Raw genomic sequence first — 72,089 nt, 5'->3', positions numbered from 1 at the left:
CGAATTATTTTTTGTTTGGATATGTCTTCCTTGTTATCAAACCTTCCTCCAAAGGAAAGAATGCTAACAATTTCATGAGACCATTTGGGTATCATTTCAATATTGAAAAGATGAGCATCTGGTATATCATCATCTACTTCTTCAGGAGCTTCCCCGTTTTGTATCCTTGAAAGATGATCCACCCGTAGATGAGTTTTACCCTTTTTGACCACCACTGTGAAATCAAACTCTAGCAATATAATAAACCATTGTACAATTCTCCCTATATTGCATGGTTTATTTGCCAGATACAAAAGAGCTAATGATCTGTGAAGAACACAAATTTTTTTGCGAGCAAATAATGCCGGAATTTCTTTACAGCGTAAATCATTCCTAACCCCTCTCTTTCAGTGGTTGTGTAGTTCTTTTCTGCACTGTTTAACTGTTGGCTTGCATAACAAACTGGGAAATCCATTGTTCCGTCTCCAGGTTGAGCCAGAATACTCCCGATTGCATATGCAGAAGCATCAATGTGAACATGGAATATCTTTTTCCAATCTGGTGCCTTAAGTACTGGTGCTGATACAAGGTTTTCTTTCAGCTTTTGGAATGAAGTTTCACACTCCTCAGTCCAGTCGAAATTGACTAACAAACTATACAGAGGCTGTGCAATGACTGCATACATATATATGAATCTTCGATAATATCCACAGTGTCCCATGAAGGATTGCACTTGTTTTGCATTAGTAGCCTGGGCAGGTCTACTATGACTTTGATTTTGTCTAGGTCAGTGGTTATACCATTTCTTGAGACAATATGTCACAAGATGCGACCTTGCCTAACCATAAAAATGCATTTTTCCAAGTTAAGACAGATTCGATATGTTCTGCACCTCTCAATACCTTTTGTAAATGGTCTATATGTTCTTCTCATAGAAGAGAGTGTACACAAAGATCATTCAAGTATATTTTTAAGAATATTCTCAGGTATTCTTTGAACGCGTGCGTCATTACCCTTTGAAAGGTAGATGGGGCATTAGTTAAGCCAAAAGGCATAACTCTATACGCATATATTCCCCATTCTGTGGAAAACGCTATTTTGTGTTGATCCTCTATTGCAATTTTCAGTTGGTTATACCCTGAAAACCCATCTAGAAAGGAATAAGCCCGTTTCCCGGCCACCCTCTCAAGTACATGTTCTGTTATCGGCAAGGGATAATTGTCCCTTATGGTGGTTGCATTTACCTTTTTGAGGTTTACACACACTCGCAATTTTCCGTTCTTTTTGGGGACAACCACAATGGGTGACACCCAATCTGTATGCTCGATTTATTAGATGAATTCAGCATCCATCAGCTTATCAATCTCCTCTTTGATTCGTTTAGCGAATTTGTCATTATATGTATAAGGACGTTGTTTGCTAGGTTTGGCATCTGATTTCAAAGGAATTGTTTGTTGGCATATCGATGGATTAACTCCTTTGAGGTCTTTGTAGGACCATGCAAACACATCTTTATACTTCTTGAGAAGTTGTGCTAACCGTTCTTCTTCTTCAGGCTCTAAGTCAGTTGCTGAGGCTTCTCACCTAGTTCAGCGAGGTCTATTCGTTTTGCATTTTCCGGACCATCGTAAGATTCTTGGTTTATTCTTTCCCTGATTGGTGGTGTCATTATGATTTTTCTGTTCTGGATGGTGAATTTTCGATAGTGTGATGGTACATTCATGTTTCCTTTTTCTGACTCCTCCTTACCGTCACCTTCTCCCGCTGTAGTCCATACCTCTCGTAATGACCGTTTCACTTCTTGGTATTTCTTTTTACGCTCCAGTTTGGTCCACTCTAGGTCTTTTGTTGTGTCTTGTTTTGATTTTTGTGATTTTTGTGATTTTGTTTCTGTTTTAGCTTTTTGTACTTGTTTTATTTCCTCTCACGTTCTTTCCCTTCAAACTTTCGAGAATCTTGCTGATATTTGGTCTTTTACACAATCCTCTACTTTGACAAGCATTAGATAGTGAGTTTTATCTTTGATCCTGGGCATCAGGTTCTCTCTCGCTTTGTTTTTTACTCATTTTCTCCTATAGCATTCCTTGCGTCTAGGGTGCTGATTGGCAAAATCATAAAACTTGATATTCTCTGTTTTCTCCCCACGCTCGCTTGAGCTGTTTGAACACTCATTATCTGCATTGTTATTTACCTCCAGATGCTCATAGGAGTTATAAAACTCTTCTTGTTCTGGTGGTTCTACAATTTCATCTCCTTCTCGTATAATGCTTACCATGTAATAGGGTATCACATCATAGCCATCCTTATCACAAAATGTTTTCATTGGGCTATCTGTAATGGTACAGACATCCAATGTTGCTAGTATGTGTTCCCATTCCAGAGGTTTCAAGGCATCTTCAAGAAAAGGTTCCGGAATATAATCCTTGTCCTCAACCGCTCTTTCTAAGATGCATTCCTCTCTTTTTAAGCTCCCACAATGTGAAGCTCGGCACATCCATAGCTCTTTTTGTTGCCCTAACCATGCTGGGAGTTCCAACCCTGATAATGTAGCTGAATCAAACTCTTCCACTGGTGTCTGATTCACATCCTTGTAACTATGGTCTTTTAGGTGTATTTTGGTTGTTGTCTCACCATGTCTGAGGTATATGTGGTCGTAACCCCAATCTTGGACCATCTTTAATTGTATCATGAATGGTCTTCCCAAGATGATCTCGTAATTGTTCTTTTTGTCGAAATCTACTATTGCAATGTATGCTCATACTCGATTCCGCAGGAAGTGACAATTACTTTTTCTAAGAGTCCTACACGCTTTTCCATGAACCCATCTGCCAATTGCAATTTCATTCCGGTAGCTCTCAAAGCTGGTTTTCCCCATTTTTTCCAGATTTCCTTAGAGGCAATAGCTGCTCCACAGTCAAGAATAGCTTTGGAAACTACTCCTTGGAATTCTACTGGTAGCGTGGTGTTTCCATCTTCTCCCTCGCTATTAATACTCTCCAAACCTTGTTTAAAGGTACTAGCCTAGTGTTTAGTTGAGGCTTGTCCAATTCTCTGATCCCTTCCTAAAGCTTCAAGGTGGGGTCTTTCACTCTAAATTTTTCTAAGCATTTGCCTATTGTGGTCCACATGTTTGGTCGTAGCCTTAGGAGTTTGGCTAATGTGATTGTGCATGCCACAGAGGTGGACAATAACACAATCAACCCTTGTGAATCCATCACTCTGTTAGAAGACAGTCTTTGAGATGGGATTGCTCTCACCTCAGACTTGGCTTCATAATCTCCTAGGTAAGAGGGTAGAGTTTTCAGCGAGTCGGTTGGTTGTGCCCCTAACTAATTGATCCCTTGTCTCCCCCTTACAAATGTATATCAAAGTTCATTTGTGATCCTGCCTCAAATTCTTCAATAGGAGGTAAGATCTCATTTTTCTCTTTTCTCGTGCTGTTCATGTGGTAACTCACCTTGTTAGCTTCATTGGCATCACGGATTTGCTTCCACAGGTCATCTAGACCGTTACTATCCTTACCCATTTCTACCAATGTTTTAAGCTGGAAACCCTCACTTGTCTCATGCGTTGTATTTGGCACTATGATAGGCTCTCCCCTAGACTTAGAGGCATTCCTGAGTCCCTCCTTCGTTTCTACTTGTTTCTCTAAAGTTGGTTTGATAGGGGTTGGAGCTGGTACTTCATGCCAACTTGCAGGTTTACCAAGCGGGTTTTCTATCAAGGATTGAGTTGTTTCAATCATCTTTCGACACATTTCCAACCTCTATTTTTCTATTTCGGCATATGGATAAGTCATCCATCTTTGCTCTTGGGTTTGGTTGTTTTTGAGTCTGGCTTTGTAAGCTTTTAAAAGTGCGTCTAACTGCTCATTTACCTTTTCTGCCAACACTGATCCTCCTGATCCTGTACTTTTGGGCTCTGCTATTTCCTTAGGTGCTATGGTTGCCGCAGTGTGTGAGCTTAGGCTAGCCAGATCCTCTAACCGCTCTAATCTATCCTTTGTGTGTTTTAACTCCTCAGATAGAGCCGTTTGCTCTCGTTCTCTCCTGGCTTTCATACGCGCCTTTCTAGCTTTCCAAGTGCTTCTCTAATTTTTCGTTTCTGAACTTGGGACATTGGTTTTTGGCTCTTCAATTATGGGTTTGTTCGTCATTCTTTGAGCTTGGGCTCGTGTTACTACCTGAATAGGTATGATTGTCTCGTTTTTTGACCCTCCACTGGAAGGCACTGCTTCTAGTATGTTCAAGATAGTTTTTGCTCCTTTGCTCGGGTTCTTAAGGCAATCAGGAATCAAATGAGTAACTCCACACTCGGTGCAATATGCGTTGACTCTAATGATTTCATCATGAGGACAATCTCTTAGCCAATGGTCTCCACCACACTTGTAGTAGGGTTCTTTAGGTTGTTGAGGTGCTCCTTGATCTCCTCTTTGTTGGTATGCATGTCTCTGCCCGCTCATGCCTCCGTTGGCTATGAACAACAATGTTCGTTCATCCAAGCTATATCTTCCTTCTCCTGCTGTCTCTGCATCTGTTGGTGATCCTGCACCTCCTATCATGCTCCATGGTTCTGGCGTTGAGGGTTCTTCTGGTGGATAATAGACAGGATTTGCTGCATATCCATTGGGATCTTCGTAATATGCATGCATAGGCACCAAAGCCTTCTCTTTTGATTCGGTTACTATTGGTGTGTATCTTATGTCAACTGGTCGTAATCCTGGTAGGGATGGTTGTTGCCCCAACACTGGTTGTGGTCTTTCTACACCTACAGGTCCTGGTAGGTTGCCTGCTTGATACCTAGGCATCAGTGGAATTTGAGGAGATGCTACCTGAGCTTGGGGAGCGTAAGGTCTCTCTCTCACATATCCCTTGTTATAATAACATTCCTCCGTCCCATGGTTTGTCCATTTTTGTTCAATAGCACACCACTTGGGCTGTTTAGCCTGGGGTTTGGCGTACAAGTTAATCTTTTTTAGCACTTCCTCTACAAGCTGATCTTGGCTTACAATTACTTCCCCCTTTTGGTGTTGTCTTAGCGGACTTTCTTCCACTTTGTTGCGAGGATGAATCATCGTCGAGATCCTTGAACTCACCCTCTTTGTAGACCGCACAATTGTCTACAAAATAAAGAGCCTCCTTAGTTAACTCATTTAACATCGTGCTCCTCTTCATATGTAAGTCCTTCTAGAGATCTGCATTCCTTAGTCCTTGGATAAATATAAGCATAAGTCTAGACTAAGTTGGCAGTTCTTCCACATGGTAGAACTTAACATATCTTTTTAGTCGTAGGACTGCCTTTCGCACATATTCCCCGTCTTTCTGCTTGAATTTATGGATTTGTGAAACTGTATTATGAGCTATCCCCCTTTGTGAGAATTCCTCGATAAACTCGTCAAACACCTCCTCCATAGACTCAAAGTCTCTACGCTCCACAGAGTCAAACCAAGTAGCAGCGTCATCCTCTAGGGTTAGTCCAAACCCTGCAAATTGGGTAGGGAAGTCTAACACCTCTTCAACTCTAATTACATGCACAAAGGCTGTTACATGATCTCTAGGATCTCTGTTTCCCATGTATTTCTTGTTTACCCATTTTTGCACCTAAGAAGGTCTAATTCTACGATGGTCTACAAATCTCATCATTGGATCTTCACATCCTAATCGATATACCTCCTCTGGCCTTCTGTAGTAGGCGGGTTCCTCTCCCAGTGGTGCTTCTAAACCATAATTTCTAACAGTTCTTGCAAGAGATGGTTCATCTCTTTGAACTCGTTCTATGGGTGTTCTTCCAGGCTCTGTTGACCCTTGAGTTTTTGGCTTACTCTTGCCTTGATACCTTGAATAGTGTGGTGGTTCTTGTAAATCCCTTAGCCCTCGTGCGGCTTGATAACCATCTAGGTATCGGTCTTGTTCTAATGTTGCACTCTGTCGAAGCCATGCCTGCAATGATGGCTGAGTTGTTGGTTGGATCTGGTTGTTGAATGTCTGCGGGTCGGGTAGAATGCGAAGTCGCGTCATACTCTTCTGAAAATGGATTTGTCGACTTGCTAGGGGTATAGGTGGCTCTTGGCACTTCATCGGGGGCATATGTTGATGCTCCTGGCTGTTGCCTTTTCTATCTCCTCTGGAAGAATACGTATGTATTCTCGCCCATACCTATCAACAAAAATGATATCCTTCCCCATAGAAATTTCATAAGAGAATAAGTAAAGAACCTTATCTTTGCTTAACTCGTTTGGGTAGGGTTCTTTGCAACGAATATAAGAGACTATTCCCTCGCTCTCATGTTTGTAAATTCTCACATTCTCATTATAAGTTGAAACCCTGGTTGTTTTCTTATCATACATAAAAAGCTCTCCAGGTCGATCAATGTTTGGAGGTGGTTCTTGAGTTTGTGAAACCATTTTTCCTTTTGCCACGTTATCTCCATATTTGTTGTAATCCTCAGGGTTACTAACTATCAGATAGTGGTTCCCCTTTTCATCTCGGAATCTATCTCCATCATCATAGACTCGAATTATCTCCAGTCTCTGAGCCGGCCTTTCTTCAATACAAATACACTTGCGTCCTCGATAGTCAAAATAAACTAGGGCTCCCCTTGAGTTTGTTCCTTCTAAGAAGATTACAGTGAACTTGGGATCGTTCAAAGGAGTTAGGGAGGTGCTTCCCCTTGGCATTGGTGCATCATAGGTGAAACCTCCTGGCTGTTGACTACCCATCATGAAGAAGGATTTGTCTGATGAAGTTTCCGTATCACTACCCTCCTCAATAATTGGTGCTAGTGGATCTAGCCTTGCCCGAGTTACACTCTCCTCAATGGACACTAAGCTACCTTAGTTACCTGCCACCTTTTGGTCTCTAAAAATGTATCTTCCTGATCTTAAATTCATCAAACGTATCAATGCAACTTACACCAATTCAACCACTCACTTGGCAAAGGATCAGTCTCCGCACAACTTCTTGCTTTGCTGCTGAATATACATGTACACAAGCGTTTAATTTCGGCAATCGAATCAGAGCATCTAATCGCTAGAGGTGATTTTAGTAATGATTGGTATAACTGGAGAGTTAACCTCAACCACTACTTTATTTATACACTTCTGATGTTCTTGATTAGGTCTGCTAATATGGAACTGTACTTCCCTCGGATGTCGGTCAATTTACCTGAAAAAGTCTTAAATCTATCTTTGCTCCGTCAAAAGGTCAAACAAGGTCCAAATTCACATATGAAAGAAGTTCTGGAACCCTTAAGTCAAATAGAACCTCACTGTATAACCTCAGTCAACTCTTCTCTTCACTAAGCTCCAGTAGACATCCTACGCGTAGGATATCTCCTGCTCTGTTTTGCCTAGATTTTTGCACTATGGATTCCCCTTGATGTGCTGAGTCCACAGCTGTTTTTACTTTTTGATTTGGACACCTATAAGCTGGTCAATGGATCAAAAATTTGTTCCAACAACTTGCTGTTGGTCTGACCAGTCAAATCAACTCCAATTTGGACCAAAATTGACTAGGAGGCTTGCCTCAGGCTATACAGCCACTTGCTAGGCCTACAGTCAATTTCTGGCTTGAATTTCTTGCTTTGGACATTCTACACGTAGCATGTCTAACTGATCAAAATAGCTTCAAATGCAAAGTACAGACTCTTCTTAAGGTGTTGATCACTTTGGTATGCTCAAATCTGGGTTTGGAGTGCAAAATAACACAGATGACATCCTACGCGTAGGATATCTTTTTGGCCTGTTTGACCCCAGACTTGATCCACAACTCCCCCTTGATGTCAGCAACCCAGTGGTATGATTAAATTTTGGTTTGGATTTCAAAAGTCCTCAATTTTAGTTGTTCTAGCCTTTTTCAGTCAAAAGTGATAAAGTCTGCTTAGAACTCAATTTTCTCACCCAAATGAGATGAAAACTTTCTCAGTCACTCAATATGGGCATGCAGATCATGCTCATGCAGCCATCCTATGGTTTTGGTCTTAAAATAATGCCTTGGCACAACTTCGGTAGGATGTCTGGCAATTTCTGTCTACCTAGCCTTATCCTGTCAAGATATGGTCAAATTTCCTCTTTCCATGTGAAAATAGGGTAAAACCTACCTTTTGAACAGACTGGTCAATTCAAAATTCCAAAATTTCCACCAGATTAGCCTGTAGACATCCTACGCGTAGGATGTCTCCTGGCTTAAAATTTATTTATTTTTCTAACAAAAATGCTCCTGATGCTCTACAGCTCTCTCAGAAACACTCACAGCAACTTTTGGACTTCACTTCAGCTTTCAAACACACTTTTGCGTCTTTTACAACCTTGTGATGAATCTAACAAGCAAGTATATGTAACATTTAATGGCCTAAAAACTTGTGTGTAGCGGAAACTACCCAAAACCATCCATGCTATCATAGTAGAGATAGGACTATTCCATAGAGCTAGGTTGGACAGGTGGTGGACCTTCAAACCACCTTGGGCTAAAACCTCCATAACACAATGGTTAGTACATTGGACAAGTGGTGGACCTCTACTCCAATGCACACATGGTATTAAACATAGTAGCTACACTTCATTCACACATTGACCTTCAAGAAATAGAGAGAGCTTCTTTCAATAGAGCTAGCTTGGCTAGATGGTGGACCTTCAAACAACCTTGGGCTAAAACCTCTGTAACACAATGGTAAGTAGGTTGCACAAGTGGTACCATCCATGCTATTAAACAGAGTAGCTACACTCCATTCACAAATTGACCTTCAAACAATAGAGATAGCTTTTTTTAATACATCTAGCTTGGACAGGTCGTGGACCTTCAAACCACCTTGGGCTAAAACCTAGCATGAACATAGTGGACATTTCATTAGAATAGATTCCTAATGAGAATTACAAGAGTGCTTGGGTGGAGAGAGCAACAAAAAGCATAACACCTAGTTAGATAGCATGACCAATACTTTCAAAAGAGAGAGAAATTAAGCTATTGACAACAGTTGAGGACCGGATTTGCATGGAGTTGGTCCCCCGTCCAAAAGGCTTTGTATTATGGTTTCTCCCATCAAGAGAGACATTGTACAATACAATTCTTTGTGTTCCTTCAAGACTAGCTAGTGCAATGAAGATGAAAGCTTCATGCACTAAGCAAAACACTTATCAACCACAACATCAATTGTCTCCGGTCTCAGACCCAAGACCTCACACACCTTCGAAGATGGTGAGAGCTAGTGGGGTATGAGAGTAGATTGAGAGGAAGAAGGAGTATTCTTACGAGAAAGATGTACATCTCCTCACATAATCACCCATATTAGCATAGCTTAGCTTAGTAATTAGCATGGTAGAGGAGATGAGCATGCATTGAAGCTTGGCTCTTGGTTGGATTTGCATCACAAAGCCAAGAGTTGTTGGTGTAGGCCTCCCTTCTCACAAGCTTGGAGTAGGTGATAAGCTTTCCATTAAAGCTTGAGAAGGAGAGAGAGTCTTCTTTACTTCACACATGAGATTGTGTGAGTGGTGTGTGATAATGCCTTGCAAAAATCAGTCCCCTCTCTCTCTTGGTCGACCCCGCTTGCTATTTTTCTCATGCTACCCTCTCATTGGACCTCCCTAGGGCTAGCCAATGACAATTCAACAGCATAAGTGATAGCCTTCTGACATGTGTCCCCCTTTCCCCTTTTGTGAGAGCTTTAGGTAATTTAATAATTCAACTAAACTCTCATTGGACCCCTTTGCCTCCTGGCCAATAGAAAGCAGGCAAGCCATTGGGCTGTTGAATGCTCATTGGACCCCTTGGGAGACTGTCCAATATTCTTCTAGAGGACTTAATTCTCATTGGTTCTTTTATTAAGTTTTTTTAAATTAATTAAACTAGATTTACTCTAGCCTAATTCTCATTAGTCCACCTCCAAGGCCATCCAATAGAAATTGGGTACACCTTGTGGGCATCTGGGCTAGGGAGCTGATATGTGTCCCTCATTCCCTTTGTGTAAAGGGAGCTTGTGTGTGTGACTTTCTCTCTCATCCCCTACAAGCAAGGATTTCCCCCTCCTATGTAGGGATTTGTAAAGACTTTTGGGACACACAAAAAGCATCCAATTCCCCCATGGTTGACCTTTGGACACAACCTTTGAATTTTGGAACCTTAGCATTTTGGAAGTCTTAATGGGCTGAACCTTAAGGTCTTTTTAGCCCATTGTTGCACATGGCTCTTTTGCAGATGGCCCCCCCTTTGGATCCCTATTTTCCCTCCTTTGGATCCTTACTGTGGCCGGTCTGCTAGCTTAACCAATATTCTAGCTTTTTCTCCCCTGGCACTTCCCCATATTAAATGATCAGTTTAGCATGAGAAAATCATTTAAGAGAATTATATATTGATTATTATGACAAATACATGCATTAAGTGCTCTAGATCCTGAATCATGATCTCCTACTTACTCTACTCCTACTCATTATGTGAAATGGTGATAATGGTGTTTCGATTGCTTCCTGGCCTCTCCGGACTCTCAAGCTCTCCTCTCACAGCTCTACCACTCCAACTCCTACTCTCTACACCACAACTCAACTAAAAACTACCTAAGTCTACCTAAGTCGAAGGATCTAGGCCACGCTCCCTAGACTCCCTCTAAGACCTAGAGAGTCCTCCACCCTCTGATCCTATCTAAATGTAAAACGAAACTCTTGGCAAGCCAAAGAATCCCTATCCTCAAGGACTAGTCTCGGTCACCTACCTAGGGTTTTCGTCCCTGGCAGCGGCACCAATGTTGGACGGTTACGCCACGATGGACGTCAACACAGCAAGAACTCACCTAACAAGATTTGTTAGCTAAGTACGAAGCTCGACCCGCAGGCGCGTGGAAGCAAGCATAGGGTGTCAACCTACACTCGACCGACTCCTAACTAATTCCTACAGAGGTCTCTACCCAATGTCTAAGCTGCCTTCAGGAGTGCATAAGAGGAAACTTCCTACAACGCTTTCTAGAGCTGAATACCCATCAAACAATCTCGAAACACCACAGAACTTGAAGAAGACCCTACTAACACCAATAGGTCGCTCTCCCTAAGGTCTATGAACCAAAACCCCAACCCAAAACACCCGGTGCAAAATCACGTAGGATGTCTGGCCGAAATTTGAAGGTCGTCGTTTTCGAAAACTAAAGTGCCTAATGTGTAGCTCTACTCAATGCGAACGCGTGGATATGTTGCAATGCAAAATCGGACAACGTATGCTCACCGAATCACCAGATGAATCTCGTAGATGGAGCTCGCAAAACCGGACCGTACGCGCACAATGTAGGTATTGGCACGTAGCTCTTGTCAGGGGCAACACGCTGCACTTCTTTGCACTCGATTTTGACCATCGGTGCGCGCGTAGCGTCAAGATGAAGCTCTCACTCTCTCTCGTACACAGTATGCTCACTCACAGACTTCAAACTTTTTTAAAATAACAAAGGTTTTTTCATTAAGGTCAAAAAGTGGTATAAATACCTTACAATCTCAAACCCTAATGTTCCAATTTAACCATCTAGTCAATCTAAATGTCAAAACTGGGATACAATCTGGAAACTTCTGTAAGCCCCAATATTTACAAAGGTGAAATGTCGGGTTTTCTCAATAAATGAATACTTACAAAAAATAATAATCCGCCGAGCAGTCATTTTCCGTAGGGTGTGTCTAGCTTCTAACATGTTGTTAGACTTGTTTGGCCTACGATAGAACAAGCTCATTGAGATTTAAAAGATGCGCAGGCTCATGCATTGATTGTGTTGTATGTGAAACACACTATTACTCCTCACATTCGTTCAGCAAAATCTACAAAACACGTTTGGGATATTCTGGGTGGTCTTTATGCAAGTCACAAATGAGGCAAAAATTGCATTGCTACATAAAGAGCTGGAGTCGAAGATTATGCATGACCTTTACTTCGTGAATGTTATTGATGATTACTCCAGGCATACATGGGTGTATCCGCTTAAGGACTATGCATATTATCGTTATTATTATCGTGGATATTATCTCGCAATTTCAAAAAGGAACGGAGCAAGGTATGCCACATTTTTTGCAACATACCTTGTTGTTCTACTCCTACTGCCATTGCATTGCAGCCATATTCTCTCTTTCTCTCCCTCTCAAAACTCTATCTCTCTCTCTTTCTAAACACACACACATCCAACACAACAACAACAAATCTTTGGAGGAGTGCTCCATCACTTGACGTTGAAGAAAAGAGGATGGAGTGCAAGAGGTCTATACACAAGTGGACTGCAAGAAGACTCGACCGCTAGAGGAACACAAGCCCTCCCCCTACCCCAATTGTCTTAAACACACACACGAAATGTTAGAGTTGAAGGTTTTGTACCTCTTGCATGTTTGGCGTCGGTGCTTGCTTGCTTGACCTCGCTTTGCTTGTTTGATTGTTTGTTGTAGGTGTGTGATTAGTTTGTAGATGCTTGCTTTCTTGCTTGGTGTGTGATTAAGTAGAGAGTAACAAGAGAGGTTAGCGTAGATTTAATGGTTAATGTTGAGTTAATGTTAAAGTAGAGTTTATAGTATATTTAATGACTATTATTACAATGTTTAAGTAGAGAGAGAGAAAGTTAAACATTACACATTACACATTAAACATCACACCTACACATTAAACTTCTTGTATGTTTAACGTTAAATTAGAGAGGGTGTAGAGGTTAGGTAGAGAGGGAGGATACGTAGAGAGCAGCAATAGAGAGAGTTGTGATTAGGGGATAGCGAGAGGGTAGAGATAGAGATTAGATAGATAAGGTTAGGATTTAGAAAGAGATTAGGGTGTAGCGAGAGAGGTGTGGCTAGAGTAGATAGAGAGGGTGTAGAGATTAGGTAGAGAAGGTGTAGAGATAGAGATTAGGTAGAGAGAGGTGTGGATGTAGAGAGCGGTTAGGATATAGATAGAGAGTAGAGAGGGTGTAGATGGAGAGAGGGGGGATACGTAGAGTGTAGAGATATACCTCTCTCTATGTTTAGAGTGTAGAGAGAGGATAGATATAGAGATTAGGTGGAGAGTAGATAGATAAGATTAGAATTTATGAAAAGATTGAAGGAGAGGAGTTGGGAGCATAGCAAGAGGAAGAGGAATGCGCACGCACACACCACCATAGCCACACACACAGGTTGGAGGGGGAGAGCCAACACGTACTATGTGCCCCCTTTCTTTCTTCTCTATCTTATGTATTAAGGCACAATACACATTGTACTTAGTGTTAGTGGCTCATGCAAGTGTATAGTTGTACACTTAGGGTTAGTAGAGCAGCTAGTGATGGGCGGTCGGCAGGAAGAGGAATGCACACACACACACTCACAAACACACCACCATAGCCACATACACAAGCTGGAGGGGAAGAGCCACACATACTGTGTGCCCCATTTTTTTCTTCTCTATCTTATGCACCAAGGCACAATACACATTGTACTTAGTGTTAGTGGCTCACACAAGTGTATAATGTACACTTAGGGTTAGTAGAGCGGTTAGTGATGGGCGGTCGGCCACATGGCCATTAAACCTAACAGTATCCCACTCGATGGCCAATGTGGGAGACCATAAGAATGGAAGAGAACCACTCTTCACCCAATGGCCATCTGTTGTGCTCTCTGACGTAGGAATCTTCACTAAATCAAGGCTCTTGTTTGCCATGCATTCACGACTGAAGTGATAACGCACATCAATGTGTTTTGTTCTAGAATGAAACACTGGATTGTAGTACTCTGACTGTCACAATGAAGAGTGGATTTGCACTACTCCAATCCAAGATCTTTCACTAGGCGAGCAAGCCAAATAGCTTCTTTGCATGCCTCACTCAATGCAACATACTCTGCCTTTGTGGTAGAAATGGATGTAGAGTCTTGAAGAACGGATCTCCAAGAAATAGCAGAACCATCAAATGTGTAAATACAACCGGTTGTTGATTTATGATTGTCAACAAGCCTGCATAATCACTGCCTACAAGTCCCTGAATGGATGACTCTCCACGACCATAGCATAAATGTCTATCTACAGTACCACTCAAGTATCTGAGAATTGACTTGACAACATCCCAATGCTTTTTACTAGGGTTACACATAAATTTGTTGACAACTCCCACTGCATGTGCAATGTCAGATCTTGTAGCTACCATGGCATACATGAGACTACCAGCTGAAGCATAAGGAACCTTAGCCATTGCAGCTTTTTCCTCGACAGATTTGGGACAATCGTTCTTGCTAAGTTTCAAATATACAGGCAATGGAGTACTCAAAGCCTTCCCCTTCGCCATGTTGAAAAAATCAAGAACCTTGTGCGCATACTCTTTTGAGAAAGGTACAACAACCTCTTCTTACGATCACGAGTAATGCGCATACCCAAAATGTGATTGGCTTCACCCAAATCTTTTATATCAATTTGACTTTTTAGCTTGGTTTTCCACTCAGCAATGTCCTTCTTGGAATGACCAGCAATAAGCATGTCATCTACATAAAGGATAAGCATAATAAGTTGTCCATTGGGTTGTCTTTTCACGTAAATACATAGATCCTCATTATTGTGCTTATAGCTTAGGGAACGCATAAATGCATCAAAATTTTGATAACATTGTCTGGATAAGTGCTTCAAGCCATAGAGACTTTTCAGAAGCTTACATGCCAAATGTTCCTTTCCCTTTAGCACAAACCCTTCAGGTTCCTTCATATAAATCTCTTCCTCAAGATCACCATGTAAGAAAGTTGTAATGACATCCATTTGATCAAGCTCTATATCTTCAGTGGGCAACCAAAGAAAGCAACATTCTCAGTGTGGTCATCTTGACCACTGGAGAAAATATTTCCTGGAAATTGACACCATATTCTTGCTTAAAACCTTTGGCCCCTAAACGAGATTTGTAATTGTCAATCTTCTTCTTGTAACCCCATTTACAAGGCAATGCTTTCCTACCTTTTGGAAATGGAACAAGTTCCCATGTTTTGTTCTTTGTAATACTGGACATCTTCCTCTTCATAGCATGTTCCCATTGAACCTTATCATTGGCTAGCATAGCCTCTTTGTAACAAGAAGGCTGCACTCTTGCAAATTTGGCAAACTACTCTTTGAAAGGGTAACTTAGGAATAGCAAGAGAAACATGTCTCTGGAGTTTGTGCAGCTCAAGCAGAACGCTTTGGTTCTGCTCGTACCTCCAACTACACATTATTGCCCAAAGATTAGGCAGGTTTTTGCCTGCAACTCTTGAGGATGAAGGTTGGTTGTCTTGCGGGTAAACCTTCCTTGCGGTCTGCTTCGTGCGAGCCATGGAAACAAGTGTTTACCCTGAAAAGCATTGTGGAGAAGAATAAGAAGAAGATTGAGCAATGAGAAGGTTACGTTGGAAATGCTGATTCTGAGAGGTGAGTACAGTTGTCAAACAGTAGTGGTGTATTCGGAAATAGAAACGTTATATAATCGTCAAGGACATCATCATCATTACCAAATGTGTGGCAGACACAATTAATTGAGTCGCTCATCATCAAGGGGAAGAGTGCATCACCGCATGAATGACACGTGGCATACTGCATGTTGACTGGGACACGAGGTCGACAATGTGGTGTCGCAACACAATGCAATATGGGATGTGCCTTGTTCAACCAAACCCCCTCCTCACATTGTTCGCGACAAGGAAAAATTTCACGACACAACACAAGTAGGGGGAGTGTACAGCAGCAAGATCTCCTTATCATGTTGTGACGTGACATTCTTAAAGGCACGCCATAGCACGATAGGGACTAACCATGTTGTGGTGATGCCTCTCTATTGCGTTGTGGCATGACATTTGGATGTCACGTCACAACGCGATAGGGACCACCCATATCATGGACATGCCTCCCTATCACGTTGTGGTGCGACATTTGGATGATTGCATCACGACGCGATAGGGACCACCCATATTGTGGACATGCCTTCCTATTGCGTTGTGGTGTGACATTTGGATGTCGCGTCATAACGCAATAGGGACCGCCCATATCATGGAGAGAGCTCCCTATCGCGTTGTATCGCGACATTTTTCTGTCAATGCACAACGCAAGCAAGTCAACGGCTGTGTGACATAAACCTACCACTCGCATTGTGGTGCGACACATTTTGATAAAATCTCTCCTTCATAATCATATAACCAAAAAAAAGAAACAAAGAGAAAGGGACAAAGGAACAATATATGAAGACATTTGCATTATCTTCAAGGACTCCATTACAACTTCAAGAAAGCACAATCGTGTTTTTCCATTTCAACTATTGTTTTTTCTCCTTTATCGTTGGTGGTTTCTTGTCCTCGGTCTTTACGCAGCTGGTTTCCTCAGTCTTTGCCTTTTGGTTTTTCTTCTTCAACTCTTTTCAAAGATCTTTTGCCACAGCTATTGTCTTCTCTAGCTCCTTCATTTCCGCCATCATCTTTTGGGAAAGCTTCACCTTTCCTCTCTTCTTGTCCTCCATATCTCCTATGTTGTGTACATGTGAGCGAGTTTTGGAGTGTGCAGTCAAGATGCTTTATATAGCTACGGTACTCACTGCATAAAGGACACGTGTCATAGGGATGGTGGAGAAAAATATTTTTATAATTACATAGACCATTTCTTCTCCTTTTGGCAATCTGTATGTTGATTCAATGTAGAAAGGACTTCCTAGCTTTTGAAGCACCTCCTCATTGACTTCCTGTCTTGTTTTTTGAATAGAGAAAGGGTTTGAAAGAAGTGTGTGCTTGATGCAAAACTTTTTGACGTGTTTTTTGCACAGACCTGAGTAAGAGGAGTCAAGAATCAAAACCCTTTTCTAGTGGAACAGCATTGCAAATGATGCAAAACCCTTTTCTAGTGGAACAGCACTGCAAATGATGCTACAAACTTGAAAATGGTAGCATATCCCTTATTGGATATACCAACTTCATCCAAAATTGATTGAATGTCCCGTGCAGGGAGTTGGTTCTCCTTTAAAAGTCTGTCAAGTTGTTTAGCAACGATCTTACCATAGCACTTATCATCCAAGAGGCCAGCTACATTTTTTCGATTCAATATGAGCCCGTAATGGGCCAAGGAGGTGGTTGTGCTTTTCTCCCCTTCCTTGTCAAGGTGAAGCAAAGATCTTCGCAAGCATGTTAGTAGTAAGAGATGTGAGAGTTTATGAATATAAACCTAAGAATAGATGCATCCAAGAGGCCAGCTACATTTTTTCGATTCAATATGAGGCCGTAATGGGCCAAGGAGGTGGTTGTGCTTTTCTCCCCTTCCTTGTCAGGGTGAAGCAAAGATCTTCGCAAGCATGTTAGTAGTAAGAGATGTGAGAGTTTATGAATATAAACCTAAGAATAGATGCACTCACTTGATGGCTTGCACTCTTTTCTTAATTCCAACTTTCAAGTCCTCGATGTCTCTTAGTTTTCTTTCTCTTTGGCAAAGACCTAGCACTATTTTTTTTTCTCTGAGTTGTTATGTAAGCTCCTTGATGGTCTCCTTGCTGCCTTCAACCTATTGAGCACATTGCACAACTTTCTGGTGCAAGCGAACATCTCGTTGTATACAATATCTCTCTCTTGTTGCAGAACGTCATTTCTTGTAGCCAATTGCTTAGTGTATCCATACAATCCATGGTGGCCATCTCCAACATAGTTCACTAAGGATATAATATCCTTAAAAGGTGGAGTGGAGTTTGTGATGGGATGCTTTGGATACATTCTGCCATCCAGCCAAAGGTCCACATGTTTCATGTCCTGTGATCGTAAGTTCTCCTTCGAAGCTTCAGAAAGCGTCTGCTGTTTATTTTTCTTGCAGAGGGGTTCATACTCTCGTAAGAGCTCTATGTGCATGTGATATACAGCTCTCCTATTCCTCGTAGAAGTTCTTTGTGGAGAAGATACAAGTGTCGACTGAGACATGACTGATCAAAATTGTGTGCAGAAGGAGGTGGGGGCAATTGAAGAATGGCAATTTAAATATCGTACAAATGGGGGGAAGAAGGAGGCAAGGAAACACAGCCTAGTTTTTAAAAATGTAGAAGATTGAGATCTTCGACATTGAACTCAGTAGCCGTCCCGCACAGTGAAGTGTTATCATGACTGGATTACTTTTTGGGTTTTTTAATAAACGTACCTTACATGAATAAGATATCCAGATTTTAGAAAACATGTATGAAAAAGGGTTTAAATGAATTTTCTATTATTCTCTCTACGCTGACATGGCATTTCTTACAAGGCCCAAATTTTAGTGCAAACTTTTCCTAATGACACCAAAATTTGATTTGTAGAAGATCATGCACTTGCCCAGCTCAAACAAAAGAAGGAACAACTCTTAAAGATGTGAGAAGCACTCACAACAAGGAAATGGGCAGTTTATCGAGGAGGTAAATCCATTATCTAGGAGTTCTAAACTCCCAAACTAGCTCCACCCTCACCTACCCCTCCTTAGTTTTTTTTCATTTCATCTTATCTTTCTTTTATCAACCCTCGTTGGACCCCCAGTCCATAACTGAGATGTATCCAACAACCCCTTCACTCAAAAGGAACTTTGTAATGTTTTGTTTTTGGTCCCATAGGTCATATTTGACCTCCATGGATGATAATTCAATCTATATGTCTATCTTTCTCTACCTATCATAGATGCCATAATGGGCAAAATCCGCAATCATCAAGAATGCCAAATGGACACCAGAACACATAGAGAAACTATCTCAACGAGGCAGAGAAGTAGATTCCATATGCATTCCATCAAAGGGGAGATCCAGAATCATAAAATGTGTAGCGATAAATATAGAGGAGCTTGGTTTTTGCCAAGAGGACAAAGCATATAAGTGCAAAGGGTTGGAGGATTTTTTGGATCTCCAGAGCAATGTAGATATCCTTTCATTCAAAGTGTTCTTTTCCCTAGGAAACTTGAAGCCATGGAGTAGCCACATGTGTTCAAACTTTGCGTGTGCAGCAATAACAGCGACAAAGGACCAAACATGCTGATATGCATGCATGTATTGGCTTGTATGAGGCAATTGACATAGACATGGCAATGGCAATGCTACAAAGTGTCAAAATATGATGCTTATCTTAAAGGTTTTAGGTCTACTCCTTAATAATCTTGCACAGAGATTCTTAAGTCAACCATCAATTGCATTAGCTTCCAAATCACTAGTTGATTTGACTCACTCTTCAATCTCAAAGATGAGTATGCAAACCTCGTGAGATAAATAGATCTCCCTTGTGAAAGAAGAGTATTGAAAAGAAGTTTCCAATGTTTGTTGATGTGGACTATGTGCTTGAAGAAGACAATCATACACCAGATGACTTTATGCAGGTCAATAATAATGATGCTCATCTAATCCATCCAAATTGGATGGGCCACATGAGCATTTCTATTTTTGAAAATCTGTATAGCAGCAATATACGTGGTAATATGTGAGGTAATATACAAAGTAATATATGCAATAATATTCACGGTAATAATAACAGAAATAGGAGTGGATACATAGGTGCGCTTATTACTCGCTTATTACCACGTATTTTGTTGTTAAACCACTACCTTATCCTTTGCTGATGTTATTGCCACACAAGTAATATTTTCTCTTTTTATTTTCCTTTGTTAATTTGTGAAAATGCTAGCGGTTCTGAACTTTTCCTCTTATAGTGCCACGAAAGCTATAAACTCTTTCTTTGATGTAGCACAAGGGCAACACATCAAAATTTTTTCTTGTGACTTTTCTTGGAGTGTGTTGATTGCAGGACATGCGAGTGCTCAGAGGAAGGATTTGTACCAGGTCAAGAGGATAAATATTGAGCTCTTCAACAATGGGTTACTTTAAAAATACACAGATTTAGGAAGCACATTAGTGAGTATGTATGCCAAATATGGTACCCTCACAAAAGCATAAGTTCATTATCAATGGGTTTCTTGTCCTAAATGTCATTGTTGATATGTCCAACATAGTTATGGCAAAGACACACACTAGATGCAAAGTGAAGGTGCCGCGGGAAGCGTGTGTGAGTGCAAGTGCGAGAGCAAAGAGAGAGAGAGACCTGCTTTGGGTGGAGCACACAGCAACGTTATCCTGTTTGCAGCTCCTTATTCTGTTGTATTAAAGAATAAGTGTATATATGGTTAAGTTAGTAGATGGGTTAGTAGTAAGTGGGATGTCCGACGAATTGGCTTGAATCCCAACAAACTCCAACTTGAAGGCCAACGCAGCCCAAGTGACCTAGTATGTACAACCGTGAAGCAATCTAGTGGCTTCAACCTATACCCATCAACTCACTGCAATGTGTAAACCACTCCAAAGCTAAGCCTTTCGTCAAAGCATCTGCTGGGTTGTCGTACCTTGACCAAATCAATGAGATTTTTGGCCAAGAAATCTCTCATGAGATGATAACTGACTTCAATGTGTTTCGATTTGGAGTGAAACACGGGATTTCTTGCCAATGCAAGAGCACTCTAACATCACAATATATCACTGGAGTCTCATCAATGCCAAGATTTTTGACTAAGTGAGATAAGCATACAGCCTCTTTACTTGCATCCGACAATGCAATGTACTCTGCTTCAGTAGTGGAAGACGACATACAATCTTGAAGACATGACCTCCAAGTTACTACTGCTCGAGAAAATATGAAAACATAGCCAAATGTGGATCTCCTATTATCGACACAACCCGCATAGTTTGCATCTGCATAACCCACGATGGATGCATCACTATTCCCGAAGCGTAAACACCTACCGACTATACCTTTGAGGTACCTAAGAATGTGGTTCACTGCTTCCCAATGCTTGCTGCCAGGATTTTCCATATATCGGCTCACCACTCCCACTGCAAAAGCAATGTCTGGTCTTGTGGCCACCATAGCATACATGAGACTGCCCACTGCCGAAGAATATGGTACCTTAGCCATTTCAGCTCGCTCAACATCAGATTTGGGTGCATTTTCCTTGCTGAGTTTCAAGAATGTCTGCATTGGGGTACTCAATGTTTTCCCCCCCTACATATTGAAACGCTGCAAAACTTTCTCAATGTATGTTTCCTGAGATAACTCAAGAATACGACGTTTGCGATCTCTTTTGATTCGCATGCCAAGAAAGTGTGTAGCATCCCCCAAATCTTTCATTGCAAAATTATTGCTAAGTGTTTTCTTCAAGCTGGCAATTTTCACAATGGATTTCCCAGCTATAAGCATGTCATCAACATACAAAACTAGAATGATCACCGAGCCATCATCTAGTTTTCTTGTGTACAAGCAGTGATCCTTTTCACTCCTTTTATATCCTTGAGACCTCATACATGTATCAAATTTATGATACCACTGCCTTGAACCCTGCTTTAAGTCATAAAGTGCCTTTTTCAGCTTACATACTAGCTCCTCATGAGATGCCTTCTCCTGAACAAACCCTTCAGGTTGCTGCATGTAAACATCATCATCGAGATCCCCGTGAAGAAATGTTGTCTTCACATTCATTTGGAAAAGTTCCATGTCCTCAATCGCTACAAGACTAAGTATGGTTCTAACCGTTGTCATCTTGACCACAGGTGAGAAGATTTCATCAAAATCAACTCCCTTTTGCTGTTTGAACCCTTAGGCTACAAGTCTAGCCTTGTACTTTGGATTTGGATCACCTGAGGTAAATTTCTTCTTGTAAACCCATTTGCAAGGTAAAGTTTTTTCATCATTTGGCAGTTCTATCAAGTCCCAAGTGTCATTAGCCAGAATCGAGTTATATTCAGATTCCATAGCCTGCTCCCACTTCACCACATCATCCATCATCATGGCTTCTTGGTAGCAACTTGGCTCACCGCAATCGATCAACATGATGTAATCAAGACCTGGCTCAAAACATGGAGGTGGATGAGAGACTCTAGTAGACAGTCTCACTCCTTGACCATTGCCATCCGCTCCCTCTGGAGCATTGCTAGTGGAAGGTACCATCACTAGCCCGCTGAGTTGATTTCACGGTCTCTGAGGCAACATCCTCAAAAGTGACTCTCTGAACCTCTATTTCCTTGATAGGTTGTTTATGCATCTTTGACTCATTGAAGATCACATCTGAACTACGGATGACTCGACGAGATTCCGGGTGCCAGAGACAATATCCCATCTCTCCATCTACACCATATCCAATGAAAATACATTTGTGTGACTTTGGCTCTAACTTCTGTCGAAGTTTTTTAGGCACGTGAGCATAAGCTTCACAACCAAAAACACGTAGATGGTCATAGTGGGGCTTATGTTTAGACCATACCTTTTCTGGAAGCTCATAATTCAATGTGGTACTAGGCAAACGATTTATAATGTGCACTACAGTCAAGACGGCTTCTTCCCAAAAGCCTTGTGTGAGGTTTGCTCTAGAAAGCATGGCTGTGAATCTTTCCTGAATGTACGATTCATGCGCTCAGCAACTCCATTTTGAGCTGGTGTGTATGGTGCAGTAAATTGCCTTTTAATCCCCCTTATAGCACAGAAATTGTCAAACTCCTTGGAGACATACTCTCCATCATTGTTAGTCTGCAACCTCTTGAGTTTCTTGTCAGACCGATTCTCAACAAGTGCCAAAAATTTATGGAACACATGAAGAACTTGATCCTTGTGTTTCAAAGGATATGCCTACACCTTTCGAGTAGAGTCATCTATGAATGTCACAAAATAGCTGGCCCCCGTTAGAGATTTGGTTGACATAGGACCACAAACATCACTATGTACTAAATCTAGAGGTTCAGCTTGCTTTTGACCCAATGGTAAGTGAACACACCTAGTCTGTTTACCATAGATACAGTGCTCACAAACAGGAAAGTCAACATAAGGTGAGATAGGCAAGTAGCCAAAACGAGTCAGAGTTCTCATTCCTTTTTGGCTAATATGACCTAGCCGGCAATGCCACAACTCAATAGACGGTAGCTCGGCTATAGATATGTAATCATGACCAACATCTGACACATGCATGGAATACAAGGTACCATGATTTAGACCTCTGAGTACAACAAGATTACCTTTACGTACTATCCACGAACCATTTCCAAATGTGGTGTTGTAGCCCAAATCATCAAGCTGCCAATAGAAATCAAGCTTTTAGTCAACTTGGGCATAGGTCTGACATTACATAAAGTAAAGTGCGTGCCATTCCTTAGATGCAATTTGACATTTCCGACACTCTCAATGTCTAGTTTATAAGCATCACCAAGTCTCACTTTGCCACAAGAGTGAGAATAAGTAGAGAACCACTCTCTATGTGGTGTCACATGGAAACTCGCACCAAAATCTATTATCCAATTCTGTGCATACTGCACATCTTCTGTAACAAGAGCCTCGACAGGTAGATCTGCTGTGAAGACCAATACATCAAAGGTAAGTGGCATAACAACCGCTGGAAGAGTCTCTACAATCGGAGCATTTGAAGAGTCTAGCACATTGATCTCCTCTAACTTTTCTTTGCCCTTGTTTGAATCATCAGACTTAGAAGTGTCACCGGATTGTTTATCCTTCTTGCTTTGCTGCCATTTCCTACAATCCTTCTTCACATGCCCTTTTTTATGGCAGTGATAGCACTTGACATTATGCATAGAATGTCGAGACTTACTGCGTGAGCCCCCACGTTCCTTGCTTTTGGCACGACTTTGAGTGCGAACCCTCTGTCTATCACTAGCAACATACGCATCACCATCCTTCTTGCCTTCAAGAGATTTCCTGCGAATCTCCTCGGTAAACAGACTCCCAAGGACGTCATTGTACACTAAACCGGTACCAGGTGCTAAGTTGCTAATCGCAGTACAGAATGTATCCCAAGACGAGGGTAAACTTCATAGCAAGAATACACATTTGATTTCTTCATCGAAGACCAAACCCTGAGTGGTCAACTGAGTGAAAATGATATTGAACTCATTAATGTGAGTAGAAATAGTGCCCTCTTCCTTCATATGAAGGTCAAACAGCTTCTTCATCAAGAAAATCTTATTAGTGGCACTTTTGTTTTCATTATTGGAACACAACTTATCCCATACATCTCTAGCAGTCCTTTCTCCAACTATAGTAAAGTACACAGATTTGGCCAAATGCAAACGGAGGGTAAATTTGGTCTTAGCATCAAGTTTCTCCAACTCAACATCTGTATACTCGCCCTCTGGGCACTCCATGATAGGATCCAGCTGGCCTTTTTGTATAAGAACATCTTGAATCTGCTCTTTCCAGATAGCAAAATTTGTCCCATCAAATTTTTGGATATTGTAAATATCCTTTTCACCACTAGATGACATGGCTGCAAACTAAAGATAATATGGCGATAAACACTAGTAATTTTGGGAAAATTTTGACAGAGTTTCCCCAGAAAAACTGATAAATTCTCAATACAAAACTGTCATAAGAGATCAGTAACGCATCAAAAGTAATGCTCTCAAAGCAAGACAGGCGCATCAACCACTAACTGTGCCTAAAAAGTCAAAAGCTGACCCAAGACTGCCAACACGGCGTCAAATGCACCTAGCCCTCCCTATACATGTCCTATGGTGAGGCCACGAAAAAAGGGTACTCCAGCAACCTGTATCACCGGAAGGATCTCAACATTCAAGAATCCCCCAACTCAAGAAAACCTCACGCTATCGACCCTCACAAAAGGTTATGCAAACAAGAAACCAGCCCAGTCTTAGAAAGGGCCTCCAAATCAAGTCTTAGAAACGGTCGGGACTGCCAAAAACAAGCCAAATCGTCTCCACAAAAGGTACATATGGCAGTTTTTGCAAATCAACGTATATCCACTGTCAACAATACTGCAAGGTGCAATATACAGGCGCCAAACAAAATGTGAAAGCAGTAAACAAATCCTTGAGGGGAGTAAAACCGCTCTCAAAAGAGCTCAAGCACTATCAAAAATGCCAAAACAATGCATATCCGCATCAAGTACTCCCACTGAAATCTGTGTTGATACTAAACACTGCAACCTGTAAGAAACCTGGATGTCATGCATGTATGCAAGAACCTGTGAGGAGATGGATGCCTGAAAAACCCGAGACAATGTCGATGCCAAAAAGTGCTCCTAATCAGCCCATAAACACCATCTCAATAACACATAATAGCCATAAAAGGGCTATATACCATCCCAAAATAGTCTCTGAACAACCTGCACCTGTGTCCTATACCTGTAGCTGTAGCTGTAGCAAAAGTGGAGTTGAAAAATACAACTCCTGAAGCGTAGCTCGGATGAAGATTTTGACTGCACAAACAGCTTTGAAAGGGAGGTAAAACCCTAAGACACCTGATGGAAACGCTCTCGGAACGCTGAATTTGCCGATGCTGAAATCAAAAACCTATTTGCACTTTTGAAAGAGCACGCGCACGCGGACGCGAAAACGGCAAGCACAAACCCTGCTCTGATACCAGTTGAAGGTACCGCGGGAAGCGTGTGCGAGTGCAAGAGAGAGAGAGAGAGAGAGAGAGAGAGAGAGAGAGAGAGAGAGAGAGAGAGAGAGAGAGAGAGAGAGAGAGAGAGAGAGAGAGAGAGACCTGCTTTGGGTGGAGCGCACAACAACGTTATCCTGTTTTGCAGCTCCTTATTCTGTTGTATTAAAGAATAAGTGTATATATGGTTAAGTTAGTAGATGAGTTAGTAGTAAGTGGGATGTCCGGCCAGTTGGCCTGAATCCCAACATGAAGGGATGGCATGTTTCCACATGCAAAATGACATGCTTGGTGTGCTTTGGTCGATTCTCTTTGGACCTAGCATGGCTATGGCAAGGAAGATTTGGGTGGTTTTAACCAAGTGTGAATGGAAGGCCTTTCTTCTAGCACAATCACCTATGTTTGCACCATGAAGGCCTATGTCCTAATGCAAGACACTCACGTGTGGGAGAGAATTCACGACAAGATTGTTGGCTATGAAAAAAGATGTGATTGGTAACACTATGGTTGATACGTAGCCCAAATGTCAAGCGTAGACAGAAAGAGTGTCAAAAGCAATGAGCTATTAGAACTAATTCAATAGGATACACAAAGCTCCACCAACTTTTAGCGAACATATTTTTTGAGCTCGTATTCCAAATCTAGTACCCGCATGAAAGTGTGAGAAGTTCTTTGTATGGAATGTCATCTCTTGGAATGTGTTGATTGTAGGAGATCCTCAACATGGCTATGGTAGACTCTTTATCTTTCTTGCTATTTTTAACAAAGGCAAAGGCATGCAGACTCTATATGAGACAGATGGTGCAATGGAAGGAGCAAAGAAAAACACTTTATCTTTCTTGTTGTTTTTAACAAAGGCAAAGACATGCATACTCTTTACGAGAGAGATGGTGCAATCCACCACTCTCTAAGGGCTCAGCATAGATAACTGATGTTCAAAAATTGTAGTTTAAGGAAGGGTGCATTGCTCCACTGATACAGAGAGGGCGCATTGCTTGAACTACTTTATATCCCGATTGTCATCTATTGGAATGCGCTCTTGGAGAAGGATGTCATTCTTGTTGGCACTTTGCTTGGTATGTATGCAAAATGTAGTCCCCTCATGAAACCACAAAAAGTTCTTGATGGGCATCTCTACGATGCCGTCTCTTGGAGCGTGTTGACTTCAAGATATGTCCAACGTGGCTATGGAAAGGAAGCTCTAGGGTATTTTTACCTCTAAATGCAACCATGATGCCATCATCTGATCATCCTCCAATTTGGTCAACTCTTTGAAAGCTTATGGCCTTCCAAAAGACCTTCACATGGATGAGAATCCACGATGGTATTGCAAGATATGCCAATGGGAGTAGCCAGGAAGCATGTCAGCAAGCTCATTCACAAAGCTTTAGCCGACGTCATCGTGTTGGTTAGGACAATTGACAAATGAATGTCAAAATAGAAGGTATGTAAAATACTCTTAAGCTCTTTACTCATTACTAGGAATGCAATGAAACGAACGCACTAAAAATTGCACACTGCCGTGGAATGGCATGTTCCCTTGTATAATAAAAATTGGAGAGTATTGTGCAAACTCCCCATGCAAGGAAACTTGCATGTTTTTTTGTCCAAACATAAAAAGGGGACAACATCTAAAATTTAACGTATTTCAAACAATCCATATCATCAATTCACATAAATTATAACCTTTCTCATGGTTCTTTTGCGAGGTACACTGATCAAATTTGGGGCCTCACAATTGTAATGTATTAAGAAAGGTACCAATCAAAAAACAAGCTCTCTCTCTCTCTCTCTCTCTCTCTCTCTCTCTCTCTCCATCTTTTTTCTCTAAGGATGTATTCTCTTGTTGAATCTTCAAATGACACAGCCACACTTACACAAATGACAAGAATGCACACAATAGAGCGATATTGCATCAAAGAATCAATATAATCTAAAAGCTAACGACAATTTTAGACATGTCAAAATTGAGACATGTAGATCGTAGTGATAAACACAAGACCATGTCAACTTCAAGTAACAAGATTTGTGGAAAGCAATGCACAATCGCTCTCTCTCTCTCTCTCTCTCTCTCTCTCTCTCTCTCTCTCTCTCTCTCTCTCTCTCTCTCTCTCTCTCTCTCTCTCTCTCTCTCTCTCAGCTTTTCTCTTCTACGTTCTTGTTTTCTCTTACCCTCGCACTCACTTCAATTCAATACAAATGCGGCTAACAAAACACTCTAGTTAAAGGGGGGAAATTTGAAAGGGCCAAGCCCTATGGGAAGTAGGCCCAAGATCACTCCCAAGGGGAGGTCAAAAGGTAGACGATCAAGGCATGCCAGTGAATGTGTATTTTTATGTCCATGCATGGAAAAGTTGGAAGGAGTGTGAAAGGAAGCCTGGGGATCTTGGGAGCAAGCAAAGGAGGTGCAGAGGGGCAAGGAAATGCCTCACAATTGGCAAGTCAGCCAGGGCTTGCGAGTTGAAGGGGAGAAAAAAAAATGTCAAGGTAGTTTTGTGTGTGGCTCTGTGTCACATCAATTCATGCTAGCCCATGCGAGTTTCCACTCAATATAAGTAATCCCACACACTTATAAGCTAGCTAAGCTCTGTTAAGTTATCAAGGTGATAAATCCATAAGCTAATCAAGCTGTGTCAAACAATCAAGGTGATCAGCTACGAGCGTGATACACTATCAATGATAAGCTATTAAGATAATAAGGTATCCTTAGATTGCTAAGTTATCATTCATGATAACTTATCACACATTGGAGTTTGTCTATCACGAGGGTTAATGTGCATTCAATTAAAGATGCAATATTGAGAGTGCAATCGCATGTCGGCACTCTTCTTAATTCAAAAGCGCTTATTTGGTGCAAAATAAACATTTAAAAAAAACCATGGTCGGCACTAAGAGAGAGCAACCACAATTGACAACCCAACTAAATTTGAACTTGGGTCTTTGTACTCTCAACTTCAGCATTGGAGGTAAAAGGGAGGGGATAAAGCCTAAAACCAAGTCATTTTAAGCCAAAAAAGTGTGTGAAACATGTCCAATTGACGAGCCGTAAGTTGAGTAAAATTTCAAACTTAGGAAAGATAAGATAAATCTAAAAGAATTCTACAAGCTTGTTTTGCGGCGCCCTTGCATCCTTTTAATGCTTGGGAATGCAATTTGTTACCATATGCTAATTGATGCTTCCATATGCTTGTGGTTTGCACTTTAGAAAGAACTTATGCTCTACAAGATGCATTCGAATCCATGAATATGCTTGGACTGATTTTGAAAATGCTTGTGTATTGGCATGCAATGTCATGATGCTCCACGTCCACAAAGGGAAACTCAGACAAGACACAAGATTTTGGGAATTATCAACGTAAAGGAGTGCCCTTGGCTGAACGCTTAGCTTGGGCCTTGTTTGTGGTCCTACCATTGGCCTGACATGAGGGTACATTTGTGTTGTGTATATACTAAATAGGATTCCCACTAAAGGATTGCATTCTATCACTCTATATGAGGCTTAGCATGGTTGGAAGTGACGTTTTGGTCACTTGCATGTGATTGGTTGCTTGGCTTATTGCTTCGCTTCCTACCAACAACAGTCAAAATTGGATGATAAGTCCATAAACTATATTTTGTTTTGTTAACAACAAGTAGTATCATCCAAAAATAAAGCATATATCGAGTAGTTGAGATTTTGTTTTTGTGAAAGACGTCGCTCAACCCTGCTAGTGCCTACCAAGGAGACATATATGATCTCACAAAATTTATATGAGAGATTTTGGGCAAACTCATGGCAAAAGGGTATGCTGAAGAAAAGGGCATTGATTTTGATGAGACCTTTGCTCCCACTTGTTCTATGACTACCATTCGTAGTGTTTGTGCATTGTAGCTCATAGTGGTTGGAACTAAACATCAAATGGACATATAGACTACGTTTTTGAATGGTTGTTTTCATGAAAAGGTGTACCTAGTGAAGCCTCATGCTTTTGTTCAAAAATCACATGAAAATAAGATGTGAAAGCTTAAGAAGGTTTTGTATGGTTTGAAGTAAACTCCATGTCTATGGTATCAAAAGAGTGTGGATGATGTTCTTTCCAATCATTGTGTTCTATGTTGATGAAATTATTTTGATTTTGTTACCATACGTATGTGGTACTGATGTGTGTGAACACACTTAGGAGGACCACTAGGGCATTTTTTTCTCTCGCTAAGAGGTTTTTTCCCTCATGCATTGTATATACGCCTATCACTCTAGGGTTAACTTATCTTTCTATTGCTCACTAAGTAATACTACACTTTCTTGTGTGCCTTGAGCTTCTTCATCTTCTCTAAGCTGTGTATCTTTTTCCATGCAATCGTATTCCCAACAATTCGTATCAGAGTAGGTTGCGTCCTCCCGAGCATAGTCGCCATCATCTCTCTAACACACACATGCTCACTTTCTCCGATTTGGGTGAGCTTTGGTGAGCATCAATAAGTCGACAAATACTTTGGGAGAGCTAAGAATTTTGATTCGAGCTCATTTCAGCCTTCGTTTCCACTATAGGCAGTGTTGCGTACGCAATTTTTTTCTTTTGTGCAAATTTTTTTGCAATGCTATCTTCTGCATAGCAGGCCCTTACATTCTTCTTTGGATTGTGCTACATAGCACGTGTTAGTCCTGCTTTGTTTCTCCTCTGTTCGGGAATTTTTCACATCGTCTGCAGGCACTCGCCATGGCTGACAACAATACAGATGTGCTCAAGATGTTTGTTGTTGAGGATAAATTGGATGGGAAAAATTACCAATGTAGGATTACATGATGCAACATGTTCTTGTGTCAAAGGGATTTTGGAATGTTGTCCAGGGCATTGATGTACGTCCTGGTTATGTGGATAGAAGCGATGTTGAAAATGTTGCAGGTTTTGGTGGCAGGATTCCTGCTGCTAGAATTGTTTTGCCTATGGCTAAGTAGGCTCGTTGGGAGGTTAGAGAAGCATAGGCTCATGCATTGTTAGCATTATTTGTAAATCACACTATTAATCCTCACATTTGCTCAGCTAAATCAGCTGAACAAGCTTGGGATATTCTAGTTATCTTCATGCAATTCGTAATGAAGCTAAAATTGCATTGATGTGTAAAGAGCTAGAATCGAAGATTATACATGAGGAAGATTGACATGGAAACTTTCCTTGCTAATATCAAGGATAGAAATAAGAAACTCATTTCTCCAGGTGAAGTCATTGCAGACAGTTTCTTTGTCCAGACACTTGGAGACTTATGACCCAAGGAAATCCTGATGTTGTCAAGTTTGATGCATTATGCACATTGCTATTGCAAGAGTCACTTTCAAGAAAGAACAAGACTAAACAGCATGCAGTTGAACAGGCTTTTGTGACTCCTCAAATAAAAGAATGTAACCACTTCCCATGGTCCTTTGGCGAGTGGAAAATCACATGGTTCCAATGCTTCTACTGAAAACACTTCGTTTGGGAATTCTGGTGAAAAGGAAAAAAAGAAGATGCATTGTCATTATTGTAAGTCTAATGATCACTTGATCAAGTAGTGTCCTAAATTGAAGGCAAAAGAGGCCAAGCAGTGTTGGGGGATTTGTATTCGAAAGGTGAGCCGAGAAGGCGCAGGGCCCCTGGCTGTGAGAGGTGCGAGGAAAGTTGCAGCAGACACAATCAATGGGGACAGAGCTTAAATAGACAGTTTGATTCATATTTTGAAGCCTGATAACTCAAATCAAATAGTTAACAGTATCCCTATTTAATCAAATGTTAATGGAGGAGTTTAAGCTCCTTACAACGATTATCCTGTCTTAATCCAAGTGCTAATTTATAAAATCAAGCTTCATTAATGATGATAATGTATGGTCCCATGAAACAATACCAAGTAAGCTCTTTTGCCTTAATTGATCTGCCAAAAATTTCCTTGATCTGCTTTGTTTTCCTTCTGTTGCTTCAAGTTTGAGAGAGAGTTGATTTTCTTTCTGCTATGGCTATGGGAGCTTCAACTTCCAATGGCCTTAGGAGTTCCGATTTGGATTAAGGTTATCGACTTAAGGTTTATGGCTTAAGATGTACGGATTTGAATGGGCTTAGGCGGCTTAGATTAGGATTAGATAAGATTGGAACAAAATATGGAAGCTTGGGTTTAGAGCTTAAGGGAATTGGAATGTATCAAGAAGGTTTAGCTTTAGCTTAAGCGGATTATGGAAGCTTAATTAAAGAAAGCTCAGGATTAAGATGGCTAAGGAGATTCGAGGTTTATGATGGCTTGGTTTAGAGCTTAGGATTATGCCGGCTTGCTTTAGAGAGCTTGGGCTTATGATGGCTTGCTTTAGAGAGCTTGTGATTAAGATGGCTAATGAGATTCGAGAAGGTTTGGCCTAGAGAGATTATGATTATCAAGGCTAATGAGTGTCGAGAAGGTTTGGCTTAGAGAGCTTATGATTATCAAGGCTAATGAGTGTCGAGAAGGTTTGGCTTAGAGAGCTTATGATCATCAAGGCTAATGAGTGTCGAGAAGCTTCCTCGATCATCCCATCACTTCCTTCTGATAGCGGTGTAGCCACTGGCCTCAGTTTCTTTGCAACAGTCTTGTATTTTGTCTCTACCTGTGCTTCAACTGCTTTACTTGAATCATCCTCAATATGCATAAGAGCTTCATATATACCTAACTCATCATACATGTTCATTGAGTGGACCTTAACCACTTCAGTTTCGCTTTGTAACCTGTGTTGCATGATCTCCTCAAGCTATGACATAGTATCTACATAAGATACCTCTTCAAAGATCCCTGAGATTAGATCATCTGATTCAAGCACATCACATACCTGCAATTCACTTTGGATACCTGAAACATGTTTTTTTTCACACTTTGGCAAATCATTAAATTTTTTGAGAGATACTGAACCTTCAGATGTTAACCCAAAAAACCCTGAAGAGAAAGCTTCTCTTTGTGAGAACTTCTCCTCAGTTGTACCACCATAGTCCCGCTTTATAGTGGGACTCCGAGAAAATCATGTGCAAACCTGTGTTCTTTAAACTCCTTGTGTATCTTTGGCATTGGATGATCACGTAGACTATCCTTGTTCCTTGCATGGTCAACACATACAGTAAAGAATTGAATTGCTTTCTTACCATCTCGGCTTCAAACCCTGGCATAGGCCAAGCCATCATCCAGCACCTTGGTTTCCATCCACACAGCCGTAATGTAGGGTTGTCTCAAAATTAATGGATAAGAGGAATGCTCCTGTATAAAGAAATTTGGCTCATCATAGACATCCCCTACAGTTACCTTAACATTTGTACATGCACCATAAAGGTCGCTGGAAGCATGTTGGCAGCTCGAATCCGCCAACCATGGTCCACATCAATAGGCCAATTCCCCTTTTTGTGCAAGCTTTTTGCCACCAAATTTATCTCCGATCCTTGATCTATTAGTGCTAAGACCGGTTCTTCAATGTCGCGAAGCTTCACAACAGTTTCAGTCGATGCCCTTGCCCAATGAGTCCTTGAAAAGTGACTCCTTGGTAGACTTTCATTATCTTCATCTTCATTAAAATGAACATGTCTTACCTCTGGTACAGTTGGGTTTGACACCACCACAGACCTCGACTCTTCTTCTTCAAGATCTGCCAAATATTCTTCATAATCATCCAAAATTGCTTCAATGTGGCGAACCGCCTGTCTCTTAACTGACTCTGGCTCCTGCTCACTTGGTATTCGCCGCTTTCTTTTGATAATATCTATAATCTCCTCGTGAAACTTCGCGTTTGGCAATTCCCAGAACATCACCCAATGTAGGACAGTTGCTCAAATTTCTTCTCAAACTCCCGTAATAATTCTCGTGCAGATAAATTTTTGTTTTTCTTCTACACCCACTCCATAAAGCTTTGTCTGGTTATCCTTTGTGAATCCTCAAGAAAGTATTCCTCCTGTAGCACCTTCTTGAAGTCCTGCCAATTCGGGCCTTGAACCGCCTGAATCTCTTTTATTCGGCCCCTAAGTTCCGGCACCGCAATTAAATGAAATCCTTCCACTGCATTCCGATCATCAATTCCATTATCTTCCATTGCCTGCTCGTAGATATTGCAAAACTTGCTAATATCCCGTCCTTCAAATCGTTGTAATTTCTCGGTAACTGTGTGCCGAGCTTTATGAATTCTCTCTTATAGATTATACTACTGATGGGCAGCATGTTGTTGTTGCATGTATGTAGCAAATTGCTACATCATTTGCTGCATGGCTGCCTCTTGCGGTGTCGACATCTTTCTCCACAAACACTTCTCACCCCGACTCGTTTCGCATCGGGTTCAGCAAGAATGTGGGGGGATTTGTATTCGAAAGGTGAGCCGGGAAGGCACAAGGCCCCTGGCTGTGAGAGGTGCGAGGAAAAGAGTTGCAACAGTCACAATCAATGGGGACACAGCTTAAACAGACAATTTGATTCAGATTGTGAAGCCTGATAACTCAAATCAAATAGTTAACAGTACCCCTGTTTAATCAAATGTTAATGGAGGAGTTTAAGCTACTTACAAAGATTATCCTGTCTTAATCCAAGTGCTAATTAAGAAAAGCAAGCTTCAGTAATGATGATAATGTCTGGTCCCATGAACCAATACCAAGTAAGCTCTTTTGCCTTAATTGATCTGCCAAAAACTGCCTTGATCTGCATCGTTTTCCTTTTGCTGCTTCAAGTTTGAGAGAGAGTTGATTTTATTTCCGATATGTCTATGGGAGCTTTGGATTCCGATGGCCTTAGGAGTTCCGATTTGGCTTAAGGTTATCGGCTTAAGGTTTATGGCTTAAGATGTTCGGATTTGAATGGGCTTAGGCGGCTTAGATTAGGATTAGATAAGATTGGAACAAAATATGGAAGCTTGGGTTTAGAGCTTAAGGGAATTTAAATGTATCAAGAAGATTTAGCTTTAGCTTAAGCGGCTTATGGAAGCTTGATTAAGGAAAGCTCAAGATTATGATGGCTAAGGAGATTCGAGGTTTATGATGGCTTGGTTTAGAGCTTAGGATTATGCCGGCTTGCTTTAGAGAGCTTGGGCTTATGATGGCTTGCTTTAGAGAGCTTGCGATTAATATGGCTAATGAGATTCGAGAAGGTTTGTCTTAGAGAGCTTATGATCATCAAGGCTAATGAGTGTCGAGAAGGTTTGGCTTAGAGAGCTTATGATTATCAAGGCTAATGAGTGTCAAGAAGGTTTGTCTTAGAGAGCTTATGATCATCAAGGCTAATGAGTGCCGAGAAGAAGAGCCAAAAGAGCCGCTTCCCCTTTTTATAATAGCCCACTTTAGGTTGCATGGGAAACTTTTCTTGCTAAAAACGGCCAACCCATTAGCGATGTCGCTAATGGGTAGCGCCCCTAGGTGACGTGGCAGCCAAAATTCAACCTCCATTTAATCGAGCGGGAGTGGATCTAAATAGGAGCGCGCTGGTGCACCGAGAAGCTTTCGTTTCTTCGCCGAGCTCGTCTGAGCACTCATGCTACCTGCGCGAGCGCATCTTCGGTCCCATGCGCTGCCGTTTTCTGGCTTCGCCATCGCCGAGCCTTTTTTTTCTATTGGCTTCACATTATATGAAATTTAGGGTGGCCATTGGCCATAAGGCTATGGGTTTGGGCACCACACTTGGACACACATATGGAACAAAGCAATGCCTGCACTCAATGCACTGCACTATGAACTCATGAAGATCTTTTTGTGCTTTCATTACGGCACCACGTCTCAACCCGGCCAAGGCAATGCCAAGCACGACTTCTGTTCCCCACAATTTGGCTTACATGTCCGTCAAGACAAGACATTATATGTATATAAAAAAATGCTTCCGTATCTGCCCACATTTGGCATACATATCGGGCACTGCATTACATTAATCGTGTATACTTGAAAATACATTGCTAGTGAAGACGGCCTTCGGTTGCCACCATACTTGGCACATATATCGACCAAGGCCTATATTCTGCTCCGACGGCTCCATTTCCCAGAACCTGGCTGAAGCTCAAAAATTACCATATGAATTTGACTAAGCAAGGCGACTAGAGCAATACGGAACTAGCCCCTGGTGATACTTAAACTAGCCATATCTTGTCAATCGAAACCCCAATTGACGAACTGGAAAGACCAACATGCTCCTGGAAGTGAGCACTTTAGGCCCATGCATTTATATCATCCTTGACCTTTTATCATTAGCTACCCAATCCAGTACGGTCTACTACCGACTCAACCTCAAATTGTCATAACTTCTTATATGTAGCTCCAATTGACGAGCCGTAAAGACAGGCCTGTAGAGCACTTCAAGTACTACAATTATCATCAATAAAATCCCAGCTATGGACACTTCAAGCATACTCACTTTTTAGCATTACCAAGACCTCTCTTGGCCCTTAGAGCCACATCTAGCACACTTTTAACTTAAAATTGGCTTGTTAACAAGCCCTTATTACTACTGAATAATCATGTAGGACTCAAATAAACCTGATTGGCGTCCCTTTGCTCATTTTCTTGTCATGGAAGCAGAGTGGCACGACAGCAGAAAGAGGCTAGTTCCACTACAAGTGCAGCTATTGTAGAGTCTTCTGTGAAAGGAGATTGTGATGTTGATATAGATGCAGGATAGGCCTTTAGTGCAGAGTGCACTTATGATCCCTTTTTCCATGATACATGTATGTCAGTTGTTGTAGATGCACATGTGTGGTACTTTGATAGTGGTGCCACAAAGCACATTACCTCTCATCAAGGATGTGCCTCATGGGATCACAGTCACTTGTGCCAACAATGGCTCTTATCTGATCAAGGGAGTTGAAAAGATTGTGCTAACTACTGTGAATGGCAGTTCTTGCACACTTGTTAATGCACTTTATGTACCTAGGATAAAAAAGAACCTTTTTTTTGTATCTGCACTTGCTAGACTTGGAGTTGTTGTGAAATTTTTGGATGACATATGTACAGTTTATGAGCTCACTTTTGGTGATGAAATTGTTTTATCTGGCATTTTATGTCATGGGTTATATAAGCTCACTTTGTTTGACAAATGTGGGCAAATTTTTGCAAATGCAATTGTGGATTCAAAGGCTATTTTAGATGCAAAACTTTGGCATGCATGTTTTGGACATCTGAATTTTGCGAGTTTGTTGTGTTTGCAAAAGTCTGATATGGTTTCTTCTTTGCCGCTTCTTGAAGCACATGTGAATCATGTTTGTGAAGGATGTATTTTTGGTAAGATTCAACGTTCGAAGTTTCCAAAGGATAGTTCAGTGAGGAGCACGTAGATTGCAACTTGTGCCTGGTGATGTTTTTGGGCCTATGCAAACTCCATCCTTGTGCAATTACCTTTATCTCGTGACTTTCATTGATGATTACTCTAGGCATGCATGGATGTATCCGCTTAAAGCTGAGTCCAAAGTGTTTATGTGCTTCAAGAAATTTTTGGCTATGGCTGAAAATGTCACTAAATGTACTATGGGCACCCGCCATTCAGATTAAGAGGGGGAGTATATGTCTCGTGAGTTTAATGCATTTTTTCTAGTTGTGGGATAAAACACCAATGTACAGTGCCGTATGCACCTCAACAAAATGGTGTTGTTGAATGGAAAAACATATCATTTACGAAAATGACACGATGTATGGTCAAAAGTCAAGCTTTGGAACATTCGTTTTGGCTCGAGGCTATCACATGTCCCTCTTATGTACTTAACACGTGTCCTACAAAATCTTTGCACTCTATGACTCCTTATGAAGCATGGCATGATAAAAAGCCATCTATTGATCACATGCACGTTTCTGGCCGTTTGGCTTATGCTTTGGTGCCGGGAATGCAATGCAAAATATTGGATGATAAAGCTATTAAATGCCGTTTTGTTGGTTACAATACTAAAAGCAACGGTAACAGGTTGTACCATCCACAAACAAAGTGTATCTTGGTTTCACGAGATGTTGTGTTTGTGGAAGATTTTGTTCAGCCCTTGTTTTCATGTACTAGAGACAATAATGTAAGCTCTTGTTGTCATGTACTAGAGACAATAATGTAAGCTCACATGACATTTATGACAGTTTGTTTCCTTTTTTCAGTGGTGAAAACTTGAATGTAAATTCCAATGAGGCAAATGTGCAACTATGGGGATTTCAAAAAATGCTATGGATCAGCCTATTACTGAAACAAATGTATATGATGTACTTGATATGGAAAGGGCTGAGAATGAGCAGGCTAGAGGTATGTCAAATGGTTGATGCATACTTTGCATGACAATAAATTGGATGCACCTTTGTCTAGTCGTACTCGTTCAGGTTCTCGCCATGCATCTTATGCATCAAATTGTTATGCTTTGGCTATTTCTAGCTTATGTGATGTAGACGAACCTCTATCTTTTGATGAATCATTGAATTCAAAAAATTGGATGGCTGTCAATCAAAATATGATGCACTTATAGAAAATGACACATGGGCTTTATGTGATTTGCCTCCTGGCAAAAAGGCCATTGATACGAAGTGGGTTTACAAGTTGAAATGTGAGCCGAATGGTGAGATTGATCGCCATAAGGCTCAACTTGTTGCAAAGGGTTATGCACAGTAGAAAGGCATAGATTATGAAGAGACTTTTGCTCCCACTTGTCGTATTACTACTGTGCGTTTTCTATGTGCACTGGCAGCTCATTTTAGATGGGAAGTACATCAATCATACATCGTCGTTCTTTCTGTTGATGATTTGATGATCATTGGACCCAATGAGAGATATATTTCTGAATTTAAGGCTGATTTGAATGTTTCTTTCAAGATGAAAGATTTGGGACTATTGAATCATTAGTTAAGCATACAATTTAAGCAGTGTGATGGTGGTATTTCCTTGTGTCGAACGAGATACATAAAGATTTTGCTATGTAAGTTTGGACTTGAGGACTGCAAACCTATTGCTACTCCCATGGAAACACGTTTGGAGTTGAGTCTTCATGATGTTGGTGATCCTACCAATGTCACTCTTTGCCAAACTGTTTTTAGATACCTTATTTATGTATGCAACATAAGGCATGATATTCAGTTTACAGTCTCACGAGTTAGCAGGTTGTCAAGAGGATTTTCTGCTTCTTAAGTGGCACTTTGCATCTTGGCTTGTTTTATCCCAAGGGGGGATCATTGCCACGAGATTTCCATGCTTTTTCATACTCATATAGGGATAGTTGTTTTGGCACGCAAGTGTCTACAAGTGGTTTTTGTTTCGTGTATCATGGTTGAGCAAGAAGCAACGTATTGTGGCCACTTCTAGTTGTAAGGCTAAGTACAAGGAAATCATCACAGCTACGATTGGGTGTGTATGGCTCAGAGGCCTTATGGCTGATTTGGGTGGTGGACAGGACATTGCCAACATCATCTGCACTGACAGTTAGAGTGCATTGGCAGTTGCGAAGAACCCAATTTTTCATGCTCGCACAAAGCCCATTGAGGTGCATTATCACTATGTTAGGGAGAGACTCTCAGTAAAGATATTAGCTTGGCTGATGTGCCAACACAGGACAACCTTGCAAATCTATTCACAAAGGCATTGCCTCGTGAGAAGTTTGAAGCTTTCCGCAAAGCTTTGGGCTTACTCCCCTTTGTGTATTGATCATGCACTCAGGGCATGGCACTTCCCTACACACTATGTGCTAGCGCTGGTTCATCGCATCACTCCCAAGGGGTATTTGCTACAATAAATATGTAATAGTGATGTGTGTGAACACACTTAGGAAGACCGCAAAGGCATCTTTTCCCTAACTAGGAGGTTTTTTCCTCGTGCATTGTATATACATCCATCACTCTAGTGCTAACTTATCTTTCCAATTGCACACTAAATAATACTACTCTCTGTTGTGTGCCTTGAGCTTCTTCATCTTCTCCAAGCTGTGTGTGTTTCCCTGCAACCCTAATTGCAACAGATTTCAAGGCTAATTTGAATCCTCCTTTGAAATGTCAAGTTTGGGGCTTGCACCATTTGTTGGGCATACAATTGAAGTACATTGATGGAGGTATGGTTTTGCATGAGACGGAGTACATTGAAACATTGTTTTGTAGATTTGGCCTTGATGAAGATTGCAAACCTAGTGCAATTCCTATGGAGAGAGCTTTGAAGCTTACTCTTCATGGTGCTTGAGACTACTTTGATGTCACTCTCTATCAATAGGCTATTGTTTGCACATTTATGTATGCATTACGAGGCTAGATGTTCAATATGCAATTTTGTATAATTTGCATAGGCCAAGGTCTATGCATTGGAAGGAAACTAAGTAGATCTTTCACTACTTGAGTGGCATTATATATCTTGGGTTGTTTCATCCCAAAGGGAGAACATAATCAACATATTTTCATGGTTTTTAAAACTCGTATTGGTGTCATTCCTATGACACACGAATGTCCACTAGTGGTTTAAATTTCATGCTTGACAACTCCTACAAATCTTTGTTGAGCAAGAAGCGGCTATAGTGGGCACTTCTAGTTGTAAGAATGAGTACATGGTGACTTTTGCAAGTATCATTGCATGTGTTTGGCTCAAATGCCTTTTGGCTAATTTGAATGTTGGACAAGAGACCACCACCACAATCTTCACTAACAATCAAAGTGCTTTGGAAGTTGCAAGGAACCCAACATTCATTCAAGACAACAAACTCATTCCAATGAAGATTAAGTTCCTTTTTTGGAGCTATAACTTTTGCATACACTCGGCCCTTGAAGCATTGGCCACCTCTTAGGTATCAACTCTCATTTTTTAGCGATAAGGGCTAAGACTTGAACACATTGCGTTTTTGGCCTAGCTGGTTTGATTGAACTTCAAGCTCATATAATCAAAACACTAAGTCCATTTTGGTGAATGTTAAGTCCTTTTCTAGAACTATAACTTTTGCTGACACTGGGCCCTTGAAGGATTGGCTACCATTTTCTAAGTGAGCATGGGAAAGTATCGCTTTTTAAAGCCCTAACATGGTGGAAAGGTGTTGTAGCCATAGCCTTTATTTATTTTGCAAATGCCAAGTTGGTTTTCTGCACAACAGAAATAAGTATTCAATTTTTTTCCAATGTCATTATGTTTGGACGGGATTTACATGAATAGGGGTGCCAAGCCTACACCCATGGTTATTGAGTTTTGCATTTTATGAATGTTTCCATCAAGGATGAACCTTGACAATTGTTGATCATTTTGTGAAAACATCAAAGTGGAGAACTTTGAGCATTGCTTCGATTATTGGCAATCAAAGGTATGCATTGAATAGTTCTTTAGTTGCCATTGTTTTGGATTGAGCATCTCTTGCTAAAAGAATTCAAGTCGTTGCCACTTGAAGGTTTAGGGGGTGACTATAGTAGAGAGAGAGAGAGAGAGAGAGAGAGAGAGAGAGAGAGAGAGAGAGAGAGAGAGAGAGATTGGTGGGCATAGGTTGAGTCGAAAGCCCAAGCGACAGCTCTTGGCTGGGGTAACACCACACAATAGAACATGCAGGCCATAGTTAGTGCCTCAATCGGCTCCATTTTGCAATTGTGCCAATTTTGGCATAGTTGCAAAAGGGTGTGCCTAGAAAAACTGAGCCGGCTCAATTATTAATGTGTGACCATAATAGCGGCTTAGTTATCCACCCATCCTACTGATATTTGATCTTAGTGTGACCACCACCTAAGGGTGCCACCCGAACCGTGTGGAAAGGCCATGCAAAAAGGAAGTGGGTGTGAAAGAGATAAAAGGGGTCCAAGTCTCCAAGATACTCAAAAGACTGCAACGTGCAACCTGCAAGGAAAGGAAAAGGTTTGCTGCAATGCTGATTATCATCATACGCATGAAGCACGCGCACAAGCACTGAGCAGTGAGCAGGCAACAGAAGTTAGGGAGGTACGTCCAGCTCTCTCTCTCTCTCTCTCTCTCTCTCTCTCTCTCTCTGTGCAATACGCATGCTTGCAGTTTCACTTTTGGGAACCTTAAAGTACAGTTTCTTTTATCAAGATTTGTAATTTTGAAGCCCAAGAAAAGGGGAGCGCCGCAGCGCGCTCTCTCTAAGTACTCTCCCATTGTCCCATTGTCTCCCAATTTTGTCAGCAATTTCATCGTCTTCTGCTGTAGAGGAAGGACAAAACAACTTTATTACTTTTGGACTGTTCAAAGAGAAAACAAAAAAAAGCAACCTTTCTTTTGGGGCTGCAGCCTGCATGATACTAGGTGACTCTTGGGAATTCTTGGGCGCCTTTGGATTAAGACTGTTGTGAGCAATTGTGGACCATTTCATTATGCTTGTTCAGTAGAGCCACATAGCAAAATCAATGTGCTTTTCCTTAGTTTTTGGCTTTCTATAAGAAGCCTTTTTCTTTCTTTTCCCACCATCAGCACGGGGAAGGTAGTAGGGAGAAACTATACACATATCATGTATGTACAATTGTACATTGTTGTACATTACACCCTCGAGCGGCAACCATGGGAACCTCCCCCAATAGGGGAGGAGAATACACCCAAGAGAACGCAACGAGTGAGCTTCGAACCTTCAATCTTGGAGTTACATCACAAAGGTCTCACCAATAAGAAGCCTTAGAGGAGAGTTGAGTTAGGCATACTTTCAATGTTTTCAGTGATAATTGAGACTTACCTTAAATGTTATTTTGGTTTCTTTCACATCCTCACATGGCTTGACCTCTTGCATTCTATTCTTTTAGAATGCTAAAGTGAAACTTCACCTTGCACAATTCTGGTAAATTCTATACATATATATCATAGTAAATTCTATACATACATACACACACACATATGTGAAAACTTAGTTCAAAAATCCTACAAATTTCAAAATTTCTATGAGTATTTGCTTCTTTGCCAAGAGGAAACTCGATCTCTTAATAAAAGAGACATTCCCAAACAATGCTTCACCTTATATAATTCTAGTTAAACTCAACCTAATTATTCTCACTTTCTTATTGCTTTAGAAAGCCACTGTGACCCTTTCACTTGCTTTTTTAAGTGAAAGGCCAGGAACTCCAGACCATCCTTTGCCTTGAGATACTGTCAAGGGCGCTGCTGCGCTTAGTGGGGGTAGAACCCACCACCTTGGGTCCAACCCTCTTTCAACTAAGCTAGACCCCTTGGGTAGAATGCTTTTTACTACTTTTGAGGAAGTGATTTAAAGAGGCATGGCCACACAATCTCTCATTATCATATTAAGTGTTTAAGAGGGGGCATTAACTTGGGAGACCACGAACATTCTTCCATCATCTCAAGGCGGACCTGCACGGGGGGCTAGGGTCGTCAACAAACGTTGCCCATGGGTCTGAAATCGGCAGTTGCAAAATGCCTCTTATACCTCCGCCCCGTTGGACAATTGGCGTTTTGTGGTGAGTCCCAATTCACATGTGCAACAAACTAGATAATGAGTGGCAGGTGGGTCCATGCATACCCGCTCTTATGTAGGCTAATGTGGCTATTCACCTTATTTGGAACAATTGGGTATCCCAACCAGAAACCCTTTTTTTTTTCTTTAAAGCCATTCGAGGATTCGTTTCGAGTAGAAGATTGCGCCCACTCACCCACACCCACATGTCTCAAGGGTTGAAACATAGTGGGTGCACTTAGAGCCCCTCACCTTTACTGCTAGGCCAACCTTGCAACTCGTGGAATATTTTAGATGTGCAAAATAAACCAAGGAGAATTGTAGATACCAATTGGTCATGTTTGACGGTATTCCCCACTAAATTCCTCCAATTTTTACTGATTTTGCTACATTATGGTTGAAAATTTGAAAGCATACTTACAATTTTAAGTAGACATGAGTGTTCTTTAGCACCCTTGTGAAGAGTTGTACTGAAGCTTGAAAATTAGTGCTTTATCCCCAATTTTGCATACACAAAATTAGACACATGTAGTTACCTCTAAGATAGTGAGTAGAGTTAACAGTCCAGCTTTAAATGACACAACATTTCTTTTATGATTTAGTACATAATTCTCACACTTTTTTTCAGTTGGACGAGGGCCACAGGGGGAACGGGGGTGGGATCGCCCATTTCTCGAAAACAAGGTTCAGGGGAAACACATTTTCTCAACCATATTCCTATTATCTGTTCTTCCAAAAGGAAAATTTCAAGTATTTTAAGAAAAATATTTAGGCACAGTTTTTCCTTTTCCTCTTGCTCTCAATTGGCATTTTCAAACATTAAACCGGTTGAGACCCGCTTTTCCCAAACACTCCTTAGAAACATTGGCACAATGCACGATATAGATATAGAAGCATTTCCATCATTAATGTACAGATATGGGCCACTGTAGTGTCACTGGTGTTCCAATTAAACTCGTGAGCAAGGACTTGCGTTCGCAAACACATGTCCTCTCTAATTGGCTCATGAGGATTCAACTTCAAAGAGCAAAGATTTTAAGGACTTTGTTCATCACTACTGAAATCTTTGATAGTAATAGTTGAGATGAAAGGTGAAGAAGACAAGCCTATCCTAATTAGTGTGTCTAATCTTGTTTCTCCTCAATATCAATGTGTTATGGGTGTAATATTGTTCCGAGTGTTCAGCAAAGAAGTAAAGGAGCTGGCAGGGGGTGAGAAAGGTGAGTGGCCCCATCCTCGAGAATACCAATGTTAGTGCTGGTGTTTTGTACAAAGGACCAGTTTGTGTAGAGGAAGGCCACCCCTGCTTGCATCATCAGTTCCTCCTCTGCTTGTACTACTAGCTTCCATGCAATGCCACGTTCATATGCTATCATACGGCCGGTGCTTGATACTCTTACCCCCGCTGGGAGATACACATATCCCTGCATTTGTACCACATATGCTTTAACTCAAGAATTATGTGTGAATGCGCCAGAGTGTATGCATCTGTGTGAGATATGTCATGGAGCTACACACATGCAAGCACAATGTCATATTTGCACATGTATGCAGTTGATTTCTATGTAGAGAAAGGGGGAGGCAACTTCAACATGGTGAGGCACGAGCACCAACCTGCTGCATGACTTGGGAAATAACCGAGTTCAAGCTTTTGCTGGAACTATCGTCTATTGCCGTTTTCTCCCATTCTAAGTCCTGTAATTTAGCCGGAGAAGAGATCTCCATCATCTCAAGCCCTGCCTGGTTTGCAAATGTGAACACAGGTGTTGTCTGTAGACGAAAACAGCTAAAGCTCATTATTCTTCCAAGAATCAAGTGGGTTCCTATGAAGATCAGTCTAATGGTGGATTGTTAAGGTATACCTTGCAAGTGCAACACAGGAGAGCATCTTCAAACTTCCAAAGAGCTTGGAAGAGATCCTCACCACTTACATTCTCCACATGTAAAATATCAATGCCTACATTCAATCTTTATCAACCATAGTCACCATTCAGAATCCTCATAACAACAGAGTCAATAGAACTGATCAATGAGTGAATGCCCCTCATCAGACGGGGGCACGAGAGAGAGAGAGAGAGAGAGAGAGAGAGAGAGAGAGAGAGAGATCTTACTTGTAGCTCCGACATATCCACTGTGCAAATGGGATACTTTCAAAAGGATGAGATGTTGGAGATAGTTGTGAGTTGGGGTTGGGAGGAAGAGAGAGAGGAGGAGGTGGTGCAAGAGCAAGGGCAAGTCTATGCAAGGTGGACACTACATGGCGCACATAGTGCTTGGCCATGCGGATTGTAACACTTTCCCTTTCAACTTCAAAACTGAATTGGAAGGCCATGCTTAACACTGATCTTCTCATCTTTGATATATTCTCCATCCTCATGTTGCTGCTCTTATAAGTGGTTGCTTCTAGAGTTGATGCCAAATCCAATGTTCTCGTGCTAGTCCCGCTTCGCTCCTGCTTCCATATAGACACACATCCGTACCTTCCATTTTCTCTCTCTCTCTCTCTCTCTCTCTCTCTCTCTCTCTCTCTCTCTCTCAAAAAGACAAAGCTGACATTCTAATACTTGACCTTACAACCCCAAGGGGAAGTAAAAAACTGATACAAAAAAGAGATGTAGGCGGCCAATGGCCCAAGCCATGAAAAAACTAACAAAAATGCTAAGAGGAAAATTGCCGTAGAAACTCCTTTAGGACCGGGGGGGGGGGGGTGGGGGGGGGAGGGAGAGGCTATCCACCAAAACCTCTTAGAGATGGGCATCTCCAAACTGCTGCAAATTAAAGAGGAGAAGTTCACAGAAAGGTATGGGTCATAATGGCGAAGCCCTAGTCAGCAACAAGAGGTGACCACTGCCTAGGAGGATGAAGGATGGGCAAGGAGGTTGAAGAGGATAACCAAAACTACTACCACGGAAGGAGCCAATTCAAGAGAAAGGAGAACCGGTAGCCAATGCATCAAGGAAAACGAAGAGACCACAAGTAGCCACCAAGTAGCCGTTAAAACAGCATCACCACAGCAAAGTCCGCGCCAAAAGCTAGCAGACCAATTTCCAGTAGAGCAATCACCAGCAAAGCAAGGATTTAAAGGAAGGCAACACCAATGTGAAGAAGACCACCGTTCAAAGGCAAGAGTGGAGGCTCTTGTCCCGGCCAAACCCATCAAACTACCGTCATTGGACATGAAGCAGCACATCAGCCCACTGAAGCCACCACCCAAGAAGAACAAAATAACAATCCTCCACACCCACACACACGTATACAAGAAGGAATAGAAAAAAAACATACGACATGTAAAAAAACAACCACAAACTGATGCACACATATTCCCACACCTTCATCATACCCACACATGCCTACACACCCACCCAATGCTCAAGAGGTGGAAAGCTCTCTGCATACGTATCGTTGTCCCAAAGAGCCCTTTTGGGCTCAGGAACAGCTGGTGTCTCTACTCAAGGGAGCAAGTTTGAAAAGGTGGAAGATATAGAAGATACTGCAGCTCTCGACAAGAAGGGACATTAGAAGGTGGAATCTTGTGGAATTCCATAATCAATGCACCACTATTCAATGGTCTCTGATTTGATGTCTGGAATTGAGCTTTGAAGACTACCTCTCACCATTGGGGGAGCAAGATTGCATAAATTCTGAGACTTTATTGATCGAGATGTTATATTCGATTTGTACTGCATTGGTCATCCAATACTAACGTACTTATTTTTACTTATTTGTACTGCATTGGTCATCCAATACTAACGTACTTATTTTTACTTATTTGTACTGCATTGGTCATCCAATACTAACGTACTTATTTTTACTTCAATAGCTCAACATCTAGATGTTGCAAGAAAATTGTGACTTCTAATTTCAAAGTTTGCATGTTATAAAAGTGTGACAATTGTTTTATGTTTATAAGGCTCTCTTATTAGCAAACAGGCATTACACACATACAAAGTCACAACGATACATGAACAGACACGTTAATCTTGTTCAATACTTCACATATTTTATTATTTACAGTTGTTTTGTACCGTACAAAGGTTTTTTTTGTACTTAATATATTGTAGTTAACGTATCTATCTACCTTACTGAGATATCCACACTCATCAGATGGTACTTGCCAATCAAGCAAGTCTTTAGATAGTCTCTAAGCTGTCTTGTAGACAGCCTAAAACCAGCCAACTTGTTGACCAGGCAACAATGAAGTCACTAAATCATGGCTCGGACGAAAAGGAAATCTGATAGAGATAGCCGCACTCCATTAAGTCACCAAGAAGATACTAAATTGGTGAGTTATCAAATGATCCAGGCCCTTCTACATCCCCCTGGGGCCTGCTATCCCCAATTGGACACCATTATCTTCTCGGCAGCTCATCTCTTGAAAAAGCTCAAACACAATGAAAGCCTTCCTTTAAAAAGAGAACCTCTGCTGCACAACTGGTCAGCTCATGAGACCATCGCCAAGAACTTCTAGCAAAGAGTCTCTCGCTCACAAGCAAAGGAGATCAATGCATACCTCTTTACATCCTCTTATCCTGTTCACAACTTCACAGTCTCACAACGGAAGTAACTAAATGATGCACACTAGGCTACAGCATTTAATCCAAGTACCATCGAAGGCAAAGGAAGGCGTGGTGACAAAGGACGAGAGAGAGAGAGAGAGAGAGAGAGAGAGAGAGAGAGAGAGAGAGAGAGAGAGAGAGAGAGAGCAAACAAGCCCTATGGAGCAATCTACTAACAAGAGAATACAATGCCAGAATGGGGCCACTACATCAAGCATCTCTACAAAATACCACAAAGCCCATGATAGACAATCATGTCCTCTAATCGCAACAAGTGCTAGCAACCACCATCATAGTCCACCAAGCTCTAAAAACCTCTACAACTAGCTAGAACTCCTCCACCTTTTCACCATGCATGTCATCAATAGCTATAGGTTATAGCAAAGGTCGGAGATCGGGCATGTCTCCTTCGAGAACTACTCGAGCCATCCTTGTCACGTGCACATCTAACCCTATGTGCATGTGGACAAGTTGTAACTCCTACTTCTAGGGTTTAGGATAGCCTAGGGAGTGTTCTAGCATCCTTGTGAGCCTATACGTTAGACGTGCATGTCTAGCTACTTACACTAGTTGCATACCCTTTGATTGCACAAGAGCAACGCACCACCAATGTCTGCTAGGTGTTGGCATGCGAGAGTGTTCCCATCTAGTATTAGAGTATTTGGCCTAGGTAGTACCGCATACGAAGCACCTCTCATTAACTCACTTATTAATAAGTGATACTTTAGCAGTTTATGATGTCGTGGGACTCCAACTCGCATGGACCCAAGACTTCTGCAATATATAAGTGACCCTATGGGTCACCGTTAGATCATCAATTAGCAATTCAAGCACCTCATGCGCACTTAGTGCCAAAGTACCATCAAGCACCTTTGCGTTTTTGCATCAACCACCTCAGTCTTCAAGCGTTTTCCACAACCAGCACCAACGTTTTTGCATCAACACCCTAGCACTTGCAGATCCCTACCGCAAGAGAGGATCGGCCTAGCGTTTTCAAATTCAGCCCTAGCTTTGCAGATCAGCCACCATTTTCAGATTTAGCCCATCTTCCTCACCATCATCAGCACACTCGACATCGGCCATAGCAGATCAGCCCATGGCCTCGTTAGTTCGCAAATCTAGTCCCAGAAGCCCTAGCGTTTTCTATTTACACCATTGGCCTCGCAGATCCAAGCATCCATCGCAAGATCCGATCAGCATCTCAACATCTAGATCCATTGTATCAGAATTCGTGCAATCTAAAGCAAATACCTCTCTAGCAATAGCCCTTGGAGGAGGTTTTGGGAGCCCATGCGATGTTAGTCTTATTTCTCTCCCTCACTCACAACCTTCACTCACAGTATCTCTCTCTCTTCTCTCTCCAATCTATTGCACATCTCCCTCATGAAATAAAAGGAACCTTGAGTACGTACTAAGCACTCATCTTGAGTCATCACCTTAAATCACTTCTACTGCACATTAAAATCCTACTCCAATGTCCACCTACAATGCATCCATGCCCGAGTAGCACAGAGATATATAGCCTTTGATTCATCCGCCACACCATCTTGAGACCATCCTCCAAAGAATATTTAGAAACTCTAGGCTCTACCAAGAGAGTAGGAGCCACCGCTTGAGCCTGTGCTGCGAAAGGCATCTAACAAGAGTCCTATCCATCTGCGAGTCTTTTTGAGTCCCTAATAAAGATGAAGGTGGGTGAACCAAGTATGTAAAAGCCGGAGTACATGCAACAATATCCGCCTCATCGGACTCCAAACCACCCAAATTTGACATCTTCAGACAATCCCTCTCAATATGCCCTTGTTCTCTACACTTATGACTCTCACCTCCTTCTTGAATCTCTCACCAATACCAAAAGTATTATCCTTATGTGCCTTTAGATTCTACTTTCCTTTCTTGGACGATAGTCCAACTAGGGCTATTGATCTACCTCTGATTATGGACCTCCATAACTAGTCTTGATCCGACACCATGGGATCAAGCTCCTTCCATGTCAAATCATTGATCCTTCCCAAAGTAACCAAGGCTGAATAGAACACACTATACTTCGGAGTCAAATAAGACTATAGCCATATCATTTGAAGAGATCAGCTCCCCTACTTGAAGAATCACCTATTGCATCTCAACGTGATCCTTTATGCACTTCGCTTGCCGAGGGTCCATAGTATGCAATTGACATATCCTGGTTTGTAGGGTAAATTTCGAAGTTGGAAAGGAAAAATGTTGGTTTTGATTTTGTTAAGCCTTGATTTTCAAGAAAAAAATTTGAGCACTTTAGTTATAAATTTTGACAAATACCCTAGATTTTTGCATAAATCCCAATTGTCTAACTGCCTAGAAAATGGCTTTTTCGAGCAATGCAAGCTCTAGGTGAGCTCTCTCTTCATAGCCATCATCCTATTGTAAACTTGCTCCAAGTGGTTCAAGATAGCTCGATCATTAGTCATACTCCGATTGTGTCCAAGTGCCTGCCACATGCAATTGAGAAAGATAAAAGATCAGATCCTTGAATTCAATCAATCGTTGCAGCTTTGCAAGCTTCTCCAACTCCTTGGAAGAAAAAGACCCATCTATAAGAGTCTTCGGCTGCTCTCTCGTTGTGCACCATCGAGATAAGGTCGTAAGTCTCTAATACCTCCTTCATAAGCACCTTCCACTCCTAGTTATTTCCAAAAGCCAAATAGAAAATTTAATCTAAATTGGCTACTGGCTCTACTACTTTTGTTTTTCATTACATAGAATCTCCCCAAGATCCTTCAACATCTCCAATTAGCATGTCCATGCACATCACCATTTAAAACCAACCTTAATGAGTAGCATTTGAACTCATCACGTACATACTATGAAACTCAACCTAAACCACTAGGCTATTCGCCTTGGCTGCCCTTAGGACTCCCTTAAGCACTAAAAAATACAAATACCCCAGCCCCCCCCCTACCTACCCTACCCCCCCTTTCTCCTTTCGCTTTTTTTCCCCCATCCTTCCCTTTTCCTTTCTTCTCCCTCCCCCCCCCCCCCAAACTAATTAATTAATGGTTTGTGAAAAAGTCGTTTTGGCTACCTGCTAGCGGCATCCAGCTTTTGATCCTGTGGAAACACAACTCCAAAATTTTCCTCTCTAGTAATTCAACAACTGCTCATTTTTTAGTAGACTTTCACAAACACTCCAAAGCATCATCCACTATGTAATTCATTCAACATCCCCATCATGAGAACTCTTCTCAACATTCTTCTTCTTCTGTGTCATCATCAAGACACTTCAAGGTCACAAAGAAATCCTCCAGGCTCCATAGATAGGTACAAACCGGGAATCAAGGCTACAAGCAACCTCCCATCAAAAGGGATCTCCAATCTCCTCAACAAGGGCAGGTACACCAGCTGCAATCAGTTCAAAATCAGCCCCCTTTTCTGTACAAAAGCCACTAACCAACTTGCTGAAATATACAAAGATACTGAGCACACACCGTTGCACTCAAATCACTGTAAAGCTTCAAAAAGCAACCCAAATCTCATCCAACTCCACGCTGGAACTCGGCAACACTCCTTGGTTGACAACCCGCCAAAAGCTGCAAGTACTTACGGGTTCTTCCCAACAAAATGAAGCAAACACCCATCAGTCCCCCTCTGGATGTTGAAACCAGAGATGTTTCTACAATGAAAGCGCAGCTGGATCCCACCCTTCTGCAGCCTAAAAAACATAGACTAGTTGGATCCCGCCCTCCTGTTGGCTGAAAACATAGCCTAGATCAATCCCTCCTCATAATCCAGATCCACTAGGGATCGTCAAGCATAGGCCCTGATACCATGTCAAAGTGTAACAAAAGGTGTGGGGTGACGAGGGAACATGTCGGGGGGGGGGGGGGGGGGGGGGGAGGAGTCAAGTGCGGCCGAATTGAAATGGTGAAGATCTAGACTTTACACTTCCACAAATCCTTTTCTTTCTTTCCTTGCGTTATTGTTTCCTTTAGCTTGAATGCTGGTTCCTTTTACTTTCCATGAAGAGAGCGAATGAGAGTGTGGTAGAGATGTGTAGAGGGAGATAGAAAGAGAGAGAAGAGGAGAATGACACCCGATGGGGTCCCAACCAACCCTCTCAAGGGCCCCACACACCGTTGCCGATGTAGTATTTGCTTTAGATTGCATAAATGGAATATACACACAATGCAATACCTCAAGTGCAAACTCTTTTGACTCAAATGGTGAATGCCGCCATGGTAACTCCTCAAGACAAGGCACCACCGGGGCTGATTTCATGCACCTTTGGATCCTTCTCGATGGATGGCCACCAAGGAGAAGATCTGGGGCTGAATTGCGCTCTCGTTATGAGAGGAATGAAATGCTAAAAGCTGGCTGCAAAAACGCAGATGTGCAACTGTCCAACAGACCCAACAAAATAAATCATAAATGATTTATTAATAAATTGAACCGGGGGTCGATTTCTGGGTGAAATTGTCGCACATCTACCCACACAATAATCCGATCAACGCGGAGAATGGCTCGTTGGATTCCTCTAACCTAAAACTACATGCACATTGTGCCAGATGCTCACCGAAGTGTAACATCATGTCAAAACACGTACACAAATCATTTATACAAGAGGGTTCCAAAACTAGAAAACCTAATCTAATTGACTCGTCCAAACATGCAGGTCCTGCGCGAACATACTCACAAAATTGCCACCACTAATCCTCCTAGGATTCTATGAAGGGGATCGGGGAGCACCACAGACAGAGAGTGAGAGAGAGAGAAGGAGACACACGATGTGGGTGGGGAGACTCAAAGAGTGGCAGCCCCCTATACACTTATGCTATGTATAAGGTATACAAGTCAGTGGGCGCCCAGACTCTGGGCGGTCGGGCAAGGCACAGACGCCTATACCCCAACAACCTCCCACTTAAAGACGACTGTGCCTTTAAGCAAGAGAACCTAGTCTAAAGACTACAAAAGGCGAGAGAAAACCGCTCTCAACCGATGCCCATTGGCTGGCTGTGATCGTGTGCATCCGGCTGTCGTGCTCCCGTGTAAGTCCATACATCACCAGACGTACCGCACACGTACGTCAAGTATATACGTAATACCTGCATATCTCCCTCGTGCACTATGCCATCATCAGTCAACAGACGATTGACAACCCCAACTGCAAATGCTCCCACTGCAGCTGCGATATCTGGTCTCAAGATCAACATCTCATACATGAGACCACCGAATGCCGATGCAATGCTAGTGAGACCTGCTAGCTCTACGGAGCATGCATCAACATATATATCTCTGGCAATAGGCATCTCTGACTGACAAGGCGCGTCAGCCACATGCATCTCCTGACTGTCCTCAAAAGACGCATCAACCTGTCGTGCAACCTCAGAGCAAACCAGCTGCTCTAGGTGTCTGCTAGAAGACATATCCTGCACAACTATATCCCCATGCTCACTGTCGAGCATAGAAAGGAATGACTGCATAATCGTTGACATCTCAGTCTCCTCTGCAATCATCCACTGCAAACATGACCACTCAATCTGTTGTGACTCACTAGAGCTCTCATGCTGTAACTCCGTATGCATAGACTCTTGCACTACGTCCTCCTGTCGTGACTCACTAGAGCAAGACCGCTCTACCTGTCTATCCTGCATAGAAGTATCTCGCACAACTGACTCTCTGCTTTGCTCAATCACTAGCAAAGCATGCATGTCTGACTCTGTCACCTCTCTGTGTGATTGCTCAAGTCGTACCCCAACTGTGTACACAACGAGCTCACTACTCTGCACTCCATGCAAAGTACCCTGCAACCCATGAGCAAAAGAGACTCGCCTGCTCTCTCGCTCTCTACCTGGCTGCGTGATCACAGAGACAACACCGTCTCTCTCATGATCCACATGCAATGGGTAACCTGTACCACTCCTGGCACCTCTCGCAATCACTAGCGAACCCAAATGCAACGCAAAAGATCGCTCAAGCAACGATACCCGACATCCACTATCCCGTAACTGTCTGACTGAGATCAAATCCCGTCTCAGATCTGACACATAACGCACATGACGCAGGATAAATCTCATACCACTGGCCAAGGACAAACATACGTCTCCTGTACCCTCAATGTCATACACAACACCATCAGCCATGTGCACACAATCAAGTCTCCCACTAGAAAACGTGCTAAACCACTCACGATGCGACGTGACATGAAAAGTAGCATCTAAATCTAGTAACCAATGTGAAGACAATGTACAATCCGATATGCAATCCGTAGACATAAGATCGTCTAAAGACAAGCTAGATGTAAATGTGACATTGCCGTCACAAGCATACTCAATAACCACCGTATTGATCTCACTAGCATCTGTCATGTCCAAATTTGCATCACGCATCTGTCGCCTCCGTTGTCTCTAACGCCTGAAACATCGACGCCTAATGTGCCCTCTATGTCCACAATGCCAACATGTCAAGTCTCTATGCCGTCGAGACTTGCGTGTGGGACCAATCTCTCCCATGGACATAGAAGTGAGACTAAACTCCCCTGTAGACATGGATGTCGCGTACATAGCATGTAAACTCTGCCATAAAGCATGAGTTGTAGTCTCCCTCGAGACCTGCCAGTAAACAGACTCAACCAGATGCAAACGAATCGTAGACATTGCTAACTCATCAAGATCCTGCCAATCATCATCACGCATAGACTTGGGCTTCGCCGATAAACCACACAAGGGTTTATCCTGCCCCAAATCCGCCAATGCAACAAGCATATGCTCCTTCCAAGCAACAAAATCTGCACCATCAAACTGTGTCAGACCATAACGCTGGAAGTCAAATGAAAAATCAGCCATAATGCTCGCAAAAGAGCAACCAACAATGAGTAGCAAATGTCAACCAAATCAGCCCTAAACTGGCTCGAATCGCATCAACAAAAGTCTGCAAATATGGCTGTAAAATATGGCCACAAATCAGTCCCAAAACAGCCCCAAAATTCAGCTCTTAAACAGCTGCATAAACAAGTCACAAACGTGTCCCAGATCAGCCTACAACTGAGTCATACATGGACACCTGCAAAGAGGAAACAATAGCTGAAAATTCAGCACCCAAATAAGCCCTCAAACCTGCCTGTAAACTTGTAAACCTGTAGCTGAAACCTGTTGAAAAACCTCAAGCCATTAGTGCTCGAATCCGGCTACCTAGCTCGTAGCCACACAAGCATACATCACAACATTCACTCCTATGAGTGTGCCAAGATAACTATACGCCTGTCAAACCGTGAGCTAATCACCAAGCCCACACTGTGCAATATCAATACATACACACGCACAAATCTCCCACATGCAGAGAACACCGCACGTAAATGCTGAGTACAACCCGCAATCTCTACCTAGATCATATAAATGATACGCATAAAACTCCTGGGAAAATTTCGTCAGAGTTCCGTCAGTAAAAGGGCCACAAAACCAGTAACCAAACTGACTGCACGCTCAAAACCATGAGCAACCAAAGCGTATCAAACCGCACTCCAAATGCATGCACCAATCTCCACACTTTGCATACATCATTGCAAACACCTGCAAATCTAGTACACAAATATTTGCTCTACCTGTGACTGCCAAAAAACATGCTCGAGGCATACATTGCCAAGCTCAAAATGCAATCACATTAGTCTCCCTGAGCATCAAACCACATTAGGCATACATCGTATCCTTCCACCTGTGAGGAAACTTGCAACAAATATCACTCTCACATCTAAGAGCAAACCATGTGTGGAATCCTCGACACACAATTAACAACTGCTGCTGCCTGCTACAGAAAATTCAACGTTCAGAATTTTAAAATTCTGATATGACGAACGCGTCCGGAGAGTGCCAAAACCCCAAGGTAGACTCTTGGATCACATGTATCCGAGTCCAGGTGTGAAAGCTATGCCAAAAAACCTCTGTTTCGACCCAATGACGCAGCATAAATTGCCAAGAGAGGGCTGAAAAATGCAGCTCCTCAATCGTAGCTCGAATGAGGTTTCTGATGGCTCGAATGGCTTCAAAAGGGGGGCAAAACGCCAAGACACTTGGTGGAAACACTCTCGGAAAGCTGAATTTGCCGATGCCGAAGTCGAAACCCTGTTTGCACTCTTGAAAGTGCGCGCGCGCGTGGACGCGATTTCGGGAATGAAACTGGCTCTCCGCTGTCGTCGTGACTGTGCACACACGCACTCCCTCCGCACCTACGCTCTGATACCAATTGAAGGGGATCGGGGAGCACCACAGACAGAGAGTGAGAGAGAGAGAAGGAGACACGATGTGGGTGGGGAGACTCAAAGAGTGGCAACCCCCTATACACTTATGCTATGTATAAGGTATACAAGTCAATGGACGCCCAGACTCTTGGCGACCGGGCAAGGCACAGACGCTTATACCCCAACATTCTAGACAATCTTATCTAGGAAGAAGGGAAAAACTAGCTCTGGAAGTTGATGAAGCCTATCCACGAGCCATCCTTACTCCCTTTTGAGCTTATGAATTAACCAAGGCTTAGTTAAGGCAAACTGTTTACCAGACCCAACAAAACAAATCATAAATGATTTATTAACAAATTGGACCAGGAGTTAGTTTTTGGGTGAAACTGTCGCACATTTACCCGCCCAATAATCCAATCAACGCAGGGAATGGCTTGTTGGATTCCTCTAACCTAAAATTACATGCACATCATGCCACATGCTCAACTAAGTGTAACATCATCTGTCAAAACATGTACACAAATCATTTATACAAGAGGGTTCCAAAATAGAAAAACCTAATCTAATGGACTTGTTCAGACATGCAAGTCTTGCGAACATGCTCACAAAATTGCCACTACTAATCCTCCTAGGATTCTAAAAAGTCTTATCTAGGAAGAGGGGGAAAACTAGCTCCGGAAGTCAATGAAGCATGTCCACGAGGTGCACGTGAGAGAGAGAGAGATACAGAGAGAAGATGGAGAGTGTGGAAAAACCCTCTGGGCAAATCTACTAACAAGAGAATTTGCACAACACAATGCCTACTCTAGGGGTAACCTACATGGACAAGCTGATTTGTGTTGGCACGTTTTTACCTGTGAGGTATATCTTGGATTGGCAATTGTGGATGTCGAAGGGATCAAACATTGCATTGGAAGATGAATGGAAACGATTGACAATTGCACATGTTCAAGTACACCTTTCCTCTACGATGGGCAGCTAGTACACTCCTATTGCACCTCAAAATAATTGCAATCGACCTCCCAGAAATAGTAGGAGACAACTAGTACAGCACCGACAAATGGATGCCTCTCTAATCCGATCCCTAGCCTCATGAGAGGTCGTCTAGGTGCCTCTTCTTTGCAATGGGCAGTACGTACACCTCCTTGAATCAATGCAGTCAACCTCCTGGAAATAGTATGAGCAAGTACAACACCGAGAAATGGACACCTTTCTCAATCCGGTCCCTAGCCTCCTGCAAGGTCGTCTATGTAGTAGGATGCGAGAGAGGGTGTCTGTCCTATACATGGTTGCAATGTGTACACCACAAAGAAGTAGATCTATGCAGAGGTCAACTCCAATCAGCCTGGACACAAAGGACAGCCCTCTCTTTGAGAGAATCCAATAAACACCCATGGCCCATAAATACTATGAAGTGACCCTGTCCCAAATTTGGGGTGCCCTCTAAGCCGGATCAAATTTGGTTCCGACCAATTAACCCCCTCGGAACCAAAAGATACATGGCGTAACTGACCCCATGGAAAGAAACTACCTCCACAAAATTGCACTCTCTCTAATATCTGCCCCTAGTAGATACCGGGGCATCAGCAGCTCCATCCAAAGAGTTGATATAGTGTAATAGCCTATAGATCAATCTCCCCTTGTCTCAATTAGATCGGGAGAAGTATAGCTGGCCTTCTGCTGCTGAGACTCTGTGGGTATCCCCTGGGAGATGAGGCATCAGTAGCTCTGGTGATAAACATTCACAGGTCGTTCCTTTTACTTATCTCTATCAGATCGGGACCCTTGGGAGTATTGCTGGCCTTCTACTGAGGCTTCCAAATTTTGTCCTCTTTCTTTCATTGCGTCATTGGCATTGGCAGTCATGTCCTACGTTGCCTGCAACAGCCTCAGCATACTCATTTAAGAGCATGGGTTTATGAGGGGCTATTACATGCTTTACTATCTCACTAATAGTCCCGGGGCCCACTGTATAATCATGTTCATATACCAAGTGAGTTCAGCAGGAGGGGTTTTTTATTTTTGAAAATTAAAGCAGTTCAACAGAGATACATTAATGAGGGCGGTCTTTTAATTCCATTTTGGAAAATAATACCATTAACTCATCAAAGAAGAGGGGTCAAGACTCAATTTATTCATGTTAATATTTTAACGGGGGGATTTCACAACGCACATTATATAGGGGCCTTCTTAATAGTGGGGACCCCCGAGCTAGTAGTCATGTGTTTAGTCATGCATTTTGGGACCTTCAGATCAATCATCACATTCTTGCTTCATGTGGACGATAGCTAAGGCCGGAATGTCGTGGGGCTCTGACCTTGCCACCTACATGTACCAAAGACTTTGTAGCAATGCTTCTGGTTCAGCCCCCAGGCTCGTATGGTTTTGCATGCAGTAAGTGACCTCATGTCTTGTGTGGGCCTTCATCATGGTTTTGTTGCTTGGGGTACAATTTCCTAACTTTTGTTGTTCCCTGGATTTCCTAACTTTTGTTGTTCCTGGGGTTTCATCGGACTTTCGAGAGCACAATTGAGGATCTGATTTTTCATGCTGATTAGGTTAGACGAGGACTTAGTAGTAGCACGCTGTATTTCAAAAAATTGTTCCACACTGCAACAGTGAATGAAACAAAGGTGTATCTAAGCAATGTGAGCGCTTGAGGTATGAGAGACATCCTCCACATGCACTTATGCTGACACAATGGTCACATGCACTTATACAGACACAATGCAATTAAGCAATAGTGTGTGCAAAAAGTGAAAAAAACAAATGGCTAACCGATGTTACACTGAATATCCATAGACAAATAGTTAGCCATTCTCAACGTGTATAACTTGCTCAACCAAATCTACACGGACTCACCACATTTGCATCCTCAAGTGGTATAGCCCTAAACCCAGATGGCATCAGCTCAACATCATCTGAGATGGAAGCATCGATCGGAGCAAACACCATTTGCGTATTAGCACCTGCTCCTGTATCCTCAAGCCCGCTACAAAGCTACCACACCAAATTGATAAGGGTGAGGCTCAGAAAATGCCACAATAATGAGTTTATCATGCTCGGCCTAATGAAAAATTATGATAGCAAGTATTTTGGCTTGCAGATATAGAAATACTTCTGAGATACACAATTTTTAATGTAAGTAGTGTACACACAAACACACTCAACATAATATCTAGTGTAGCCACAGTTACACACACCCACCTAGATACCTACAAAAAATGGATATTTACCTGCAACAAGAGTACTTCACGCATGGTGTAGACACTCCTGTCATCCTCAAAGCCTTCCATTTTGATGAGCTCCAAGAACTGTAAACAAGAGAGGGTTTATGTAAAGTGCAAAATATTTTGATAAGAGAAGGGTGTTCTACAACCTACATTCATGTTAGAAGTGAATCAAATGTAAGGTAGTCATAGTTATCAGTTACTTTTTGAAATAACTCTGCCTCATGCATGGCTACACGTGCACCAGTGTCTTGCATGCAGCTATGCAAGGCTTTTTGTAACAATGTCAATTTTGGCATAGTTGCATCAGTAACACACTGATAACTGATGCACGCATACCACATTGTAATGCATTTACCAGAGATCTTTGGATCTTGAATGATTCAAAGGTCCACAAGTTTAATGGCTATTGTATGAAGCCTCATCTCCTCACTCTAGATATAACCAAGGCAAGAATGTGAGACCAGTAAAAGATAACTTGACTTGCCTTAACAAATTAGTGCGTAACTTTCTCAAAAATGCCAATTACAGTAGTAAGTTAATTTAACCAGCTTGAAGCCATGCAAGTAAATAGTCCCAGTCATGACCATGCAGACTAAAGAATCATGACGCCCATTGTGCAGCACGCCAGAGTCGCTTCACCTCATCATGTTCGATTCCATTTATGTGAGGTGGTAGGATTTGGGAATTGCTTGACCCATTGTGAAAACCAAAAAGCCCTGGATTGCCCATTTGTGTGGCCTCCTCCAAGCTCAGTTCTGCCCATTCAGATCGGTGCTCGCGCAGAAACCGCACCAATACAGATGGTGGCACATTCTGCCAGCAGAGACAAAGTTGATAACATCAGTCTTAAGAGCTATTCTTGAAGGGAATCAAAGGCTTATCTTATTTCATGCATACACATCCTTAGCGAGTTGACCTCGATTTCTTGTTTTCCATTCTGGTCCGACATTTTTAAATGAAGTTCGTATTTCTAATTCATACGATGTTCAACACCAACAGGCCAATATATCCTATAACACCCACAGTTCCATCACACTCTGGCAAATACCATTTTCTTTGTACTTTCAGATTATGTTTTGCATTTCATTTTTTGTTGTTTGGGCAATCATCCAAAGTTTAGAGCATCATGCCCTCACCTGAAGTAGAACAGAAGCCTTGGCACACATAATGCCTTTTCGTATGGATTGTACCCTCACGCCGAGGTCCCTGTCGACAGACGGGTATTTTACAACTATGGTCACATCATCTACTCCATCGCTAGCGGCTTGAGTCCAGCCATCGTCCACAAAAGCATTCACAGCATCATTGAATCCTCTGTAAGGAACATTCAAAAAATATATTCATGTTCTGTCTATTTTTTACTAATACTATGTGCATCTAGTGTTTAAATCTGTTGGCCTCCAAAAAAAAAGGAAATCTGCTAATTTAAGCATAATGTTTAAACGTAAAAATGGCCCTTGTTTTCTTAGGCCTCTCGGTGGGTGTAGATGTAAGATATCAACGAAAGTGCATACTTGGCCAGTCTGTAGCTCAAAGACCGCACTGCGGCTGGTTGTTGCCCCCCGCCAGGTGCTTCTACCAGGTGTTCTTGAGCCAAATGCCTTAAATACCTTAAAGCCTTCACATTACAGAAGATATTATGCAACTGCTGATTAGGATCCATAAGAACAATGGGCAATTTGTGCAACATAGTGAATGCTAACAATGACTAATATCAATGGCTGTGAAGCCCATACCGGGATTGTAACACCATGCGCCAACACAGAAGGGGACTCGTAAAGCGGCCGCAAAACCTCCGGGACAGTAAGAGGCTGCAAACATGTGTGAAATTTGTAACACCGAAGCTATCAGAGGGCCAAGCAACAGCATATTCTTGTATCTATCTTTTTCTTCTTACCTCTAAATCCATATGGTCCACAAGTATCAAAATACATCCTGTACTGTCGCATGGCTTGATCAGACATCCACTAGCATGCATTTCTGCTCGGACAAAAGGCTGCATTTGGGGAGCTATTGGTGCTCCATGCAGTGCACTCATTGACCGCTCACAAATCTGTTGATAATGCCAGGTGATTATATTAACAAAGTTGATTAGACTCGAGGATAAAGAAAACAGTCAATGATGATGTTTTCTGCATTCACAACTTACAACATAGCTTCCATCATCCAAGAGTGAGGAGAGCCTCAAAGTGTAAAAATCTCTTGCTGGAGCCAATGTTGTTGGTGCATAGGTCTGTATAATCATGAAAAGATTTGTCTTTAAAGGGTTGGGACTCTTTGACAAACCAGCTATCTCAAAAAAGGCAAGGGTGTGTGTTAACCTGTGTGTATAGCACTTCAATGCAACCCCCACTACCGGTACTGGTTGCAAGCATGGTGGTCATGCGGCGATAGCTTCTATGCCAAGAAGCTTTGTCTTTGAGCACTTCCACAATCTGTAAATTAACCTTGCCTTAGTACTAATATCAAAGTCCACAATTCCAAGGCAGTGCCCATGCCTCTCTAACTGTTGGGATTAAAGGCCAAGTGCCTGGTCACCCAGTGTAGGAACACACACACCCATCACATATACACACAATGCACATAGTGAGTAGTCTATAAGACTTGCGGAGCTCACCATTGAAGCTCCGGCTATATAGCATGTCTCCCCCCCACCCCCCACCCTGCCGCCCCCCGGTGCATGTGGCCAGCCATGTCCAGCAGCCCACTAATCCTATACTAACAAGGTTACCAACTGCAGTATGATGCAAAGCATGCTGAGTAGATAAGATTAAGGCCGCTACTTTACACCTAAAACAGGTAAAGCCCAAAGAGGGAAAGCTTCAAATGACTTTGATGGTTATCATGAGGGATTTAACCAAGTATGTTCTTAAAGAGTGGAACACCATTTCGTATGCTCTTAGTTCTGGCTTTGTATGATCTAACTTGTTTCATTACCTTTGCAGCTTCCATGCCCACAAGCCCACAGGCTCGAGCAGCAATGCCGCTGCAACCATGCGAAATGTTTATCATTTCCATAGAATCTGGACCAGGCTGCAGCACAACTGACTTCAAATCAGCCAAGATACACAAGCTACTGCATGCAAGTTGATTTGCAACACTACCAATGTAATTCTCAGGGAAAACCACATTGTTGTTTCTACAAGAATTTAGCATCCAATGAATTCTTACCTTCATTCCAAGAATTGGGAGCCAATCAACAGCTGTTCCTGTTGCCTTGCTGAGAAATTCCGAGAGGGCTTCCTCAGCAAGGGTGAGGATTCTGCATTTGCATGTTTGTAAAAAAAATTGCAAAGGTCAAAAAACGGACAATAGCTGGCGTCAATGGGTTTATTAATTGCCAGAGCAATGCAGCTGTATACTGTGTTTCTCAACACAAGTACATACCCCGAATAAGTGGCATCCTGAGGTGATTGTTGAGGAGTAGGAAGGTGTTGCAACCCACTTGTAACCACTGAATCACAGCTGGTGTCTGTTGTGATTCCACTCTGCAAAGATGAAAAATTGAATCACCATCTCCAGGAGCACGAGGTAGAAAGTGTAAATAAGCCAATCAATCGGATCGAGGGGAAACACAGATTTACATCTAAGCATCAACATCAAACATCATCTTAAACTCGACATCACAAGGTGAGTCACTAGTCTGAAGATGGAAACACCCATATGAGTGCTTAATGTTTAAACAAGCAATGCAGAGAGTGTATCCAGACTTCATACTAGGATGCACATAGTCGGTCAATCACATGTAATCTTGAGTTTTTTTTTTGAACAGGCTTCTTTGTTACATGATAATGTAGTTTAAAATGAAGCTTAAACCAACAGTACATGCTGTAATTGCTGCCGGAGACATCCATTCTCATACAGCAGCTGGGCTGCTTGTCTTTGCAGGCGGTCATTTTCCTCCATCAAGAGCTTGTTCATTGCATTGAGCTTTGAGTTGACGGTTTGAAGGCGGCTAGACTCCTTTCTTTGCTTCTCTCTGCATCTGGTTTCTCATGCCAACAGAAAATCCAGATCATGTGAACAGCAGAACGAAAGAGATTACTGCAATAGATGCATGCCGTGGCCACGATTCTAGTATGCACTTGACATTGGAACCACCACATCACAGACAAGAAGGGCATCCACGCAAGGCGGCTAATTGTGTTGAACTGTTGTATGAGATTAAGAAGTTCATGATCAATTTATTTACTAATTAATTGCAATGTCACTGTAGTACAATACCCATAATCAGTGTCAAAAAATATTTCCTTAAATATGCAAAAACACAGATAAATCACGTTACCAAGGCTGGTTATGCATTGATGAAAAGGAATTCTTCTCTAAAAACTAACAAGAAATTTTCATGACCGCCTCAAGCACAGCACCAATAAAATCATAAATAGAAATACCTCCTGTTCTGAAACCAAACTTTAATTTGTTTTGGCTCTATATTCTGCAGTATAGGGTTCTCCCTGATGAGTTGCTGACGCCGAAGAGAGCTCGGCTTAGGACACTCGTTATATAAGCGCTCCAGAGCCTGCACTTGCTCAGCAGTATATCGAACATATTTTCCCGCATCAAGCCCTGAGCTTCTGTTGGAGCAGTTGAGGTCCTTGGAGGGTATTAGAGCTAGGCCTCTGCTGTACACAGAGATTTGATCCTCACAAGAGGAGCTTAGCATGATTAGGTGTGGAAATGAAAGGGCTAGGGAAAGAGATCAGAAGAAGGGAAGGGCATTCGATGAAGCGGTGGTCTGTGTGGCGTGGTGATGCAGAAGGGATTGAAAGAACTACAGATTGAAGCATGCAGCAAGACAATGGAAAGATGCAGAGATCATTGTGAGAATGAAGAGGACTAGAGCATGCAGAGGCCGGGCTATGCAGCTATGGAGAACTTGAGCTTCGAAGCAAGGCAAAGTCGAGGGTACTGCAGAGGGAGCTCGCAAATGAGAGGAAATGTAACTCAAAATGGAGGGGGGCAGGTGAGAATATAAGCATCCTCTAAGAGTCATGAGGTACCTATGAAGGGCACATTAAGCAGCTGGGACATAGTGCCCCCCCGCCTCCTTCCCACTACCATATGCCTGCTCTTGCACGCACATCAGCTACAGCAAAGCCAGTCCCCCCGCCCCACTACCTATATTGTAAGGACTTGCTTTTGCGTTCTGTCTTCTCTGTAAGTGTGTTGGGTGGGTGGGTGGGTGTGTGTGTGTGAGAGATTGAGAGAGAGAGAGAGAGAGAGAGAGAACGGAGCCTAGGAGGCTTCAACAAACAAGCGAGTAGTGACGCCAGTGAGGGTCGTAATTGGATTTGTGCTTGTATATGTCTGGACTCTGCGCGCACTCGCGTTAGTGGGTGTGTGTACTGTGTGTGGAGAGAGCCTCGTTTATAGAGAGAGGGAAGCGGGGCGGATTCGAATTTAGCATAGATACTAGATAGAAGAGAGCTTCCTGCTACTGCCTAGTGGCTGCGGTTGCGCCAGAAAGCAAGCAATGAAGGTGGTGCATATATATTTGAAAGTTTTGAGTGTGCACGTGTGTGTGTATGTGTAGGGAAGCTGAGAGGGCTCATGGCAGGCAGAGAGAACGGAGGGGGGGTGTGTGTGTGTGTGAGAGAGAGAGAGAACGGAGCCTAGGTGGCTTCAACAAACAAGCGAGTAGTGACGCCAGTGACGGTCGTAATTGGATTTGTGCTTGTATATGTCTGGACTCTGCGCGCACGCGCGTTGGGGTGTGTGTGTGTGTGCGCGCCCCGGGAGGAGAGAGCCTCGTTTAGAGAGAGAGGGGGGGATCGAATTTAGCATAGATACTAGATAGAAGAGAGCTTCCTGCTACTGCCTAGTGGCTGCGGTTGCGCCAAAAAGCAAGCAATGAAGGTGGTGCATATTTATTTGAGTTTTGAGTGTGCACGTGTGTGTGTGTAGGGAAGCTGAGAGGGCTCAGGGCAGGCAGAGTCCAGAGTCCAGAGTCATCAGCAGAGCGGCTGCCGGGCTGTGTGTGTATAGTGCTGAGGGTGTGTGTGTACAATCTCACGGGTGGTACCGTGGTACAAAACGGGTGAACAAGAAGAGGAAGGAACGCGGGAGCCTGCGCAGTGCGCTCATGACTTGAGTACTCCTGATAAGCGCAACCGCGCGCGCGCGTGTGTGTCAGTTGAGAGAGAGAGTGCACTGTGTGCGCGCGCGCGCGCTATGTAGTGGTTTGTGTGAGAGACGGTGAGACCGAAGGTGGCGAAGAGAAAGTAGAGAGAAGTTAATGCGAGGCTTTGAGAAATGGGAGTAGTGAGCTGCAGGCCGGTGGAGATGATGATGATGAGAAGAAGCAAAGCAATCTTCTGATTCGAGCAGGGAATGAAAGGGAAAGGTCCTTTAATGGGCCGTCAAGGAGTCTAGTATAGGACTCCCACAGTTGGGTAAGGTGGTGGTCACACGAGGCATAATATTATTCATTTTACGAATAACCATGCTTCAGCTTCAGCTATGATTACCTGAGGTACGTGGTTTTTTTCTTTTTTATTTTTTCTTTTCTGCTAAGATAGCGCGTATCAAGCCACGATTGTCGATAGATGAGATATGTCGTTCTCCAAATGCTACGAACTAAAACCGATTCCTCATTACGTGATAAGAATCAAATCATAAGCAAGGGATGCTACTTACCCTTAGTTATAATTGATAACTAAGAATTATAACTAAGGGCTCTGTGACCACGCTCTAATTGCTTTTAACATTGGAGAGATGACACCAAGAGCATACACACATGTGCCTCTAGGCAAGGCAGCGAATATGAGGGGAGTGACTCGTTCGTTCAACAAATCATGTGCGCATGTATCCAATGTACGGTGAGCAATGTGAGTATATGACAAGTCACATAAGGGCCATGAGCAATTACACCACTTTTCAAAATTTGCAAGTCATTACAACATGCAATGCACATCTTGCTTTAGGAAATTTAATGATCGTCCATGAATGTGCAATCAAAGTAGGGTGACAAGCTGTTGCAATTGACCAAGCAGACCTTGGAAGACTACAGGGGCATAGTGGACTTACGATGGGCCTGTTGTACTTTTCCAATGGAATGGTTGCGAGTTGCTTGCATATGTGCAAGGCGAGAACTATGAGAGATAAGTAAGAGAGAGAGAGAGAGAGAGAGAGAGAGAGAGAGAGATGTGTGCTCACATGGCACGTTTATTTAGCATCTGGAAACTTTATGAATGCCCCTCACACAAGATGTTTGTTTTTGCACATTCATGGATCAAGATAGATGGTGTTTGTTGATGCAAAATAGTGGTGATGCCTTCATCACAACCTAGGCATAGACTAGGGAGAGATATGTGACATCCACATAAACCCATTGGCAGCCTTTGCAAGGTGGTTCTCCATTCTATGCCCTCCAACTTCTCATACAAGGCACAAGTTAAACCACCTCCAAACACCTAGATGAAGTGATCATACATGATGTCATGAAAAGGAGGAGCTCTCACCTATACATTGAGGGTTTATGAATTTCATTTCATAAGGCGTTCTAATCAATGCAAGAGTTGTTCTTGCCCATTTCAAGTCATGTAAGGCTTTCTCACTCTCAAACAACAAGTGGGACTCCCACCTCTGGCGATGATGTTGCCTACGATAGCAATAAGAGAGCGGTTAAATACAAAGATGCAACCATACAAGTGTAATGTTCTCTTCAGTGTCATGGCATTTTTCCCCCTCGTTATTGCATCTAGAGTGATGACCTCCTATTTTATCCATTGAAAACAGTCTAGAACTTCCTTGGAAAGTTCTTGCTAGGCATATCCGCCTATAGATACATTCCAAGGGAAGCCCACATTCTGAAAGAAAACCTCATTTTACACTCTGACAATAATAAACACTACAAGAGGTTGTGTGTACTTGTGGCATTTTTAGTGTCGAAAATACATTGGGTTTTTATAATCCTCGGCGTCACTAAGACCGTCGCTAATAACGTCGCTACGAGAACGTCGCTATATAGCGATGCAGATAGCGACGGTTGCAGGCTTTCTATAGTGACGTTCCAGAGCCTTATATAGCGACGCCCGAGAGTAAAAAATATTGGGTGGCAGGGCATTCACCTATCAACCATATTGAATGTTTCAACAATAGAGTAAACCTAAATGAATCCAAGATAAGTCCAGATTCACCTTTGAAAGAAAGTGCAAGGAATAGACTCAAAGTAGTCACCCACAAGACAATATAACCATTAACACATGCATAGTATTGTTTGCAAAAAAAAGATATAAAACTGTTAAAAGTAAATTGATGAAAATAAATCAATGACAATTGTACACATCATAATAGGCAAAATCACTTGATTGTTAAGCTTTGCAAATGTAATAGTTACAACACCATTGTTGTTATTGATAAAATGCATGGTTTTTCAATAGTTACAAAAAGACGTACACACGTCATCTCATTATGCATGCTATGACAAAAGGAAACTAATGCTATCTGGCTACGGCTAGACTAACATTGTCTAATCAGACGTCTCATCGCGTCCAAGCGACGTATCTGTCGAATTCTAGAGAAAAAACAATAAGACGTTCTGTAGGTATAAACATATAATTTACAAAACAATCTATTTTCTTAGCTTATCATTGAAATACAAAAAATGTAAAAAAGTAAAGAGAAATACTAACCATGCCGCCGCGAGAACTCAGAATGTCCATCAGTGCGTTTAAGCCCTTTCTGCATGCGTACTCGTGCTCGTCCTGTCATCATCAACCACTGTTCAAAACATACAAAGAATCCATTATGTTAGAATTTAAAAGTACAAATAGACGTAACTACCAAACCTAAAGAGCAATGCAAAAACACTTACAAAATCGACCTCAAATGCTCCCCAGCCTGCGCACATGCCCCGGTGACGGTGGCAAGCCGATCGAGGGTGAACGCTTTCTGCCTGCTGGGAGTTCGCGCACATGCCAGAGCTCCAACTGCCCTCGGCTGCAAAGTCAACTAATTTGTCGTGCTGTCAGGTGCCATAGCCAATTACGCCTCTCCTCTGCACAAACGGCTCTCCACCAGGCGTGACAGTTTAGGCTGCCACCATGATGTTTCGATGGTGCCGGTGAGAGCGCCAGTGGCTGTGTGCAGGGGCGTGGTGGGGCACTGATGGGCTTCCTGCGCTTTTCCACCGGAACAGGACACCGCTGCACTGCATGTGCATAGCCTAAGAAGAGATGGTGAGACCGAAGGTGGCGAAGAGAAAGTAGAGAGAAGTTAATGCGAGGCTTTGAGAAATGGGAGTAGTGAGCTGCAGGCCGATGGAGATGATGATGATGAGAAGAAGCAAATCAATCTTCTGATTCGAGTACGGAATGAAAGAGAAAGGTCCTTTAATGGGCCGTCAAGGAGTCTAGTATAGGACTCGCACATAGTTGGGTAAGGTGGTGGTCACACGAGGCATAACTATTATTTATTTTACGAATAACCATGCTTCAGCTTCAGCTATGATTACCTGAGGTACGTGGTTTTTTTCTTTTTTATTTTTTCTTTTCTACTAAGATAGCATGTATCAAGCCACGATTGTCGATAGATGAGATATGTCGATCTCCAAATGCTACGAACCAGAACCGATTCCTCATCACGTGATAAGAATCGAATCATAAGCAAGGGATGCTACTTACCCTTAGTTATAGTTGATAACTGAGGGCCCTGTGGTGACCACGCCCTTATTGCTTTTAACATTGGAGAGATGACACCAAGAGCATACACATGTGTGCCTCTAGGCAAGGCATTGAAGATGAGGGGAGTGACTCCTTCGTTCGACAAATCATGTGCACATGCATCCAATGTATTGTGAGCAATGTGAGTCTATGACAAGTCACATAAGGGCCATGAGCAATTACACCACTTTTCAAAGTTTGCAAGTCATTACAACATGCAATGCACATCTTGCTTTAGGAATTGTAATGATCGTCCATGAATGTGCAATCTAAGTAGGGTGGCAAGCTGTTGCATTTGACCAAGCAGATCTTGGAAGACTACAAGGGCATAGTGGACTTACGATGGACCTGTTGCACTTTTCCAATGGAATGGTTGCGAGTTGTTTGCATATGTGCAAGGCGAGAACTATGAGAGATAAGAGAGAGAGAGAGAGAGAGAGAGAGAGAGAGAGAGAGAGAGATGTGTGCTCACATGGCACGTTTATTTAGCATCTGGAAACTTTATGAATGCCCCGCACACCAGATGTTTGTTTTTGCACATTCATGGATCAAGTTAGATGGTGTTTGTTGATACAAAATAGTGGTGATGCCTTCATCACAACCTAGGCGCAAACTAGGGAGAGATATGTGACATCCACATAAACCCATTGGAAGCCTTTGCAAGGTGGTTCTCCATTCTATGCCCTCCAACTTCTCATACAAGGCAAAAGTTAACCACCTCCAAACACCTAGATGAAGTGATCATACATGATGTCATGAAAGGAGGAGCTCTCACCTATACATTGAGGGTTTATGTATTTCATTTCATAAGGCGTTCTAATCAATGCAAGAGTTGTTCTTGCCCATTTCAAGTCATGCACTCTTTTCTCACTCTCAAACAACAAGTGGGACTCCCACCTCTGGCGATGATGTCGCCTACGATAGCAATAAGAGAGCGGTTAAATACAAAGATGCAACCATACAAGTGTAATGTTCTCTTCAGTGTCATGGCATTTTTTCCCCTCGTGATTGCATCTAGCTGAGTGCTGACCTCCTATTTTATCCATTAAAAATAGTCTAGAACTTCCTTGGAAAGTTCTTGCTAGGCATATCCGCCTATAGATGCATTCCAAGGGAAGCCCACATTCAGAAAGAAAACCTCATTCCACACTCTGACAATCTGCATCGCTATATAGCGATGTAGATAGCGACGGTTGCAGGCTTCCTATAGCGACGCTCATAGCGACGTTGTAGAGCCTCATATAGCGACGCCCGAGAGTAAAAAATTTTGGGTGGCAGGACATTCAACCATCAACCATATTGAATGTTTCAATAATAGAGTAAACCTAAATGAATCCAAGATAAACCCAGATTCACCTTTGAAAGAAAGTGCAAGGGATAGACCCAAAGTAGTCACCCACAAGACAATATAACCATTAACTCCATCATGCATAGTATTGTTTGCAGAATAAAGATACAAAACTGACAAAAGTAAATTGATGAAAGTAAATCAATGACAATTGTACACATCTTAGGCAAAATCACATGATTGTTAAGCTTTGCAAATGTAATAGTTACAACACCGTTGCCATTATTGAGAAAATACATGGTTTTCCAATAGTTACAAAAAAGACATATACACGTCATCTCATTAAACATGCTTTGACAAAAGAAAACTAATGTTATGTGGCTACGGCTAGACTGATGTCGTCTAATCTGACGTCTCATGGCGTCCAAGCGACATATCGATCGGATTCTGCAGAAGAAACAATAAGACTTTCTGTAAGTATAAATATAAAATTTACAAAACAATCTATTTTCTTAGCTTATCATTAAAATACAACAAATGTAAAAGAGTAAAGTGAAATACTAACCATGCCGCCGTGAGAACTCAGAATGTCCATCAGAGCGTTTGAGCCTTTTCTGCCTGCGTACTCGCTCTTGTACGGTGTGGGGTCACGTCCTGTCTCATCGACCATTATTCAAAACATACAAAGAATCCATTATGTTAGAATTTAAAAGTACAAATAGACGTAACTACCAAACTTAAAGAGAAATGCAAAAACACTTACAAAATCGGCCTCAAATGATGCCCACCAGTCGCTCCCCAAGTGGTGCGAGCTCCCTGTCTCTACTCGTGCTTTGGTTGCCTCCTTTTGTTGCTTCCACTTGTCAGGATTCTCGCGTGTTGCTCGCTTCGTATTCTTCCAATCTTCTTTGGCCAGACAATCTGGTCTATTCCACCCATGCTTTATTGCTTTTTGTACTTCAGAATGGTTGTGCTTCCAGTACTCGCGAATTCGAACCTTTATCAGGTCTTCATTGAAGCGCTCATCCCGACTTGCACGGGAAACTCGTCATGCAGCATGCTGATGACTCTGTCTTTTAATTGACTTGGCACTTCACTCCAGGTGTTTAGTATTGTTACCACACACATGTGGTAGTGATGTGTGTGAACACACTAGGACCGCCGGGGCATTTTTTCCCTCTTTAGGAGGTTTTTTCCCCCGTGCATTGTATATACGCCCATCACTCTAGGGCTATCTATCTTTCCATTGCACACTAAGTAACGTACTCTCTATTGTGTGCCTTCAGCTTCCTTCGTCTTCTCCAAGTTGTGTGTGTTTCTCTGCAACCCTAATTCATTAGGAAATTTCGGAGGTCATTTGGAGGGCCCTCTAAGAAAATGTATTTTTCGCACTCTCTCTCTCTCTAGAAAATATGGCGAATAATAGAGGTGGGTCTTTCATGGTAAAAGTTCAAAAAGTGTACTTTTAGTAGTTTCTTTACTCTTCTGAACATTCGTCCGTAATGATTGAGGGATAATCTTCTTTTCAGTTGCATTCAATGAACCTCGTCCACATGGAGGGAATGAGGCTAACATGGAGGGACGAAGGCGCAGCTGCTATTCACTTTCCATTAAACCTGCACATTTGGCTAATGACACACTCCTCAAATGGCACAAATGTTACCCAAAAACGAGCCAAATATCACCTTCACATTGATTTGGACAATGAGTACCAACCATTGATTAAGCGTAGTAAAACAAACACACATATACCTCCCGCTTCTATAGACACACTCAGAGCTCAGGGAGCTAAACACATAGATATCTGGACAAGAGGCTCTCTCTACCCTAAGAATCCAATGACTAATGCGTCTCCACCGTTTGTCAATCCTACAAGCTTATTGACCTTTGCTGGTGATGGAGAAAAGGGCCTTCTGGGTTATTGTAAATCTCTTACAAGAGAAGCTGAAACTTATAAGGGCATTTTCCAAGCTCAACAATGTGAGATTGTTCGCCTTTCACATTTACATTCTACAGATCAGGTTACCATTTTGCAACACAAAACATAGGTACAAGAACTGAAAGGAAAGGTACGAAGTTGTCAAATGAAGGACACCATCTTGGGTGGTCGTATCCGAAAGAAGAAATTGCGCAATCTTGAAACATTGCAGGTTGCATCCGAAGGTCTCAAGAAAAGAATCCGAGCATTAAGGTGATGCTTCTTGGTTGGCTACATTGTCTTAGTTAAGTAATATTTTTGTTTTTTCTTGTTATGCATTGTTTTCATGTTCCTAAATAGTGTTAGTGAAGCAAATTTTCTGTTATTTACTTATGCATTGTCTTCATGTAGAGATTCAATCTATCCTGACAAGGAAAACATTGACCCCAAAGCCAATATAGGAAAGAGATTGAAGCCACTCATAAGTAGAAGCCTGGCAGCAGATATAGTACATGACAAGAAGTTTAAGGTCCTACAACGAAATGTAGTGGACCGCTTTATTTCAGAGAACTCAGTGCCTGCAAAAGAGATACAAGGCACACT

General features: G+C 42.2%; 1 protein-coding gene across 1 annotated transcript; it reads right to left on the bottom strand.

Annotated features, from left to right (window-relative positions):
• Positions 1–43,462: 43,462 nt before the first annotated feature.
• On the bottom strand, positions 43,463–64,589 carry LOC147447424 (homeobox-leucine zipper protein ATHB-14-like). Its single transcript, XM_086523225.1, has 18 exons — positions 63,010–64,589; positions 62,444–62,603; positions 62,006–62,106; positions 61,790–61,880; positions 61,556–61,651; positions 60,940–61,053; positions 60,768–60,851; positions 60,516–60,671; positions 60,355–60,429; positions 60,133–60,236; positions 59,755–59,932; positions 59,258–59,431; positions 58,622–58,699; positions 58,248–58,385; positions 44,735–45,075; positions 44,486–44,591; positions 44,238–44,393; positions 43,463–44,047 (listed from the first exon to the last, which is right to left on the bottom strand). Exons 1-18 carry the CDS (start codon positions 63,279–63,281, stop codon positions 43,805–43,807), a joined length of 2,667 nt encoding a protein of 888 aa, XP_086379351.1. The 5' UTR covers positions 63,282–64,589; the 3' UTR covers positions 43,463–43,804.
• Positions 64,590–72,089: the final 7,500 nt, after the last annotated feature.

The sequence above is a fragment of the Adiantum capillus-veneris genome, chromosome 11, assembly GCF_014529385.1.
Source record: "Adiantum capillus-veneris isolate H3 chromosome 11, ASM1452938v2, whole genome shotgun sequence".
Taxonomy (NCBI): Eukaryota; Viridiplantae; Streptophyta; class Polypodiopsida; order Polypodiales; family Pteridaceae; genus Adiantum; species Adiantum capillus-veneris.
Note: the sequence above shows the minus strand (reverse complement) of the source record. Positions and strands in the feature narration are given on the sequence as shown.

Bases quoted from the DNA above. Each gene is read 5' to 3' on its own strand.
- LOC147447424 (XM_086523225.1), bottom strand. From the start codon at position 63,281: ATGCTAAGCTCCTCTTGTGAGGATCAAATCTCTGTGTACAGCAGAGGC. The intron at 61,881-62,005 runs GTATGTACTTGT...ATGCAAATGCAG, and splicing joins CAGGATGCCACTTATTCGGG to AATCCTCACCCTTGCTGAGG. The intron at 44,592-44,734 runs GTAAGATCTCTC...TGGTTGATAAAG, and splicing joins TGGATATGTCGGAGCTACAA to ATTGAATGTAGGCATTGATA.